The sequence below is a fragment of the Scyliorhinus torazame genome, chromosome 9 (genome assembly GCF_047496885.1).
Source record: "Scyliorhinus torazame isolate Kashiwa2021f chromosome 9, sScyTor2.1, whole genome shotgun sequence".
NCBI lineage: Eukaryota > Metazoa > Chordata > Chondrichthyes > Carcharhiniformes > Scyliorhinidae > Scyliorhinus > Scyliorhinus torazame.
This window is the reverse complement of record NC_092715.1, coordinates 202,691,263-202,763,351: the sequence shown is the minus strand read 5'-3', so window position 1 is coordinate 202,763,351 and position 72,089 is coordinate 202,691,263. Positions and strand designations below refer to the sequence as shown.

Below are 72,089 nucleotides of genomic sequence, written 5' to 3'. Positions count from 1 at the left end.
GGTTAAATCTTTTGTAGGGAATAAAATATACCCTGATTCTTTGCTTCACTAAGCAATGAACACATATTCGTAGCTACCAGTTTGCAATTGTTTCTCTCATTAAAATCTAACTGTTGTAGTATAAGGGTATCTTGCATAGCAACGATTAATGTAAGACTGGTAAACACTACCACTCACAGTGTAGTGTAAAGGGATAAATAACCTAAGACTAGAGTCAGTTGTGGACTGGACAGAGACCTGTGTAGAAACAAGCATGGATTTAGCTCATATGGGCTATATCCCATATATACATTGTGCGTTATCGATAAACACAAGCCAGAATTTCATCCCCCCCCCCCGCACTGGTGGGGCTTTAGGCAGGGGAGAGGAACAAAATTCCGGCCAGGTTCCCCCCCTTCCAGACCACGCAGTAATTTTACACTGGAGCTCGAAAGACTTTGGACAGGAGGCCCGTCCTTGCCCCAGTTGAGGCCCTCAAATGGCCAATTCTGATGCCAGAATATAATCTACCAGAGTTCATTGAATTCAGTTTTACAGTTAAAGTGGAATTTGAAGTCAGTTCCTCAGGTTGCCATCCAATACCCACTAAGCTATCATGCTAAACACTTTCACCTTTTGTAGGTGGGTTCAGGTGATTCAAACAGCTCTGGATTCATGCTTCACAATATGTTTAGCTCTGGCTAAACATATTCTTGGAGATTTGATCACCTGTCACAGTCATGTGACCTTTTAATGTTGCAGTTCACAATTCTCATTGCATCCACCTTCTACAAGTTGGATCTTTTTATCCAAGTTGGATAGTTTAGTGCCCTTGTTAGTAATTTCTTGCTTGTTGAATCTGTACTTATGTTGGCTACTTGCTCATTTGTCATTCCCAGAACAGACATGTCACTTTTAAAAATTGGACATGAACAAGCTGCTGCAAATCATGTAACATCTGGCAAATATCTAATTAAATGCGTGCAGAGGTGAGGGTGCCTCACAGCCATTTGTGAAATGAACACATCTCATTGTTTAAGGATGGGCCAACACCTAAATATTATAGCATCTCCAGACTGTCTGTCTCCATGTTTCATACTGGACAAAAGGAAAGATCAAAAGTCAGTGCTCATGATCAACTTGGCGTTCTATTATAATAACCTCCCTCACCCACACTGGTGTGTCTCAGACGTATAACTACAGTGGTTATCGAAGCTGGTTTCAGGAACTGCATTCCATTACCCCATGACCTCGGAGATCCATCCAAACCAATAGTTGTCAGCCAGTCTTAGAACCAGACTCTGAAGCTAGCTGCAAGTCTTCAAGCAGCCAAAGTATTTAACCTATTCCAGTTTCTTTTTAAAAAAAATATTTTTATTGAGCTTTTGGTATATAAAACAAGTATAAATATGGGGAAACAGTAGGAGACAAAAATAAAAAGTAAAACTATTTACACATCGGTCGGTTACAACTATTTACATACACGCATCGTAGTTTTTTTTCTCTTACAGTATTTAGAGTGGTGGCTGCAGTTTCCTGTGTTCTATTCCAGTTTCAAAGTTCACCTGAGAATCAATCTCCTAGATATTCAACTACAAGACACACCGCAACCTGTTGTGAACCCTTCGCTTGGCAAGACCCTCACTTTAAATCATCAAATCCATTCAAGAAACTACAGGCCTGCCATATGGCAGACCGTAAATTGTAGATCAGAGACTGAATAAACAGTAATCTGTTTAAACAATAAAAGCACACTATCCTTATGTGCATGCAAATGGTTGAGTGTGTGACATGTTAATTCAGGGTAAATTGGGGAGATTAAATAACTTTTATTTTAAACTCACAAAAGCTTGTTGCTGAATTTTTAATTGGATTACACATTCCAAGGGAGAAGACACATCTTTCTCTATACAAAACATACTGAATCCAGGTAGTAAGAAAGCAGATACCTTTTGCACATCTGAAAATCAATACAACATACTATGGTTCAGGTACATCTTTTTACTTAGAGTATTTTATTTAGAGTAACTGGTTCCTTTTTTGATCCAAAGCTGGGACATTATGTTGAAAACTCTTGCTGTGTGCATCTGAAAGAGGAAAATGCCACAAATTTCAAAATGTAGTTGTTTTCTCTTTGTAGTAACCATTTGAAAGCTTACACCTGTCTTTGATCAAGGCAGCACGGTAGCATAGTGGTTAGCACAGTTGCTTCACAGCTCCAAGGTCCCAGGTTTGATTCCTGCTCTGTGCGGAGTCTGCACATTCTCACCGTGTCTGTGTGGGTTTCCTCCAGGTGCTCCATTTTCCTCCCACAGTACAAAGATGCGCAGGTTAGGTGGATTGGCCATGCTAAATTCCCCTTAGTGTCCAAAACAAAAAGGTTGGGTGGGGTTAGTGGGTTACAGGGATAGGGTGGAGATGTGGGCTTGAATAGGTGCTCTTTCCAAGAGCCGATACAGACTCGATGGACCAAATGGCCTCCTTCTGCACTGTAAATGCTATGATAATTTTTCTATGATCAAATTTTTGCTCTTTTGAAATTATTTCTCCTCTGACTTGTTGTAAAATGCAATAGTCATCTTATAGTTTGTCAACATCAATCTCAATGCAAAGAACTTCAGCCAACTTCTCAATATCAGGCTATGTCACAGGCCTCGAGTTGCTATTAAATCTTAGTAGTGGCAGGATGAAGGTATTGATTGTGCATTAATTACCCAATCGGGGGCTCAATCAGTCCATGGGTTGGACGCCCATACGATGCCTCCCCTGCTGTCCATAAAATCGTGATGGGGTGGGCAGGCCAGTGACGGGCCCAATGGCACAGCACCCTAATTTATAGATCTATCACCTGTTTTCCTGCCTGCGGGTGGCCTGTTAAATTCAGCCCATTAACCTTTGTTTCTCTCTCCACAGGTATTACCAGACCTACTGATCAAGCCTGAACCATTGATATTTTTCCTTACTTATGGATGTTAAAATGCCCGCTGAGCGCTTTTAGAATTTGCTGTGCAATAAGTGTTTGCTTGTAGATTGCACTTGATTTGCAATTACGTCCCTTGCAATTGGTTCTCTCTCTCGCTGGTGGGAATTAAGAGTCTGGGCCACGAAGGTGCTGAAATACAAAGCACACATACAAAAGTATGTTCAACTGTTCACAACAGGCAGGGTATTGACCCTACTGATCCAGCCTTTGCTTGTAAAAATCACAACAAAGAGTCCAACATTGGATGTGATTCCATGATAGGACAGCACTTGCAGCACAATTCCAAGTGTGTTAACCATTACACGAACAACCAATTTAAGATTATCAGTCGGGCTTGCAATGTAGCTCAATTATGTTACTGGTCATGGATTCTGTGGGTTCTTGCATGGCTAATGAGCATAGAGCTGCACCCCAACCACATACCTGGCAGGCGTTACCAAGAGTAGGATTTGTTCTCGGGGAGGCAGGGGCATAGCGGTATTGTTGCTGGACTGGTAATCCAGAGATTCAGGATAACTATCCGGGGACCCGGGTTCAAATCCTACCACAGCAGGTGATGGAATTTAAACTCAAATAAAATATCTGGAATTAAAGTCCATGAAACCATTATCGATTGTCGTAAAAACCCATCTGGTTCACTAATGTCCTTTAGGGAAGGAAAATCTGCCATCCTTACCTGATCTCACCTACATGTGACTCCAGATCCACAGCAATGTGGTTGACTCTAAACGCCTATCAAGCCACTCCATTGTATTCAATCGCTACGAAAACACAAAAAAGGAATGAAACCGGACGGATCACCAGGCACTGGAAACGACAACTGCAAACCCAGCCCTGTCGACCCTGCAAAATTTTCCTTACTAACAACTGGGGGCTTGTGCCAAAGTTGGGAGAGCAGTCTCACAGACTAGTTAAGCAACATAGTCATACTCACAAAATCATACCTTACAGACAATGTTCCAGACACCACTATAAACATTCTTGGGTACGTCCTGTCTCAAGCGCAGGACAGACCCAGCAGATGTGGCAGCACAGTGGTATACAGGCAGGAGGGAGTTGCCCTGGCAGTCTTCAACATCAACTCTGCACCCCATGAAGTCTCATGGCTTCAGGTTAAACATGGGCAAGGAAACCTTCTGCTGATTACCACGCATCGGCCACCATCAGCTCATGAATCAGTGCTCCTCCAAGTTGAACACCACTTGGAGGAAGCACTGAGGGTGGCAAAGGTGCAGAATATGCTCTGGGTGGGGGACTTCAATGTCCATCACCAAGTGTGGCTCAAGTACCACCACAAGCCGCTAGCTGGCCAGGTCCTAAAGGGGCTGTTTAGCACAGGGCTAAATCGCTGGCTTTGAAAGCAGACCAAGGCAGGCCAGCAGCACGGTTCAATTCCCGTAACAGCCTCCCCGAACAGGCACGGAATGTGGCGACTAGGGCTTTTCACAGTAACTTCATTGAAGCCGACTTGTGAGAATAATCAATTTTCATTTTCATTTCACATAGCTGCTAGACTGGCACTGCAGCAGGTGGTGAGGGAACCAAAGAGGGGAAAACATTCTTGACCTCATCCTCACCAATATGCCATGACAGTATCAATAGAAGTGACCACCACAGTCCTTGTGGAGACACAGTCCCGTCTTCACATTGAGGATGCCCTCCATCGTGCTGTGTGGCACTACCACCGTGCCAAATGGGATAGACTTTGAACAGATCTAGCAACTCAAGACTGGCAACCACGAGGCGTTGAGGGCCACCAGCAGCAGCAAAATTGTACTCAACCACAATCTGTAACCTCGTGGCTCAGCATCCCCCACTCTACCATTACCATCAAGCCAGGGGATCAATCCAGGTTCAATGAAGAGTGCAGGAGGGCATGCCAGGAGCAACATCAGGCATACTGAAAGATGAGATGTCAACCTGGTGAAGATATGTGGGCGGCATGGTAGCACAGTAGTTAGCAATGTTGCTTCACAGCTCCAGGGTTCCAGGTGCCAGGCTTGTCTGTGTAGAGTCTGCGTGGGTTTCCTCCGGGTGTTCCAGTTTCCTCCCACAAGTCCCGAGAGACGTGCTGTTAGGTAATTTGGACATTCTGAATTCTCCCTGTGTTTGCCTGAGCAGGCGCTGGATTGTGGTGACTAGGGGCTTTTCACAGTTACTTCATTGCAGTGTTAATGTAAGCCTACTGTGACAATAACGACTATTTTTTTATTTTTAAAAAATAATTTTTATTAAAGGTTTTCATAAACTTTCAATAACAAAATGAGAAAGAAAAAAGAACCCAACAGGGTTAAGTACAAAACACAATCTAAAAAAAAGCAACCCCCCCAAACCCCTCCCCCTTGTACATAAATAATAAATTAACATTAACACCCCGACTTAACACAACAGGTGTATACACCCCCTCAGACCCTCCAGTGTAAATAACATAAACAAAAATAAAATAACCCCATCCCCCGACAATAATGATTATTATTACACAACAGAGGACTACTTATGTGGCAAACAGCATAAGCAACAAGTAATAGACAGAGCTAAGTGATTCCACAACGCACGCATCAGATCTAAGTTCTGCAATCCTGCTACATCCAATTAAAGAGGCTCCACAAATATCCGTATCCTCAATGGTCGAGGAGCCCAGCACATATGTGCAAAAGACAAGGCTCTGGCATTTGTAACAATCTTCAGCCAGGAGTGTTGGGTAGATGATCAACCTCAGTTTCCTCTGGAAGTCCCCAGCATCACAGATGTCAGTCTTCAGCCAATACAATTCACTCCACGTGATAGCAAGAAACGGCTGAAGGTACTGGGTACTGCAAAGGCAATGGTACTGAAGACTTGTGCTCAAGAACTTGCCGCACCCCTAGGCAAGCTGTTCCAGTACAGCTATAACACTGGCATCTACCCTAAGGGAGTCTAGAAACTGGAGGGGGCTGGTCCAGGGAGGGGAGGAGCATCGGGCCTCGTTATATGCAGATGACCTGCTTTTGTATATTACAGATCCAGTGGAGGGGATGGCAGAGGTCATGCAGACCCTTAGGGAGTTTGGAGACTTCTCAGGATACAAGCTTAATGTTGGGAAGAGTGAGCTCTTTGTGGTGCATGCGAGGAGTCAGGAAAGGAGGCTGGAGGAGCTGCTGCTCAAGAGGGTGGAGAGGAGTTTTCGGTATTTGGGTATCCAGGTGGCCAGGAGTTGGGGGGTCCTGCACAAGCTCAACATGGCACGGTTGGTAGACCAGATGGAGGAAGACTTTAGGAGATGGGACGTGTTGCCAACTCTCCCTCGCGGGTTGGGTGCAGTCCGTCAAGATGACGGTCCTCCCCAGGTTCTTGTTCGTGTTCCAGTGCCTGCCAATTCTCATCCCCAAGGTCTTTTTTAAGCGAGTGAGCAAGAGCATTATGGGGTTCATATGGGCAAATAAGACCCCGAGGGTCAAGAGACTGTTTTTAGAGCGCAGTCGGGGCAGGGGTGGCCTGGCGCTACAGAATCTGTGTAGTTACTACTGGGCAGCTAATGTGGCAATGATCTAGAAATGGGTAATGGAGGGAGGGGGGGCGGCGTGGAAAAGACTAGAGGCGGCGTCATGTGCGGGTACTAGCCTGGGGGCGCTGGTGACAGCACCGTTGCCGCTACCGCCGACGCGGTACACCACGAGCCCGGTGGTGGCGGCGACACTGAGGATCTGGGGGCAGTGGAGACGGCACGGGGGGAGGTGGGGGCCTCAATCTGGTCCCCAATATGGAACAACCATAGGTTTGCACCGGGCAGGATGGATGGCGGATTCCTAAGCTGGCATCGGGCGGGAATTAAAAGGATGGGGGACCTATTTATTGACCGGACCTTTGCCAGTCTGAGGGCGCTGGAGGAGAAATTTGGGTTACCCTCGGGAAATGCCTTCAGGTATATGCGGGTGAGGGTGTTTGTGAGGAGACAGGTAGGGGAATTCCCGCTGCTGCCTGCACGGAGGATTCAGGACAGGGTGATTTCGGGTCTGTGGGTCGGAGAGGGCACGGTCTCGGCGATTTACCAGGAGCTGCAGGAGGCGGAATAAGCCTCAGTGGAGGAGCTGAAGGGCAAGTGGGAGGAGGAGCTGGGTGAGGAGCTGGATGAGGGCCTGTGGGTGGATGCCCTGGGCAGGGTTAACTCCTCCTCGTCTTGCGCCAGACTCGGCCTGATCTAGTTTAAAGTGGTGCACAGGGCGCATATGACTGGGGTGAGGATGTGCAACTTCTTTAGGGTAGAGGACAGATGTGCGAGGTGTTCAGGGAGCCCAGCAAATCATGCCCATATGTTCTGGGCATGTCCGGCGCATGAGGGAAAAGGAGACTTCAGTTCCTGGAGCAGGCCACAGGCTGCAGGGTTGCTGGGAGAGGTGAGTGCATATTTAAAAGAGACTTCAGTTCCTGGAGCAGGCCACAGGCTGCAGGGTTGCTGGGAGAGGTGAGTGCATATTTAAAAGAGACTTCTCTGCTCAGCTTGAAAGGATTTTGGAGAGGGAGGGGGAGGATCCAGTTGTTGTGGTCCACATTGGGACTAACAACATAGGCAAGACTAGGAAAGAGGACCTGTTTGAGGATTATCAAACACTAGGGACTAAATTAAAGAACAGGTCCTCCAGGGTTATAATCTCTGGATTACTACCCGAGCCACGTGCCAATTGGCATAGGGTTGAGAAAATTAGGGAAGTTAACACGTGGCTAAAGGAGTAGTGCGGGAAAGAGGGATTCCATTTCATGGGGCATTGGCATCAGTACTGGGGCAGGAGGGACCTGTACCGTTGGGACGGTCTTCACCTGAACCATTCTGGGTCCAGTGTTCTAGCGAATAGGATAAATAGGTTGGTCACAAGGACTTTAAACTAGCAAGTTGGGGGGGAAGGGAAGGGTAAAGCTATGGACAGTATCATGGTTAATGGAGAGCAAGGCAGCAGGTTACGTGACAGGTTATTATGTAGAGATATGGGTTCAAAGACAAGGAAAATTAGGAGAAAGGGTAAGAGGAAAAATAATTTGCGAAAAGTTACTGATTAAGGTGTTAGGATTCATAACAAAGACATAAAAAACAGCATAAGTGTACTTTACCTGAATGCTCGTAGTATACGGAATAAGGTGAATGAGTTGATGGCGCAAATCATCGTGAATGACTATGACTTAGTGGCCATTACTGAAACATGGTTAAAAGATGGTCACGACTGGGAGTTAAATATCCAAGGGTATCAGACTATACGAAAGGATAGAATGGACGGTAAGGGCAGTGGTGTAGCTTTGTTGTTTAAGGATGGCATCCGGGCAATAATAAGGGATGATATTGGTGCTCTGGAGGACAAGGTTGAATCAATTTGGGTGGAAATCAGGAATAGTAAGGCGAAAAGGTCACTGATAGGAGTAGTCTATAGGCCACCAAATAGTAACAGGATGGTCAGGCAGGCAATAAGCAAAGAAATAACGGATGCATGTAGAAATGGTACAGCGGTTATCATGGGAGATTTTAATCTGCATGTCGATTGGTTTAACCAGGTTGGTAAAGGCAGCCTTGAGGAGGAGTTTATAGAATGTGTCCGGGATAATTTCCTGGAACAGTATGTAATGGAACCTACAAGGGAACAAGTGGTCCTAGATCTGGTCCTGTGTCATGAGGCAGGATTGATTAATGATCTCATAGTTCAGGATCTTCTTGGAAGGAGCGACCATTATATGGTGGAATTTAAAATACAGTTGGAGGATGACAAGGTAAAATCAAACACTAGTGTTTTGTGCTTAAACAAAGGAGATTGCAATGGGATGAGAGAAGAACTAGCTAAGGTAGACTGGGAGCAAAGACTTCATGGTGAAGCAGTTGAGGAACAGTGGAGAACCTTCCGAGCGATCTTTCACAGTGTTCAGGAAAGGTTCATACCGACAAAAAAGAAAGACGGTAGAAAGGGGAAAAATCGACCATGGATATCTAAGGAGGTGAGGGAGAGTATCAAATTGAAGGAAAAAACATACAAAGTGGCAAAAGTTAGTGGGAGACTAGAGGACTGGGAAGTCTTTAGGGGACAACAGAAAGCTACTAGAAAGCTATAAAGAGTAAGGTATACTATGAAAGTAAACTTGCTCAGAACATAAAAGCAGATAGTAAAAGCTTCTACAAATATATAAGACAAAAAAGAGTGGCTAAGGTAAATCTTGGTCCTTTGGAAGATGAGAAGGGAGATTTAATAATAGGAGACGGGGAAATGGCTGAGGAGCTGAACAGGTTTTTTGGGTCAGTCTTCACAGTGGAAGACACAAATAACATGCCAGTGACTGATGGAAATAAAGATATGATAGGTGAGGACCTTGAGATGATTGTAATCACTAAGGAGGCAGTATTGGGCAAGCTAATGGGGCTAAAGGTAGACAAGTCTCCTGGCCCTGATGGGATGCATCCCAGAGTGTTAAAAGAGATGGCTTGGGAAATTGTAAACGCACTAGTGATAATTTATCAAAATTCACTAGACTCTGGGGTGGTCCCAGAGGATTGGAAAGTAGCAAACGTGACACCACTGTTTAAAAAAGGAGGTCGGCAGAAAGCGGGTAATTATAGGCTGGTAAGCTTAACTTCGGTTGTAGGGAAAATGCTGGAATCTATCATTAAGGAGGAAATAGCGGGGCACCTGGAGGGAAATTGTCCCATTGGGCAGACGCAGCATGGGTTCATAAAGTCTGACTAATTTGGTAGAATTTTTTGAGGACGTTACCAGTGCAGTAGATAACGGGGAGCCAATAGATGTGGTATATCTGGATTTCCAGAAAGCTTTTGACAAGGTGCCACACAAAAGGTTGCTGCATAAACTAAAGATGCATGGCAGTGAGGGTAAAGTGGTAGCATGGGTAGAGGATTGGTTAACTAACAGAAAGCAGAAAGTGGGGATAAATGGATGTTTCTCTGGTTGGCAACCTGTAACTAGTGGGGTCCCTCAAGGATCAGTGTTGGGCCCGCAGTTGTTCACAATTTATATAGATGATTTGGAGTTGGGGACCAAGTGCAATGTGGCAAAGTTTGCAGACGACACTAAGATGAGTGGTAAAGCAAAAAGTGCAGAGGATACCGGAAGTCTGCAGAAGGATTTGAATAGGTTAGGTGAATGGGCTAGGGTCTGGCAGATGGAATTCAATGTTGCCAAGTGTGAGGCTATTCATTTTGGGAGGAATAACAGCAGAATGGATTATTATTTAAACGGTAAGATGTTAAAACATGCTGCTGTGCAGAGGGACCTGGGTGTGCTGGTGCACGAGTCGCAAAAAGTTGGTGTGCAGGTGCAACAGGTGATTAAGAAGGCTAATCGAGTTTTGTCTTTCATTGCTAGAGGGATGGAGTTCAAGACTAGGGAGGTTATGCTGCAATTGTATAAGGTGTTGGTGAGGCCACATCTGGAGTATTGTGTTCAGTCTTGGTCTCCTTACCTGAGAAAGGACATATTGGCACTGGAGGGAGTGCAGAGGAGATTCACTAGGTTGATCCCAGAGTTGAGGGGATTAGATTATGACGAGAGGTTGAGTAGACTGGGACTGTACTCATTGGAGTTTAGAAGGATGCGGGGGTTCTTATTGAAACATATAAAATTATGAAGGGAATAGATAGGATAGATGCGGGCAGGTTGTTTCCACTGGTCGGGGAAAGCAGAACTAGGGGGCATAGCCTCAAAATAAGGGGAAGTAGATTTAGGACCGAGTTTAGGAGGAACTTCTTCACCCAAAGGGTTGTGAATCTCTGGAATTCCTTGCCCAGTGAAGCAGTTGAGGCTCCTTCTTTAAACGTTTTTAAGAAAAAGATAGATACCTTTCTAAAGAATGAAGGGATTCGGGGATATGGTGTACGGGCCGGAGAGTGGAGCTGAGTCCACAAAGATCAGCCATGATCTCATTGAATGGCGGAGCAGGCTCAAGGGGCCAGATGGCCTACTCCTGCTTCTAGTTCTTATGTTCTTATGAGGGGTTCTGGAAGGGCTTCGTAAGGGTTATGTCCAGAGTCTTGGGTACTCGGGTAAAACCGAGCTGGGGGATAGCAATATTTGGGGTATCAGATGAGCCGGGAGTGCATGAGCCGAAAGAGGCCGGAGTTCTGGCCTTTGCCTCTTTGGTAGCCCGGAGAAGGATCTTACTAATGTGGAGGGACGCGAAGCCCCCAAGCGTGGAGGCTTAGATCAATGACATGGCGGGGTTTCTCAGGTTGGAGAAGATAAAGTTTGCCTTGCGAGGGTCTGTACAGGGGTTCTCCAGGCGGTGGCAACCGTTCCTAGACTTTCTCACGGAACGTTAGGTGGAGGTCAATAGCAGCAGCAACCCAGGGAGGAGGGGGGGGGGGGGGTTCTTGTTTTGATTATTGTAAGGGGCGTTGCCCCATTTTCGTTCTTAGTTTGTTAGATAGTTTAATGGTTAGAGGTTTAAGTTGCTTTGTGTGTTGGCCCTTTTTATTTCTCTTTTGTATATTTTCTTTCCTTTCTGGAGTGTTTTGTAAAAATTTATTGAAATAATTTTGAATAAACATATTTAAAAAAAACACTGGCATCTACCTGGCAATGTGGAAAATTGCCCAGGTGTGCCCTGTACACAAGAAACAGGACAAATCCAACCCAGCCCTGTCAGTCTACTCTCCATCATTAGCAAAATGATGGAAGGAGTCATGAACACTGCTATCAAGCGGCACTTACTCAACAATAACCTGCTCACGGATGCTGTTTGGGTTCTGCCAGGATCACACAGCTCCTGATCTCATTACAGACTTGGTTCAACATGGACAAAAGAACTGAATGCGAGAGGTGAGGTGAGAGTGACTGTCCTTGACATCAAGGCAGCATTAAGAGCCCTAGCTAATCTGGAGTCAATGGGAATAAGGGGGGAAATTCTCCGCTGGCTGGAGTCATACCTGGCACAAAGGAAGATGGTTATGGTGGTTGGAGGTCAATCATCGCAGCTCCAGGACATCACTGCAGGGGTCCCTCAGAGTAATGTCCTCGGCCCAACCATCTTCAGCTGCTTCATCAATGCCCTTCCTTTCATCATATGGTCAGAAGTGGGGATGTTTGTGGATGACTGCACAATGTTCAACACCATTCGCGACTCCTCAGATAATGAAGCAGTCCATGTCCAAATGCAGCAAGACCTGGACAATATCCAAGCTTGGGCTGACAAGTTACATTCATAGAATTTACAGTGCAGAAGGAGGCCATTCGGCCCATCGAGTCTGCACTGGCTCTTGGAAAGAGCACCCTACCCAAGGTCATCACCGCCACCCTATCCCCCTAACCCAGTAACCCCACCCAACACTAAGGGCAATTTTGGACACTAAGGGCAATTTATCATGGCCAATCCACCTAACCTGCACATCTTTGGACTGTGGGAGGAAACCGGAGAACCCGGAGGAAACCCACGCACACACAGGGAGGACATGCAGACTCCGCACAGACAGTGACCCAATCTGGAATCGAACCTGGGACCCTGGAGCTGTGAAGCAATTGTGCTATCCACAAGGCTACCGTGCTGCCCGTTAATAATTCGCACCATACAAGTGCCAGGCAATGACCACCTCCTACAACAGAGGATCTAACCACCGCCCCTTGACATTCAATGGCATTACCATCGCTGAGTCCCCCACAATCAACACCCTGGGGGTTACCATTGATCAGAAACTGAACTGGACAGACGCATCTGAAGCGGACAGACCAGGTTAGACTTCGCAAAGGATGGGTGGGGCAGGTGTTTCATTCGGGGCTAGATGCAAAAAACAGGGGGGTGGCCATACTAGTGGGGAAGCAGGTAATGTTTGAGGCAAAGACTATAGTGGCGGATAGTGGGGGCAGATACGTGATGGTGAGTGGCAAACTGCAAGGGGAGGCGGTGGTATTAGTGAACGTGTATGACCCGAACTGGGATGATGCCAATTTTATGAGGCGTATGTTAGGACGAATCCCGGACCTAGAAGTGGGGAAGTTGGTAATGAGTGGAGACTTTAATACGGTGCTGGACCCAGGGCTGGACAGATCGAGGTCCAGGACCGGAAGGAGGCCGGCTGCAGCTAGGGTGCTTAAGGATTTTATGGTGCAGATGGGAGGAGTAGATCCCTGGAGATTTAGTAGACCTAGGAGTAAGGAGTTTTCGTTTTTCTCCTATGTACATAAAGTATTTTCACGAATATATTTTTTTGTTTTGGGAAGGGCACTGATCCCAAAGGTGACGGGAACGGAGTACACGGCTATAGCCATCTCGGATCATGCTCCACACTGGGTGGACCTGGAGATAGGGGAAGAAAAACAACAGCTTCCACGCTGGAGAATGGACATGGGATTATTGGCGGATGAGGGGGTGTGTTTAAGGGTGAGGGGGTGTATTGAAAGGTACTTGGAAATTAATGATAATGGGGAGGTACAGGTGGGAGTGGTCTGGGAGGCACTGAAGGCAGTGGTTAGAGGGGAGCTGATATCTATTAGGGCACATAAAGGAAAGCAGGAGGGTAGGGAAAGGGAGCGATTGTTGAAAGAACTGCTGAGGGTGGACAGGCAATACGCGGAGGCACCGGAGGAGGGACTATACAGGGAAAGGCAAAGGCTACATGTAGAATTTGACTTGTTTACTACGGGTAAGGCAGAGGCACAATGGAGGAAGGCACAGGGTGTACAGTACGAATATGGGGAGAAGGCGAGTAGGTTGTTGGCCCACCAGCTGAGGAAAAGGGAGCAGCGAGGGAGATAGGGGGGGTGAGAGATGAGGAGGGAGAGATGGAGCGGAGAGAGTGAATGGAGTGTTCAAGGCATTTTATGAAAGATTATATGTAGCGCAGCCGCCGGACGGGAAGGAGAGAATGATGTGCTTTCTGGATCAGCTGGAATTTCCTAAGGTGGAGGAACAGGAGAGAGTGGGGCTGGGAGCACAGATTGAGACGGAGGAAGTAGTGAAAGGGATTGGAAGCATGCAGGCGGGGAAGGCCCCGGGACCAGACGGATTCCCAGTTGAATTCTATAAGAAATATTTGGACTTGCTGGCCCCGCTACTGATGAGAACCTTTAATGAGGCGAGGGAAAGGGGGCAGCTGCCCCCGACTATGTCAGAGGCAACGATATCGCTCCTCCTAAAGAAGGAAAAAGACCCGCTGCAATGCGGGTCATACAGGCCCATTTCCCTCCTGAATGTGGATGCTAAGATTTTGGCCAAGGTAATGGCAATGAGGATAGAGGATTGTGTCCCGGGGGTGGTCCATGAGGACCAAACTGGGTTTGTGAAGGGAAGACAGCTAAATACAAATATACGGAGGCTGCTAGGGGTAATGATGATGCCCCCACCAGAGGGGGAAGCGGAGATAGTGGTGGCGATGGATGCCGAGAAAGCATTTGATAGAGTGGAGTGGGATTATTTGTGGGAGGTGTTGAGGAGATTTGGCTTTGGGGACAGGTATATCAGGTGGGTACAGTTGCTGTATAGGGCCCCGATGGCGAGCGTGGTCACGAATGGACGGGGGTCTGACTATTTTCGGCTCCATAGAGGGACGAGGCAGGGATGTCCTCTGTCCCCGTTATTGTTTGCATTGGCGATTGAACCTCTGGCCATGGCACTGAGGGGTTCCAGGAAGTGGAGGAGTACTTAGGGGGGGAGAAGAACACCGGGTATCTCTGTATGCGGATGATTTGTTGCTATATGTGGCGGACCCGGCGGAGGGGATGCCAGAGATAATGCGGATACTTGGGGAGTTTGGGGATTTTTCAGGGTATAAACTGAACATGGGGAAAAGTGAGCTATTTGTGGTGCATCCGGGGGAGCAGAGCAGAGAGATAGAGGATTTACCATTGAGGAAGGTAACAAGGGACTTCCGGTACCTGGGGATCCAGATAGCCAAGAATTGGGGTACATTACATAGGCTTAATTTAACATGGTTGGTGGAACAGATGGAGGAGGATTTCAAGAGATGGGACATGGTGTCCCTGTCATTGGCAGGTAGGGTGCAGGCGGTTAAAATGGTGATCCTCCCGAAATTCCTTTTTGTGTTCCAGTGCCTCCCGGTGGTGATCACGAAGGCTTTTTTCAAAAGAATTGAGAAGAGCATTATGAGTTTTGTGTGGGCTGGGAAGACCCCGAGAGTCAGGCGGGGATTCTTGCAGCGTAGTAGGGACAAGGGGGGGGCTGGCACTACCGAGCCTAAGTGAGTACTACTGGGCCGCCAATGTTTCAATGGTGTGTAAGTGGATGGGAGAAGGGGAGGGAGCGGCGTGGAAGAGATTGGAGAGGGCATCCTGCAGGGGGACTAGCCTGCAAGCAATGGTGACGGCGCCGTTGCCATTCTCACCAAAGAAATACACCACAAGCCCGGTGGTGGTGGCTACATTGAAAATTTGGGGGCAGTGGAGACGGCATAGGGGAGGGATGGGAGCTTCGGTGCGGTCCCCGATAAGAAACAATCATAGGTTCGTTCCGGGGAGAATGGATGGGGGATTTGGAGCATGGCAAAGAGCTTGGGTAGTACAATTAAGAGATCTATTTGTAGATGGGACGTTTGCGAGTCTGAGAGCGCTGACGGAGAAATATGGGTTGCCCCAAGGGAATGCATTTCGGTATATGCAATTGAGGGCTTTTGCGAGGCAACAGGTGAGGGAATTCCCGCAGCTCCCGACGCAGGAAGTGCAGGATAGAGTGATCTCAGAGACATGGGTGGGGGACGGTAAGGTGGCGGACATATACAGGGAGATGAGGGACGAGGAGGAGATCATGGTAGATGAGCTGAAAGGGAAATGGGAAGAAGAACTGGGGAAGGAGATTGAGGAGGGGCTGTGGGCTGATGCCCTACGTAGGGTAAACTCATCGTCCTCGTGTGCCAGGCTAAGCCTGATACAATTTAAGGTGCTACACAGGGCGCATATGACTGGAGCACGGCTTAGTAAATTTTTTGGGGTAGAGGATAGGTGTGCGAGATGCTCGAGAGGCCCAGCGAATCACACCCACATGTTCTGGTCATGCCCGGCACTACAGGGGTTCTGGGTGGGGGTGGCAAAGGTGCTTTCGGAGGTGGTGGGGGTCCGGGTCGAACCAAGCTGGGGGTTGGCTATATTTGGGGTTGCAGAAGAGCCGGGAGTGCAGGAGGCGAGAGAGGCTGACGTGTTGGCCTTTGCGTCCCTTGTAGCCCGGCGCAGGATATTGTTAACGTGGAAGGAAGCCAAACCCCCGGGGGTGGAGACCTGGATAAACGATATGGCAGGGTTCATAAAGTTAGAACGGATTAAGTTCGTGTTAAGGGGTTCGGCTCAGGGGTTCACCAGGCGGTGGCAACCGTTCGTCGACTAACTCACAGAAAGATAGAGGGAATGGAAAAGAAGTTGATAACAGCAGCAACCCGGGGGGGGGGGGGGGGGGGGGGGGGGGGGGTGGAGGAGGGTGGGGGGGGGGGGAGGAATCGGACGGACTCTCAGGGATGTTATTGTATATGTATAGGTATTTGGAAATGTAATTGTATATTGGATTGTATTTTTGGAGAGTATTTATTTTGGACAAGGCAGTTGCCATTTAGTTTTGTTTTTTGTTTTTGTTTATATATTACTTATTTATTTGTTTAAAACTGGCCACGGTTATTTATATTGCTTTATTGTTGTGTAAAAGAAACACTACGTATTGTTATGTTTGGCCAAAAAACTTGAATAAAATATATATTTTTTTAAAAAGAAACTGAACTGGACTAGCCATATTAATACTGTAGCTACCAGGGCAGTCAAAGGCTAGGAATCCTACGGCAAGTAACTCAGTTCCTGACCCCAGAAAGCTTGTCCATCTACAAGGCACACGCCAGGAGTGTGATGGAATACTCTCCACTTGCCTGGATGAGTGCAGCTCCAACAACACTCATGAAGCTCGACACCATCCAGGACAAAGCAGCCAGCTTGATTGCTACCCCTTCCACAAAAATTCAAACCCTCCACCACCGACAAACAGTTGCAGCCGTGTGTACCATCTACAAGATGCAGTGCAGTAACTCACCACAATTCCTTAGATAGCGCCTTCCAAACCCACGGCCACTATCCTCTAGAAGAGCAGCAGCCTGGAGGTTCCCCTCCAAGTCACTCACCACCCTGATTTAGAAATATTTTGCCGTTCCTTCACTGTTGCTGGGTCAAAATCCTGGAACTCCCTCCAGAATGTTAGATGTTTTAGTTGCTGTGATATGAAGAGTGTAAATTTCTGTTCCTTTTTCACAAACACACATTTATTTCATTCCAACAGCCTCTGCACAAAACTCGAACTATACATCACCTGACAGAGGCCACCTAAAGCCCCTTTACATATCAGTGTCAATTAATGGATACTTAACATAAATGAGACAACTAATTGCAATGTCTCTTAACCCATTACTTAACAGTCTCCCCTTCCTTGGAGAAAAAAAAATAATTAGGTGAAAACAAAATTTCAAGAAACTCAAAAACACACACATGATTTCCCCCGCCCCTTTTTTTTGTTTGGACGAGAAAGAAAAAAAAGTCACAGAAACAAGCGCCCTTCATTAACAATATCCAAAAGTTTCTGTGATCTCGCCTCTCTTTTTATAAAACAGTCTGACAGTTGCTAGCTCCTGTCGACCCATTTAATTTTTGTTATTTCACCTCTGTCCAACATCTGCTTCAAACTTGCGATGTCTATCCGTAACCTCTTTTCATTGACACTTTTTGTAGAGTGCACATTTTCCCACAGGGATTTATTGTCAATGTGACAGTCAATATGTATATTACCCAAATCCCTTAATCCCAAAATTTCTGTCAATATCATACTTATATAAAAGGCCATATCCACCGCCTCTACAAGGCTTAACGTCTCATCAGCCAAAGTGCTTTTCACCACTCTCCTTATTTTCTTTGTTTCCCACACATGCGGGCAACATTTACCATTGTTCCCCAAAATGAAAATTATAAAACCTCCTGCGCTTGAAACCCCATCACATAAATTTGCGTAGGACGCATCACTATAAACTATGAGTTTCAAGTGCCTACGGTCACCTAAAACCGGGAACTTCAAAACACACTCCTGCATTTTTAGTTTGGCCAATGCTTTATTTGCTCTTATTATGTCTTCCACTTTGGGATCATTCATTTTTGTAGTCAACTCTAAGACATCAAAACTCACGCCTGGTCTAGTCTGTCTACCTAACCAGTTCAGTTGCCCAATTAAACTTCACTGTTGCTCTTTTTCTATCTTTGAAACCATTGCGTCTTTTTGTGAAACTCGGCCACGACTAATTGCTATTGGGCTGATGCTTTCCAAATAAGATTGCTGACATAAAGTTGCCCCTAACTTAGTCTGTCCAATTTCCAGTCCAATATATTTAAATGCACCTGAAGCCTGACTTCCAACCCTGAATTCTTTCCTCAAACCAGAGATTACAATAGCTTCAAAATCACTAGTCCCACCCCACAAGAAATCATCGACATGCATCATAAAAATGCCAGAAAGATTTCCGTTATAGTGCCAGTAAAACATTGCAGGATCTGCTTTCAACTGGCAACAGCCTAACTTTAACAAAACCGACCTTACCGAAAAATACCAGACTCTAGATGCATTATTTAATCCATATACACATTTGTTCAACTTCCAGAGTACCCCTTCTGTGTGAGCTGCTTTTTTAGGAGGACAGAGAAAAAAGGCTCTCTGGAGCTGATGCCCCTGCAAAAAGGCAGCTTTTATATCTATAGATTTGCATTCCCATGCCTTTGTGGCTAATAGAGCCAAGAAGATCTTTAAAATAACCTTTCCTGCTGTAGGTGAATCTACCCTTAAATCCTGATCTTCTAAGTTTTCTTCAAATCCCCTTGCCACAAGCCTGGCCTTTGCCTTAGAAGTTCGATCCGGAAGAACCTTTTCCGTGCAAATCCATCTGTGGGATAAGAGCTCTTTGTCCCCTATCCGGTACTTCCGTGTATACCCCAAATTCACTCCAACTATGCAATTCTTGCTGTTTAGCTTCTTTGATAACTTTTTCATCTAATTTATTTGAAGCCACCAAAATCTCACGTGCATGTGGGCTTCTACTCCTATTAGTATTCGTAGTCTTACTCATGTTCCGAGATCTTGATAAACTACGACCCCTCTCCCGCCTGGTATCTCGTTCTGTACTGCTACTGCTTGATCTTTCCCTTCTGCTGTGGGATGTCCTTTCAATAGTTCTCGACCTTTTCCTGCGGACCTGTTCACTATCCAAAGTACTATCTGAACTGGCACTGCGTTTCTGTGCCCTCCATTTTTGAACTTCGTTTTCCCAATCCATTGTCTTGACTCCTTTCCCTGAATGCTGTACATTCAACCAATGTTTATACTTTCCAGTGGCCTTCCCTGCTCTACTAATAACAGTTGCATCCTTCCATTGACTAGAACCTTCAGGCAAGTATGTCACTTTTGTACCAACTTTTGGCAGTTGCCCTTTCGGAAAAATGGCCTTTCGGAAAAATTCATCAGAAGTGTTGTGTTTCTCCACAGAAACCCTGTCTATATCAGTTAATTGGTCCTCATAGTTCTGTAACACATGCGTACCTGATGACTCTGGTTCCTCGTCATGTCTGTCTGCTCTGTCTAAATTTGAAAATTTGTAATCTGTACCCATTATCCTTGATGAATGTACCCTAACATTTTGATCACCATATTGCAAAATAGTTGTTTTGCTATCTATGCCTATGATCTTCCCTGGGCCTTTCCATACATTAGAATTGTCTCTCTTATAGTATACCATGACTCCTTGCTGAAAAACGGCATCTGGTGGCCGTACGTTATGTCTTAAAGCTCTGCGAATTCTTTCAGAGACTTCTGCTTCCAAAAAAGCTTTTCTACTGCTATGTAATGCATTTAAATGTTCAGCAAAACCAGAGCTAATTGTAGTCCCCTCCCAAGCTGGAGGCTGGTCATCCAAAATGGACGGAATTTTAGGATTTCTACCAAACACTAATTGATAAGGACAATAGCCCCCAACCATCTGCAATTAATTCTTTGCATGTACTGCCCATGCTAAAGCTGAATTTAGCCTGCAATTTGGTATATCTGCCAAAATTTTCCAAAGCATGTCATCGATGACAGCATGATTCCTTTCACAGACACCATTACTAAATGGGCTTTCTGCAGCCGTATTCATAACTCTGATATTCATGTTTTCATACATATCCCTAAACTCATCATTAGCAAATTCTCCCCCATTGTCCGTAAGGAATTTTGCCGGTGGACCCATTCCTGTCCCTATCCATTTTTCCACGATTTGATCCAGAATTACTCTCTTTTCTTTACTTCGTACAATCGTTGATTGACTAAATCTGGTTGCTAAATCTACAAAATGCAAAATAAATATATTATTTGCTTTATCCCAGATCTTAAGGTCCATGGCCACAATGTCGTTAAAATCCCTGGCCAAAGGTAGGGTTACTATCGGTCGTGCTGGTGTCCTTCTGTACTTCCTACAAACTTCACAGTGTCACTAACCTGTTCTATCAGTTTAGTATAGTCGTCATCCCTTACCCCTGCATCCTTTAATAAATTTTTCAGCCTCCGAGGAGACGGATGTGCAAATTGCCTATGCAGTTTTAATACCACAAGCTTTTTATCAGCTAATGTCCCATTTTCAACTGCCATTAACACATCCTTAACCACTCTACTTGAAATATTATTTGTCAGTAATGGAATACAATAGTGTCCCGACTGTGCAAATTGTAAGTCCACCGTCTTTCCAAAACCTGTTGCCTTATCCTGTTCCATATCCAGTTTCATGTGTGCTTTCTTCATTGACGGTCTGCTCAGAAGCAAAGGTATCTCACTTGATACAACATCTGTGCTAATGAAATGATTCACTCCGGCAATATTGCAGGGGATCACCACTCTTTTCAGTGACTTCAGAGTATTATCATCCCCAAACCGGAAACTTGTGGAACTTTCAAATTCCTTAACCTTGTTACGATTTTCAGCATTCAAAGAGTCCAGGTAACATTTTAACCAGTCAATTCCACACACAGTAGATGTGCAGCCACTGTCCAATACAGCACAGTTGAAGGATTCTGCAACCAACACCCTCATTACCGGTGTAAAACTGTTTGTCAATAGGACAATGCCTTCTTTCTGGTCACTATCTTTTTCCTCTTCTGACTCTTCCGCGTCATGTGTCTCTTCAAACACTCTATCATAACGAGTTGGACAGTTGAAAGCAAAATGGTATTGAGAGTCACATCGAAAACATCGATTTCTCATGCCCCGTGCATTTCTGGGGTTCATTTTCCTATTGTAGGTTCTAACTGGGTTTCTGTCTTCATAATTTCCTTGTCTCGGTCTCCTTCTACAATCTTGAGCCCTGTTCGTAGCCATACGATTTAGCCATCCTGTTAGTAGTGTATCTTCCATATTCTGCCTTATTGCAGGCTGACCTATTTGGGTCATCAGAGCCATCGGAATCGAATGTTTCCCCAGAAACATTTGTAAAGCTTTTGTCATCTGTTCGAATAAGGTATCCTTATCAGAAAACTGAACTCCTGTCAAAACCAGGAGCCTATCCATGTTGCTCACTCTAGCACAGTCAAGTAATTTAAAGGCCAACACAGACTGTGGAAATTCCAGGTTGTGTTTCTGCAGCCTTTTATATAGTCTGCCAAATTCCATTATATAGTCTTCCATGGAGATATCCTCCATTTTCTGGAACTTATCAAAATCCGACCATGCTTCATACGGACTTAACAAATCATCTTTCTTATAAATCTTATCCATATAATGTAATTAAGTCTCCAGACCTTCTTCTGAATCTAACTCTTTCAATTCCAGCTCAGAAAGCACTTTGTTTCAGATTTTACTGCCATATGGTAGAGAAAGAGCCAATGCCATACCTTGTTTGCTCTTTTCTAAAACAGTTACTTTAGTCCACATAACTACTGCACTTCTCCATTGGTCGTACAATTCCCTTTCAGAAAATAAGGGAGGATAGTCATATCCAGCCATCTTTATACTCGATTCAGCTATATATCCCTTTTTTTTTCCTTTTCTCACTCGCTCCTTGGTTTGATCTGGAAAAGTTGTATCTTTCAACCCTTCACATTTACACAGCAACCATCCTCTGCTACCAATTGTTAGACGTTTTAGTTGCTGTGATATGAAGAGTCTAACGTTCTGTTCCTTTTTCACAAACACACATTTATTTCATTCCAACAGCCTTTGCACAAAACTCTAACTATACATCACCTGACAGAGGCTACCCGAAGCCCCTTTACATAATCAGTGTCAATTAATGGATACTTAACATAAATGAGACAACTAATTGCAATGTCTCTTAACCCATTACTTAACACCTAACAGCACAATGGGTGTACCTACCTCAAGGACTGCAGCGATTCAAGGAGGCAACTCACCACTACCTTCTGAAGGGCAACTTGGGATGGGCAAAACCTGCTCACGGACGCTCAGTTTGGGTTCTGCCAGGGTCACTCAGCTCCTGACCTCATTACAGGCTTGGTTCAACATGGACAAAAGAGCTGAATGCTGGAGGTGAATGAGAGTGACTGCCCTTGACATCAAGGCCTAACCAGTGACGTCCACATCCCATAAATTAATTTTTAAAAATCCCTTTGCAGCTTTAATACTTAAACTTTAGATTCCCCTATACGTCAAGTGCTAAAACTTCCAGTCCAGCTTAACTGCGGAAGCTGCACATTTCCCAGCTGCTTGCTGAGTCTGTCTCTCTCTGGTGAAACATTTCCTGGCAAAGTCTTTTCAAAATGATGAAGACTGAACTGTTTTCCCAAGCTAGACTTCACTTAATTAACAAATCCTCATTAGCTGGGTGACTATATGTTTTCTATTCACTCTCTATTGGAGAAGCTAGGGTTGTTCTTCTTGGGAAACTGGGTGGCACGGTAGCACAGTGGTTAGCGCTTTAGCTTCACAGCTCCAGAGTCCCAGGTTCGATTCCTGCCTTGGGTCACTGTCTGTGCGGAGACTGCACGTTCTCCCAGAGTCTGTGTGGGTTTCCTCCGGATGCTCCGGTTTCCTCCCACAGTCCAAAGACGTGCAGGTTAGGTGTATTGGCTATGCTAAATTGCCCTTAGTGTCCAAAAAATAAGGGTAGTGTGGTGTTGGGTGTTCTGACACACAGATGAGCCAACACAGTTGCATATGGTACAACACTTGTTTATTTAAACTCACTATTTACAACTTGGTCTTTGCACTCTGCACGTGGGGGGCTCCCTGCTTGTGGTGTTTCAACAGCTCTTTCATGCTTCCTTCTCCCCAGACCTACTGACCTCCAGGTGTCGTGCTCGTGCTTTTTATGTGGTTGGTGTTCTTGTCTGTGATTGGTTGTGGTGTTGTGTACTCTGATTTGCCTGTTAGTGTGTCCATCATGATGTGTGTGTTTGAATATCATGACATCCCCCCTTTTTACAAAGATATGTGCCTACGTGGTAATAAATATGATCGTGACGTGAGTGCATCTAAGAGTGTGTGTGTGTCGTGTGCAGCATGTGTCTATGACGGAACTATGTACATGGGGCGATGTCGAGTGCGTCACATGAATCCAGTTGTACCATAACATAACAGAAATGCGAACGAGAGAAGAAGAAAAAAAATTTTGAACAGTTGTCCAGTCAGACGACATCTGGAACGATAAACAACAACAGGTTATCATGTAAAATTGTCCAACTTATTAAACATATGAACCGTATTATAAGTCCATTCTAATGGGTTTGCGACGAATTCGGGTTGACCGCCTTAAGGGTGGATCAAGAACCACCGGCTGCTGTGCAGGCATGGCCATGGGTGGCGATGGAAAGGGCGTGATGTGCGGCAGCTCCACAAAGTCATCCTCGGAAGCCTGTTGAGGATCTGGCGTGTTGTGTGGCTGTGAACGTGGAAGTCGGCGAAGGGCGCGCCGATTGCGGCGACGCACGGAACCATCCGGCATGCGAACCAGGAACGAGCGGGGAGCCACTTGTCGGAGGACTTCGGCCGGTGCTGACCAGCCACCATACGGTTGATGGACGCGTACTTTGTCTCCGGAGGACAGGGGGGGCAGGTCCGTCGCTCGTGTGTCGTACCGACCTTTCTGGCGATCACGCTGCAGTTGCATGTCCCGAAGAACCGCCTCATGGTCTGTTGTCGGTGCCAGGACGGAAGGTACCGTCGTCCTGAGGGAGCGACCCATTAGTAGCTGCGCTGGCGAGAGGCCCGTGGATAACGGGGCCGATCGATAGGCCAGCAAGGCAAGGTTAAAGTCCGATCCGGCATCAGCCGCCTTGCACAGGAGCCGCTTTGCGATGTGGACACCCTTTTCAGCCTTCCCGTTCGATTGTGGATGCAGAGGGCTGGATGTCACATGAGTGAAACCATATGCTGCGGCAAAGGACGACCATTCACGGCTGGCAAAACAAGGTCCATTGTCTGACATGACAGTCCTTGGAATGCCATGGCGAGCAAACGTTTCCTTGCAGGCCCCAATGACTGCGGACGACGTCAGATCATGGAGAGGCATGACTTCCGGGTAGTTTGAGAAGTAGTCTATAATAACAATGTAATCTCTGCCGAGCGCGTGAAATAGGTCAACACCCACCTTCGCCCAGGGGGACGTCACCATCTCGTGTGGTAGAAGTGTTTCCGGAGGTTGCGCCGGCTGAAACCTCTGACAGGTTGTGCAGTTGAGCACCATGTTGGCTATGTCTTCATTAATACCCGGCCAATATACCGCCGCCCGGGCCCTTCGTCTGCATTTTTCGACACCCAAGTGGCCTTCGTGTAGTTGACGAAGAATCATCTGGCGCACACTGTGTGGAATGACGATCCTATGCGATTTCATAAGGACCCCGTCTATATTGGTGAGATCATCTCGCACATTGTAAAACTGGGGGCACTGCCCTTTTAGCCACCCTTCCGTCATGTGGCGCATCACTCGCTGCAGCAGAGGGTCAGTCGCCGTCTCTGCGCGTATGTGGGCCAGACAAGGATCATCAGCTGGCATATTTGCTGCTGTCAGAGTCACGTGTGCCTCAATTTGACGCACGAACCCCTCCGCATCTGGTGGTGTGCTCACTGCTCGGGAAAGAGTGTCCGCCACTATGAGTTCCTTCCCCGGAGTGTAGATCAGTTCAAAATCGTACCTCCTGAGTTTGAGTAAGATGCGCTGGAGGCGAGGAGTCATGTCGTTCAGGTCTTTGTTAATGATGTTGACCAGGGGGCGGTGGTCAGTTTCGACCGTGAATCGTGGCAGGCCATACACATAGTCGTGGAACTTGTCCAGTCCAGTTAACAAGCCCAGGCATTCTTTTTCGATTTGCGCGTAGCGCTGTTCGGTAGGGGTCATGGCTCGTGAGGCATACGCAACCGGGGCCCATGATGACGTGCTGTCTTTTTGCAGGAGTACCGCTCCAATACCAGATTGGCTGGCGTCTGTTGAGATCTTTGTAGGGCGAGTCGCGTCAAAGAAGGCCAGCACTGGTGCCGTGACCAGTTTGTGCTTGAGCTCCTCCCATTCCTGCTGATGCGACTGGTGCCAGTTGAATTCCGTCGATTTTTTTACGAGATGGCGCATGTTTGTTGTATGAGAAGCCAGGTTGGGAATGAACTTCCCAAGGAAGTTGACCATGCCCAGGAATCTTAAGACAGCCTTCTTGTCAGCCGGTCGTGGCATGGCTGTGATGGCGCTAACCTTGTCTGCATCGGGACGGACCCCGGACCTTGAGATGTGGTCCCCGAGGAATTTCAGCTCCGTCTGGCCGAAAGCACACTTCGCACGGTTGAGACGCAGGCCATTTTGCCGTATGCGGGTGAAGACACGTCGAAGACGATGCATGTGTTCCTGCGGAGTGGTGGACCAAATGATGATATCGTCCACATATACACGTACCCCTTCGATGCCTTCCATCATCTGCTCCATAATGCGGTGGAATACTTCAGATGCCGAAATGATGCCGAATGGCATCCGGTTGTAGCAGAATCTGCCAAAAGGGGTGTTGAATGTGCATAGTCTTCGGCTGGCCGGGTCCAGTTGGATCTGCCAGAATCCTTTGGACGCATCCAATTTAGTGAATATGTTGGCTCGCGCCATCTCGCTGGTGAGGTCTTCTCGTTTTGGGATGGGATAGTGTTCCCGCATGATGTTGTTGTTCAGATCTTTTGGATCTATACATATACGGAGCTCGCCAGAGGGCTTCTTTACACAGACCATGGAGCTGACCCATGGCGTGGGCTCCGTGACCTTGGATAGGACCCCTTGGTCCTGAAGAATCTGCAGTTGTGCCTTGAGGCGGTCTTTGAGAGGCGCAGGAACCCTGCGAGGTGCGTGAACGACAGGGATGGCGTCCGGTCTGAGTCGAATCTTGTACGTGTGTGGCAATGTCCCCATGCCTTCAAAAACCTCCTGGTTGTGAGCGAGGAGGGAATGGAGATTCGCGTGGAACTCAGCATCCGGGAAGTCGGATATCTCATCTGGAGAGAGAGACATGATGCGCTGTACCAGGTGAAGGACCTTACACGCTTGTGCGCCCAGTAACGAGTCCTTTGATGAGCCCACAACTTCGAAGGGGAGTGTGGCCGTGTACCCCTTGTGAGTCACCTGTAGCTGGCAAGATCCTACGGACGGGATAACGTTCCCGTTATAGTCAACCATCTTAAGCCGGGATGGTGTGATGAGTGGTTTGACCTTCATGGCCTGGACTGCAGAGTAAGCAATCAGGTTGGCGGATGCGCCGGTGTCCAGACGGAAGGCGACGCGCGATCGGTTGACCGTCAGGGTGGCACACCACTCATCGTCTGGATTGATGGCATTGACCTTGTTGACATCAATGACGGCAACTCTGAAGTCATCCTGGTCATCTGCATCACTTAACTGGAAGTCTTGATGCGTGGGCTGGACGGTCCTGACTCGTGTGCGAGGTTGTCGAGGATGCGCCGGATCCATGGGTTGAGCCGCACGACAGCGGGCTGCGTAGTGGCCTATCATGGCACATCTGTTGCACTGTTGGTATTTTGCAGGACATTGCCCTTTTAAGTGTAGACCTCCACACTTGCTGCACGTCATGACGTCACGGCGTTCGTTGCGCCACTGCGCATGCGCAGTGCGATCTTGCGGTGGGCGCGCCTGCGCAGTGCGTCCCTCGTTGTGGCCGTTATTCTTGGCGCGCACCTGCGCGGGAGACCGCGAAAAGCGCGGGAAGCGGCCGCTGTCGTCCGGGCCGTGGGGCGGGAAGAAATCGACGGCCTGGATGCGTTCAACGTCGTGGGCGGCCTGGCTTGCCGATTCGACGGCTGGGGACCCCCTCCGTGCCAACTCGGACGCCTGAAATCGGGCAAAACGGCAGGCAGCATTTTCATGGAGGACACAGGCTTCCACAGCAGACGCTAAGGTGAGGCTCTTTATTTTAAGAAGCTGCTGGCGTAGGCCACTGGAGGCAACGCCAAAAACAATCTGGTCCCTGATCATGGACTCTGTGGTGGTGCCGTAACCGCAGGACTGCGCTAGAATCCGGAGGTGCGTCAAAAAGGGTTGAAAAAGCTCCTCCTTACCTTGCAGGCGTTGCTGAAAGATGTATCTTTCGAAAGTTTCGTTTACTTCAGTTTGAAAGTGCTGGTCCATTTTGAGGATGACCGTGTCATATTTGGCCTGGTTTTCGCCTTCCTCGAACACCAGTGAATTAAAGACATCATTTGGGTGGGGGCCTGCGTAGAAGAGGAGCATTGCAATCTTCGAATCATCCGAGACATTCTGTTTTTCGGTGGCACGGATGTACAGGTCAAATCGCTGCCTGTAGAGCTTCCAGTTGGTGCCTAGGTTCCCCGTGACTTGCATCGGCTGCGGTTTGCCGGTGTGGTCCATGTCCAGAATGGCAGGTTGGTAGGCAGGTATCGATCCACTCCTGTACCATGTGGTGTTGGGTGTTCTGACACACAGATGAGCCAACACAGTTGCATATGGTACAACACTTGTTTATTTAAACTCACTATTTACAACTTGGTCTTTGCACTCTGCACGTGGGGGGCTCCCTGCTTGTGGTGTTTCAACAGCTCTTTCATGCTTCCTTCTCCCCAGACCTACTGACCTCCAGGTGTCGTGCTCGTGCTTTTTATGTGGTTGGTGTTCTTGTCTGTGATTGGTTGTGGTGTTGTGTACTCTGATTTGCCTGTTAGTGTGTCCATCATGATGTGTGTGTTTGAATATCATGACAGGTAGGTGGGGTTATGGGAATAGGGTGGAGGTGTGGCCTTAAGTAGGGTGCTCTTTCCAAGGTCCAGTGCAGACTCGATGGGCCGAATGGCCTTCTTCTGCACTGTAAATTCTATGATTTCTATGATCTATGTTGAGGGGAGATTTTAATCGATCAAATCATGAGGGGACTGGAGAGATAAACTGTTTCTATTGGTGGAAGGGTTGAATGCCAGAGATTAATTCAAGGTGATCAGTAAAATAAGTGATTTGAGGAATTATTTTTTTTGGGAGTGGTTAGAATCTGGAATGTACTGCCTGACAATGCAGTGGAAGCAGGTTAATTTGCGACTTTCAAAAGGGAATTGAATAAACACCTGAAAATAAGAAAATGACACGGTTATGGGAAAAAAGTAGGGTGGAGGCATAGGACTGCAGCTGAGTTGTTCTTGCAGATAGCTGGCACTGACAGAATGGCCACCCTCTGTGCGGATATCATTCTATGATTCTCAAAAGTGCTGCTGTTTCCCTATGAAATAAGTGACTGCACTTCATTGGCTCCTTCTTAGGTGGTGGAAAGTGCCATATGAATGCAAGGTCTTTCTTTCTAAAAAAGATTTAATGTGATGTGTTATACAATAACAGACAGACAAGTGAATTCGGTATTAAGCTTATTGTTTAGAATCAGATGCTAAGTAGTGCTAAGCATGTATTCCTTTAGTTGCTGCTTGAGTTAGTAACTCAATGACGCAGGGACACACAAAATCTGCCTCCACATGTCAATCCAAGAGAAGGTGGTTTCCGCTTCCGGGTGAGAGTTGGCCGTTTGTCAGAGGCCGATGGGGAAGAGGAGGTGCCCGCTGCCAGTCTCATTCACAGCCGAACAAACGCTGGAGCTCGGCGGCGGGTGATTTGCCAGCTCCGGGCCGAGTTCCCGGTCCGTCTCCGTTTGTCGCTCGGCGGCAGCGGCTCGCGCGCTCCAGTTGTCTTGTTCCTGTGCGCGGGAGAAAGCGGCGCGCGGCACAGGTAAGGGGAAGGCGCGAGCGGGCCGGGGGCATGCGCAGTACGCCAGAGGGAGTGAGCGCACAATGAGGGGCGCGCGAGCGCCATCAACCGCAATTCTTCAGGGGCCCCGATCGCACCCGACTTCCTGCACCCAGCCCACCTCTCTGCACCCTACTTCCTGTACCCAGCCCATCGCTCATACCCGACTTCCTGATCCCAGCCCACCTCTGCACCCTACTTCCTGCACCCAGACCACCTCTCTGCACCCGACTTCCTGCACCCAGCCCACCTCTCTGCACCCTACTTCCTGCACCCAGCCCACCTCTCTGCACCCGACTTCCTGCACCCAGCACACCTCTCTGCACCCTACTTCCTGTACCCAGCTCATCGCTCTGCACCCGACTTCCTGATCCCAGCCCACCTCTGCACCCGGCCTTCTCCAGACAACCTATCTGCACCCTACTTCCTGCATCCAGCCCACCTATCTGCCCAGACTTCCTGATACCAGCCCACCTCTCTGTTTCCTACTTCCTGTACCCAGCCCATCTCTCTGCACCCTATCTCCTGCACCCAGCCCATCTCTCTGCACCCTATCTCCTGCACCCAGCCCATCTCTCTGCACCCTATCTCCTGCACCCAGCCCATCTCTCTGCATCCTATCTCCTGCACCCAGCCTTCTCCAGGCAACCTCTCTGCACCCGACTTCCCGCACACTGCCCCCTCCAGTCCACCTATCTGCATCTGCACCTTAATTCCTGCACCCAGTCCTCTACTTCCTGCACCCAGACCGCTCTACACCCTACGTCCTGCACCCAGTGCCCTCCAGACTACCTATCTGCACCCAGCCCTCTCCAGAGAGTCTCTGAGCACCTACTTCCTGTACCCACCCCTCTCCAGGGACCTGTATTGCACCCTATGTCCTGCACCCTGCCCTCTCCAGACAACCTCTCTACACCCTACTTCCTGCACGCAGCCCTCTCCACGGACCCTTATTGCAACCACTCTCCGGGGATCGTTTTTGACCCTTCTTCCTGCACCAGCCCTCTCCAGACAACCTTTCTGCACCCAGCCCTCTTTTTATTATTGCACCCTATGTCCTGCGCCCAGTCCTCTCCAGGGACCCTTGCTGCACTCTACTTCACTTTGGAGCATTTCACTATGTTAATGGTACTATATAAATGTAAGTTGTTGCACCCACCCGGTGTGCATAGCAACCCATCATCCCACTAGGCTATGTCCCAAAGCCTAGTCATGTCTCTAGTCAGGACACCCCTATGCAGGGGCCATCCCCATTAACCATTCAATCCACCGAATCTCCTCCACCCGAACCTGTGCGGGCTCTCTCCCAAGTATTCTCTGGTCTCCTGGTTGGACGGTATGGGTTTTGTTTCTCTCGAGCCGCAGGATCATTACATCTCGAGTCTGGTGTCATGCCTCCCCTCCCATTTGCTGTCCAAGTGTAGCATCGATATGAAGTGGTTTCCCTTTTTTGTGTGATTGCAATGCACTGTATCCCCCCCCCCCCCCCCCCCCCCCCCAGGACCTCGCTGCCATTGAAAGTTAATCCCCGGGCAAAGCTTGAGTTGGAGATTGCTTACAGGATCGACAGGGGCGGGGGAGGGGGGGAGGTTAATGCAACATTATTGGGCAAATGACTGGGTACCAGCAGGCCATTGCTAATGCATCCGCTACAAAGATACATTGCAAGATGACGAGGCAGCCCTGCACACTGGAGTGGCAGCAGCTCTCAGACTCTTTGTATTACAGTTCCTGAAAGCAGCTGCAACCGAGACTGGGCAGGCGCGGTATAGAGCGAGGGAGGGAGAAGGGCAGGCCAGTGCACTGGAAGGCGGGTGGGAAAAGGCGCTTGGCATCCTGCACCAAAACAGCCAAGGAAAGCGGGGGTGAGGGGGGAGAGAGAGCGAGAGGAAGGAGGCGGGAGGTTACGGTGTGCTGGCGGCTGCTGTGGCCGATGGCGCTAACCCTGCAATGCATCCGATTCGCAAATGTGGATCCAGTGCTGTGGTTTGGACAGACTGCACGCAGGTTATTCCCGGTGCATCGCCCAAAAATGGTTCCGGATTTATTGCATGTCAAGCGGAATCGTAATGAGAGTGGAGACGGTGCCTTGAGCAGGGGGAAATAACCTTGTGGCTGGGTCGCGAACCCGGTTACTGAGCAGCTTGAAGCCGCCAGTTTGTGTTTTGGTTGGTGAGGATGCACCGGGGCAGCGGTAACTGGGAGTGGTCGCCCAGGGGTTCATTCAGATCGTCATGTAAATCAGCAGAATGTGAAGCTTAAATCAGGTAAGGACTGGGTTTGAACCCCTGTCCGAGATTATACTGCCTTGAAAATCACCACTTGTCTGTTTACTAAACATTGCATGTTAAACGGTCGTTTTACTCGGTTTCTTTCCTGGATTGAGGGTGTTGACATTGCAGGACTGAAACTAGATTATTGTCACCATCCCCCTCCAGTGACGGCTCAATGAATAAGGATTTAGGACCAGCGGGTGAAAATGCAGACCGCCAACAAAACCTGCAGAGCGCTGAAGAGTGTCTCAGTAACAATGTGGTGTGCCAGTGTTTGAGGCGGCAAATAGTATATTTCCTAACTCCGTGCAGGATTGGGAAGCCTGTTGGTTTGTAGGGTTGCCTTTGGGGGTGCTTGCCACTTCAAGTTGAATGGTTTCCTTCACAGAACTGAAATTTTAAACGTCCGATTGGTTTGCCTGATTGTTTTCTCTCAAAGGTGCCTTCTATTGGAAGTATTTTCTCAACCTGCACCATTTGCAGCATTCCTTAATTTCGGTAAACGCTGTGTGTGCAAACTAAGTTTGCCTTTCACAGTTCCAACAGCAACAATTTACACGCAGCTTACACAGATAGCATCTATCGCATAATTAAATAACACATGATGCATCTATTCATAGAGGCATTACAGAGCTGCAGAAGGAGATATCAGGTCAGAGAGGAAAAGTCTGCTCATCCTCTTGCCCTTTGAATTGGTGTTCTGGGTTTACTGTTTCAGTATTGTTTGCAGCCTCATATGAGGCCTCTGTCAGTCATTACACCGTAGAAAAGGAAGTTTGGATTCAATGTAAGCAATTTGTATTCATTGGCGTACTAACTCAGGTTCTGTGCAGTGTTCTTTAACATTTGTTTTGGGGATTTGAGCATCGCTGGCAATGCCAAGATTTGTTGCCAATCCCTACTTATGCAAGAGTTGGTCATGAGCTGCCTTCTTGAACCACTGCAATCCATGTGGTGTAGGTACAGCCACACCCAGGTGTTCGGAAGCGAGTACCAGGCTTTGGATGCAGCGATAGTGAAGAAACAAGATAGTTCTGAGTCAAAATGGTGTGTTATTTGGAGGGAAATGTGTAGGTGTCCCCTGTGTGTTTGTTGCCCTTGTCCTAGGTGGTAGTGGCCACAAGTTTCGAAGGGGCCTTGGCAAGTTGCTGCAGTGCAGCTTGTAAATCAGTCATTTTCAAACCTCGAGTCGTGACCCGCGGGGTGGGTCGTGGGGGCCATGTGTCACGGCATTCCCGATCATGGTAAGAAGTGCCCAGGGTGTGACCGGCTTTTAAAAATGCAGACCGCCACTGTTTTTTTGGAATGCCAGTTGTTCTGCGCATTGCTGGAGTCTTCCTGCCTGGAGCAGTGGCAGAGAACAGGTCATGGTCCCCGTACACTGACGTCATGTGTTCTGGGCATGCTAGAGAGATTCTTCCTTTTGCAGCTGCCAGCAGTGGTGGTGTGATCTCCATGGCCTCTGGTGGACAACCCATGAAGAAGAAGCTGAAAACAGGGACAAATCAGCATAAAGCTGCTTACTTGAGGTGTGGGTTTATTAATTGTGCCAGTGCAAATCAGGATTCTCAGTCCATGTGTGTTACATGCAGGGAAACACTGGCAAATGAAAGTTTAAAACCCTCAAAACTTCAAAGACATTTGAAGACTAAACATGGCGAGTTCGAGGACAAACCTTTTTATTCAACGGATGCAGTGAGATCAGCTGAAGTCCTTAGCAGAAATGTAACATTGAATAACAAAGCAGGTGAGATTGTGAGGACCAAGCAGGCTCACCTGTCACCATTAAAGGTAAGTGAAAATGGTGGGTTGCGGAAGTCGGCCGGTGTGGGCCCCAAAGGATGGCCGGTTGGTAAAAATGGGCCCTGGGCAAAAAAGTTTGAAAAACACCTTTGTAGGTGGTACAGATTGTGGTACACTGTTGCAGCGGTGGTGGAGGGAGTGAATGTTTAAGACGGCGCATGGGGTACCGATCAAGCAGGTTGCTTTGTCTTGGATGGTATCCAGCTTCTTGAGTGTTACTGGAGCTGTTCTCATTCAGGCAACTGGATAGACCTTTGAGAGTCGGGCAGTTAGTTACTTGCCGTGGAGCAAATTTTACTCCAGTATGGAACTTTGTTTCCTGCTGATTGGAAAAGTGACAGCACGTTGTCAGTGGGCATGTGTTCCAGTTTACCCTGCTCAATTTCTGAAGGTGCCGATCTCTGCTTGGGATACATTCTAAAGTGTTGATTGGCATCCTGTAATTTGCCTGTGAATTCTTAATGTGAGCAGGTCGTTTTACTGGGCCTGTGAAGCCTTATTCAGATCTCACCCAGACTGATAGGTGGCCAGGAGAGGGAACTGTGATTCCACTCCAAGGGACATTGAGATCAGATATTGACTTGGCTGAGTTAGTTTTACTCATTGCTGATTGGGAATTGAATCAGGGGCTTTAAGTCGGTTGTCAGTACACTGGCTGTTGTCTTGACCCATTGGAACATCATTGAAGTGATTGACAGTTTTAAGATTAGTTGTGCATGTCCCTTTCGAGTTGTAAATTCAAATATTTGTGCAGTCTACATTTGCACATGGGGGCAGCACAGTAGCACCAGTGGATAGCACTGTGGCTTCACAGCGCCAGGGTCCCAGGTTCGATTTGCCGCTGGGTCACTGTCTGTGCGGAGTCTGCACGTTATCCCCGTGTCTGCGTGGGTTTCCTCCCGGGTGCTCTGGTTTCCTCCCACAGTCCAAAGACGTGCAGGTTAGGTGGATTGGCCATGATAAATTGCCCTTAGTGCCAAAAAGGTTAGGAGGGGTTATTGGGTTACGGGGATAGGGGGAAGTGAGGGCTTAAGTGGGTCGGTGCAGACACAATGGGCCGAATGGCCTCCTTCTGCTCTGTATGTTCTATGTCTGTCTGGACCTATGCCTGGACCTGTGTATGGCAATGTAAATGTAATTTTAAAGGAACGTCAGTCATATGGAGATGCTCTGACCACAACTAGACAGATAAGAATGAAGCCAAGCAAGGGCAGTGTCATTGAGCTGGATGATGAGGCAAAGCATTGGACGATGGTGGCCATATAACTACCACAGATGGTGTCAGTGCTTCTGGGAGGAGGTGCGAGAAGATCGGCAGATAAAGGAGATGGGAGGGATGAAAAACTCTTAAGCTGGACGATTTAAGAAGCCTCGTGTTGGGATTTGGACTAAACCCCAGTGTAAGAAAATCCTTGTCAGGGATAACTATATTGGCAAAAATGACAATTGCTAATTTAGAATGCAAACCAACATGGTATATTGAACATCAAAGATTTATACTCTTTAAAAAATTTTTTAAAAATTAGCGTACTCAATTCATTTTTTCCAATTAAGGGGCAATTTAGTGTGGCCAATCCACCTACCCTGCACATCTTTGGGTAGTGGGGATGACACCCACGCAAACACGGGGAGAATGTGCAATCTCCACACGGACAGTGACCCAGAGCTGGGATCGAACCCGGGACCTCGGCGCGTGCGGCAGCAGTGCTAACCACTGCGCCACCGTGCTGCCTCTCAAAGATTTATACTTAAAATTACATCAGTCGAGGCATGACACTATGCATGAGTTCAACATTTGTTGGTCTGTCCGTGGATTCTGGGACTTCCGGGGCCTTTGCTTCCTTTTCGTTCCTTGAACCTGGTTTCTTGACTCACAATGTACTTCAATATTTTAACTTCGTCAACTTTTAACATGTATACAAAGTCCACTTTAACACGCGCACAAATTCATTGCAGCTTTAAGACTTCAACTCTAATTTTCCAGTTTAGCTTAACAGCTAAAAGGTTTTCATCCACCTTAACTGCTGGAGCTGCACACAGTACAACTAACTGCCCACTACTGAGTCTCTCTCTTATTACTAAAGAAGCTTGATTTTCCAGTGTTATGTTTCCAAGCACAAGAATTTGGGCCCTAAAGTGACCAATTGTAGGTTTGATGTATTGTCTATTGATAGTTCCACTCTTTTTATGTGTGTAGCGACATAGATTTACATCTTAATCTGAGGACCACACTTTCAAGTGGGAGCACACTTGCTCCCATAATGGGGTTAGGCAGGGAATTCCAGATCTTTTATGTAGTATTGATGATGAAATGACGATGATATATCCAAGTCAGACTGATGTCTGTCTTGGACAGGATTTTGCAGTTGATAAGTGCTCCTGGGATTTTGCTGCCGTTGCCCTTCATGTTAGATGTCACGGTGCTGGGAGTTACTTTTGGAATAAGTAAGCTTTGTTGTTGTAATGCATCATCCTGTAGATTGTAAATACAGGTGGAATAAGAGAACATTAGATTCAGTGTCGAGAGTGCTCATCAAGCTGACTGCTTTGTCCAGGGAGTTGTCAAGTGTCTTCAGTGTTGTTTTGGTGAGGTGAGGATTGCGTACTCTACCACCTTTTTGATTTGAGTTTACAGATGGTGAGGTTGAGGGATCAGGAGGTGCTTGTTTGAGTATCCAGGGTTGAGGTGTTGATGTGGCTGTTCCAGTTTAGCATACTTGATGAATGCCAGAATATTGATTGGGGGATTCTGAATTTTTTTTAGTATTTGTTCATGGGATATGGGCATCATTGGCAAGACCATCATTTATTGCCCATCCCTAATTGCCCTTGAGAAAGTGCTGGTAAGCCACTTTCTTGAACTCTTGCAGTCAGGAGGTGAATGACTTGCCACAGAATTCCTAGCCCCTGACTTTTCCTTGTAGCTACAATGTTTTTGTGGCTAATCCGGTTGAACCTCTGGTCAGTGGTAACCCCATGGGTGATGATGGTGATGCCATTGAATGTCAAAGGAAGATGGTTTGAATTTTTGAGGTGGGTGATCATTGTTTGGCAATTGTGTGGCATCAGTTTTATTTGACGCTCAGCAGCCTCAGCCTGACTGTGTTCAGGTCTTGCTGCATATGGACACAGACTGGTTCAGTATCTGAGGGGTTGCAGATGGTATTGAGCACCGTGCAATCATTAGCAAATAAGTCCACTTTTAACCCTGTGTTGCAGGGAAGGTCGTTGATGATGTTTGGGCGTAGGGCACAACTCGGCAATATTCTGGGGCTGAGAATCTTCTGCAACAACCGCAACTGTTTTTCTTTGTGCCATTATGACTCCAACCTGTGGAGAGTTTCCTCTCGGTTCCCAAAGGCGTCAATTTTATTAAACATCCCTGATGCCACACTTTGTCGTATGCTGCATTGATGTCAAGCTCAGTCACTCTCGCCTTGTATTTTGAGTTGAGCCCTTTTGTCTGAATGTTTGAATCAAGGTTATAATGAGGTCTGGGGCCAAATAGCCAACCAGGACGACCCCAACTGAGCATCGATGAGTAGGCTATTTGCGAGTAAGTGCGACTTGATAGCACTGTAGATGACTCCTTCCATCACTTTGATGATTGAGAGCAGCGCAGTGGGTTAGCCCTGCTGCCTCACGGCGCCAAGGTCCCAGGTTGCTCTGGGTCACTGTCCGTGTGGAGTATGCACGTTCTCAGTGGGTTTCGCCCCCACAACCCAAAGATGTGCAGGTTAGGTGGATTGGCCACGCTAAATTGCCCCTTAATTGGAAAAAATGAATTGGGTACTCTAAATTTATTTTTTAAAACCTTTCAAAATGATTGAGAGTAGACTGATGGGGCAGTAATTTGCTGGATTGTATTTGTCTCTTTTGTAGACAGGACATAAACTGGGCAAGTTTTCATATTGTAGTTGCATTGGAAGAGCTTGGCTCGGGCCGCAGCCCGTTTGGGAAGTACAAATGTTCAGCACTACAGCTGGGATGTGGCTCAGCCTTTGTGATATCCGGTATCTTCAGCTGTTTCAGGATCTCGCATGGTGTGAATCAATTTGGCTGAAGACTGGCATCTGTGATGCTGACCTCAGGAGGAGGTCCAAATGGATTGTCAGCACTTCCGGCTGAAGCTGGTTGCAAAAACTACAATATCTTTTGCACTAATTTTCTGGGCTCCCCCATCATTGAGCATGGGGATGTTTGTGGAGCCTCCACCTCCTATTAGTTGTTGAATTGGCCACCACCATTCATGGCTGGTTGTGGCACGACTGTCTCTTGGGCAGCTTAGTCATGCTGCTTCTGCCCTTAGCTTTTTTGCAGCCCTGGCTTGCATAAGGGATAGCCCTGGCCATGAGGTTACACACTGTGCTGGAATACAATTCTGCTGAAGCCCGGTTTTGTCCTATCCAGTGGCTAGGTTGAGGCCTGGGTGGTCTCTCCTACTTTATTCGCATTTGACTTTTCTGTAGTGGCTTGATATAACTGAGTGGATTACGAGTCCATTTCAGAGGGTGGTTAAGAGTCAATCACATTGCTGTGGGTCTGGAGTCACAAGTAGGCCAAACTGGCTAAGGACTGCAGATTTCCTGCCCTAAAAGAACATTAGTGAACCGGATGCTGTGAACCGGATGAAATGTACCAAGGCATTATGTAGCAAACTTTAGAAAATCATGTCCGGTGGTATTAGGGCAAAGCTTAGTAAACAAGGGAGTATGGGAGGGACTTAAAGAAGGAAAGAGAGGTCGAGAGCTGGATAGTTTTTTTCTGACAATTCAGTAGTTTCATGGTCAGCTTCTGACCTGCTGGAATTGCCTGGCATATAGTTGATATTCCTTATAATTCAACCATTCTCCCATTACCCCTGTGCTCACTGATCTACATTGGCTCCTGGTCAAGCAATGCCTCGATTGTAAAATTCTCTCCTCCATGACCTCGGCCCTCCCTATCTGAAATCTCCTCCACCCTCCCAGTCCTTTGAGATATTTACGCTCCTCCAGTTCTAATGTCCGGAGCCACCTCAATTTTAATTGCTGGACCATTTCACTGCTTTGTCTTTAAGCTTTGGAATTCCCTCCCTAAAGCTCTCCAGCTCTCGACCTCTCTTTCCTTCTTTAAGTCCCTCCCATACTCCCTTGTTTACTAAGCTTTGCCCTAATACCACCTGACATGATTTTCTAAAGTTTGCTACATAATGCCTTGGTACATTTCATTATGTTTAAGGTGCTGCAGGAATACAAGTTGTTGTTGAAGGATGTTCAGTTCCAATGATGGCCAAAGTTTTGTTACTCATTTATCAGTTTCCTCATTGAGTACATGGAGGGGTGTATCCTATATGTGTGCAGAAAACCAGTCTGCATTTCAGGAATTGATGGAGTTATATATCCCCTTTTTCTTAAGGTTGAATCCTGTTTACGTTGTAACTAGTAAGAGAGTTAGAAATTGGTTAATGAAGCTACATGAAACTGAAAACCTGAGTGACAAACAAACAGTTCCATGTAAATCACTGCTGCTTGGGCTAAATATCCTTGTCTAAAAAAGGCACTGATCCAGGATTGTGATTGTTCCGTAACTTTTCCTGCATTGAAATAATAGACGAGAGCATCTCTCTGCGGTGACCTTTGGCTTACATCAGGTTGAGTGGTTAGCTAATGAGTGGCATTCTGCTACTGCATTCAGGATTATGTGATAATGAGGAATATTCATTCTCAAATCTTGTGGTAAGGTTCACAGCATGTCTCCTTTCTTATTGTTAGAATAAATGGTGAATCTTTTGCACTTTGGCTTGTAAATACAATTAGCTGAAACCCAAAAGGATACAGACAGTGAATCAGACTTTTACAAAGTTGGGTTAAAACCTCTAGAACCAGCCAGTAATGAGGCTATCAATCACAGTACTGCTAAATTACACTCTCTGCCTGTGTGAGCAACTTGTGACAAGGGAAGATTGTAAAATGAACTTAAAAGAGTAGTTTGTGATATGGGCGGCACCGTAGCACAGTGCTTAGCACTGTTGCTTCACAGCGCCAGGGTCCCGGGTTCAATTCCCGGCTTGAATCACTGCGGAGTCTGTGCCTTCTCCCCGTGTCTGCGTGGGTTCCCTCCGGGTGCTCCGATTTCTTCCCATAAGTCCTGAAAGACGTGCTTGTTAGGTGAATTGGACATTCTGAATTCTCCCTCGATGTACCCAATTAGGTGCCGGAGTGTGGCGACTAGGGGCTTTTCACAGTATCTTCATTGCAGTGTTAGTGTAAGCCTACTTGTGACACTAATAAAGATGATTATTATTAGATCTTTCCTTTTGGGCTAGAATCTTCTGGACAGACTGTATATAGGTCCAAATATAGATCAATATCATGTGGAGTTGTGTGTACCACTTTAATACAAAGTGGTCAATGGACAAGAGGTAACCTCTTCAATAAGAACCCTATCTTTATTGACGAGAATGGAAGAACACACAATGCACTTTCTTCCATATAAGGCAACATCTGGCATGGAGTCTATTTCTGGAGATAAACTTATAATAATATCTTTATTATTGTCACAAGTAGGCTTACATTAACACTGCAATGAAGTTACTGTGAAAAGCCCCTAGTCGCCACATTCCGGTGCCTGTTCGGGTACACCGACGGAGAATTCAGAATGTCCAAATTACCTAACAGCACGTTTTTCGGGACTTGTGGGAGGAAACTGGAGCACCTGGAGGAAACCCACGCCGACATGGGGAGAACATGCAGACTCCGCACAGACAGTGACCCAAGCGGGAATCGAACCTGGGACCCTGGTGCTGTGAAGCCATAGTGCTAACCAACATGCTACCATGCTGCCCACTTGTAATAGAATCTTTTGAGACAGACATTCAGGGTAATCTGATGTTCATTTATCCCTCCTGTAATGTACATATATGATGTTGAATCATCTTTTACTACCCAAGATGCCCTAGGTTTCTGTCACTTTGAGAGCTTAAATCAAATCTATCAGACGACATTTAGATTAATTCCCAAAGCACTGTTAAATGGCAAAAGCCTGTGTTCTATTAAAGAGATTTATGGTATAATGTGCATAAGTATAACTTCAGAGCTAACCCATGCATGAGACAACGGACAAGGACAAACTTCAACCAAAGTAAGAGAGAGCAAATATCGCCTATCGTTCCAATCCTGTAGAACTGCAGTTTAGGTTCCAGGATCATCTTTTTCTCCCACTTGTATCACCTGAATTCTGGAGTGCAACCAAAGCTGGAGAAGGCAATAGTCGTTCTGCTAACCTTTTGATGCCAATGAAAACTTGACGTCCTTTGCCATCCAGGTATTGAACGAACGAGAAATAAAGTTCACTTGATGGCACTGGCATTTTCCACCTTTCAGCTGAACTATAAACACCAAGAAGGCAACATCTATGCGGATTCTGTTGATTTCACTGGAAACGATGTTAAGAGGTCCTTAAGTTGGCCCCTCTGCCCCTAGCTCCTGATTGATATCTGCACATCTGCTGGGCATGTGAATTTAGAATGAACAAGGAATCCGACTCAATGATGTTCCCTGAAGTTGGAGTCACTCTGAAGGCTCACACATGAGGAATGGTGAGACGGTCAAACTAATGCTTCTTCGGATTGAGGAGATTACCCGTTAACATCTTGACTAGAGAGAGAACATCTGGCCAAATGAATGCTTCCTTCTGTGGTGAGGCCTATCACTTTTTTTGTTGTTGCAGGAAACTTTCTCTTCTGGATCATCTTTTATTGAATAGTTTATGAAATGGGCTTTGATGTTCAATCGGACTTATCTCCTTTCATTCTCAGTTATGCCAGCTGTGGCTCCTCTAAACTTTGGATTCAAGTCTCTTTGCACAGTAGTGAGGAATGCCATGGTGTTGGAGGTGTTACCTTTTAAATTAGAAGTTAAACTGAGACCCCCACCTATTGTCTCAGGTGGACATAAAAAGATTCCATGATATTTCAAAAGAGGTGGGGGGGGGGTCATCCTGGTGTACTGGTCGATATTTATACCTAAACCATTAAAATTCTAAATGCCTTAATAAAATATTTTCTTTAAAAAAATATTTATACCTAAACCAGCATTGCTAAAACAGATTATCTGGTCATTATCACATTGGATTGGATTACGCAGAGCAATACTTTTCACTGTACCTCGGTACACGTTGATAGATCTGTACTTGGTTAATATATCCATGTGTCGCCGCACTCCTACATCACTCGACAGAACATAAAACAGAGCTTCATGCGTGGAGTAAATTGTAGCTTTATTCAGTCAGTTTTCAGTTAATTAGCAAATACAGAGTTTTCGAAAGTCTGTTTGTCCAAGCAAATACAGATGACTGAGTTGAATTTAATACAGATTACAGTTCTTGATAATTTCTTCAAATCAAAATACACAATACAGAGATGTTGGAAATAAACAATGGCGGCTTTCAAAGCAAAGCACAGGAGATAGCTTCAAAAATGAAATAAGATGATCCCGGGATGAATTGTTCATACCGGCACCTAGCTTTAAGGTAATTGCTATCATCAATGTTCTGTCCCCTTTCTGGCTGTGATTGGGTCATAATAATTATAGTTCATTCAATTCGATTGAAATGTCTGTCCATCAAATTTTGCCTGCCGCAATATGGTGTGATTGAGATATTGCTTTTCCCACCAAGCTTTATCCGTTGCCATGAAAACTGGACTAGGAACATAGCCCAGATTTTCATACTAACAAAATGTGTCCTTGCATCTGTCGGGCCTATTTTAATCTGATCATTCCCATGCTATTCAGCAGTTTTCACTGTCATGTTTGAAATGTGTGACTTTAATAAACCATTTTACTTCTAAACCATTTCTTCCTTTAAACTTATTACATATTAAAAAGGTAGATTTCTGTCACACGTGACAATAAACAAATCCAATCCAATGTACTGCTGCCTTTCAAGTGACTGCACATCAGATGTACTTCATTGGCTGTAAAGTGTTTTAGGACATCCTAATATTATGACAGATGCTATATAATTGTAAAACCAAAAGAGAAAATGGTGGAAAATCTCAGCAGGTCTAGCAGCATCTGTAGGACGAGAAAAGAACTAACGTTTCAAATCTAGATGATCCTTTGTCAGATGCTGCCAGGCCTGCTGAGATTTCCAGCATTTTCTCCTTTGGTTTTAGATTCCAGCATCCGCAGTAATTTGCTTTTATCCTATATAAATGTAAGTCTGTTGGACTTCCGCTTGTGACCATGGAGTGAGTGGTCACAAAATAAAGGGCTGTTCCTGTTCAAAGTCACAGAAAAGGGCTCTTTTTACCCAGATCTGGGTGGAATTTTGATGAAAAGGCATAGGTGAATGTTAGAGGAGCCGTTTACCCCTGGAACGGTAGGTCTTCTGATCACCGGACCTGGAAGAAAACCGTGAGCGGTTTGGCTGGAAAGTTGAAACAGTCTTGTGCTTCACAGACCGTCTCTTCCAGCATGCAGGCGGGAGAGGGGCAAGCTGTAAGACCCCAGATACAGGAACTGCTGACTTTTATTAAGGAGGAATTCCATAAACAGGAAAGAAATGCATGAGGATCATGCAAAGGCCATTGCAGAAGCACCCCTGAAGAGTACTTTGGAGCGGATGGAGAGGTGTTTGGAGGTGCAGTGGTCACAGATTCGGGAGATCGAAGGAGTGATCTCGGACCACAGCTATCATGTGGTGGCTCTGGAGGTGGAGGTGGGGCTCCTAGGAGACCTTTGTAAAACGCTGAGGGCAAAGGTGGAGGAGCAGGAGAATGCCTCGAGAAGGCAGAACCTGCGAATAGTGGGCCTGCCTGAAGGAGTGGAAGGTATGAGTGCCACAAGATACGTCTCAAGGATGCTGGCGGGACTGGTGGCAGAAGGGGTGCTAGATAAGGCACCTGAAGTTGACCGAGAGCATAGATCTCTGAGGCAAAAGCCTTAAGCTGGGGAGCCGCCGCGGGCGGTGATCGTGAGACTCAATAAATTTGTGGAGAAAGAGAAAATTCTACGGTGGGCCAGGGAGAAGCGTAGCTGCGACTGGGAGGGAAATAACATCCGGATTTATCAGGACATCGGAGCCGAGTTGGCAAAACGGCGGGCAGGTTTCAACAAGGCCAAGGCGGTGCTGTACTGGCGGCAGATCAGGTTTGGGGTGATCTACCCGGCGAAATTATGGGTGACGTTCGGAGGCCGGGAGTATTATTTCGAGACCCAGAAGCGGCCGAAGACTTCATTAAGGAGCATGAACTGAGTGGGCAATGCTTGGGAACCGGGGTGCTGGCACTATGTAATTGTCGGGACCTTGTTTGAAGTGGGTGTAGGGATTGGGGGTTTTTCGCCCTTTTTTGTGGGGGGGGGGTTCTGTTCAATGTTGAGATTGTAAGGAGTTGCAGGGGTGAAAAGTTTATGTGGGGATGGATGTTCCCCTCCTGTTTTATGGGACTGTTTGTGATTAACATCTGTTTGTTTGCTTTTGGAGAAGGCTACCTGGAGTTCAGGAGAAGTCCTTGTTTGGGTGGGGGAGGGTAAGGCCAGCAGGAGGCCTTCTTCTTTGAGCTGAGGAGTGGGAGGGAAGAGGGGGAGGTCATTAGGATGTGCCTTTGGGCAGGGGCAGCTGTGCTAGCAGGTTATGCTGGTGAACAGAAGTGAGGTGTGGTGGGGAGAAGGGTAAGGTATGAATGGCAAGGGAGCTAGGGGGGTTTATGGAGAGGATGGGCATGGTGGGTCCATGGCGCTCTCAGAACCCAGGGGGAAGGGAGTATTCCTTCTTTTCACCCGTCTATAAGGTGTATTCGAGGATTGATTACTTTGTAGTGAGTCGGGAGATTTTGGTTGGGGTGGAGGGGGCAGAGTATGCGGGGATCGTTATCTCAGACCATGCACCCCACTGGCTGGATATTCGGTTCAGTACCATGTGTGTGTTTATATCTGAGCAAACTGGGTTTGAAGTATCATCCAAAGAGCACATCTCTTATAATACAGCAACCTCTCCGTAAAACCGATCTCGGGATGGATGGTTATTTAGTAGGTTTCTGTTAATCAGGTGTCCAATGATCTGGCGTTTTCAGCTGCTTCATACTTGGAAATAATCTTACAGGCCACACTGATTGATCTGTTAATCAAGCAGATAAAGAAAGCAGCAAATTGTATCCCACTGTGCAGAGTGATGTTGTCCAGTAAAATATTAATGCTCGCCAAACCTGTGGCGATCAGGCCCCCACGCCACATGATACAAAAAACATGCAATATTAATAAAACAAATGTGCACTGTTTTGAAAATAGGTTTGGGGTTTTAAATCATCAGCAATCCAGATTGATACATACTGCTAGAGCCAGGAGAGCAACTTCAAAAGGTTTTCAATCCAACTGTTCCACAGAGCAAGCCTTCTGCATACTCTCTCAAAGGGTGGTGATACTCTTAACTGAAGTGTTCTCTTCCTAACACTGTGCTCCAGTTTATTTGTTTTTAAGTTTTTTTCAAGAATACATTATTCTATCTGAATTAATGCACCTTGGGAGACTCGGGGAGGGAAAAGAAGCGTCAAATCTCTAAATTGGCATTTGCGGTCTGTCTGATCTTTGCCTTGCTTATTATGCACTGTTGTCTGCCATTTCCAAACACAGCACCTGGACGTTTAATAAATGTTTTGGCTCATGCCAACCTCCTGTAATCTTTCCTTTTACTCTAAAGCGCGTTATTCCTTTTGACTGTTTATTTCAATTGATTTGTTAAAGTGACGGCTAAATATATTTGGATGTTGCCGCACCCCCTCAGCTTACCAAAATTACCCATTTCAACCCTCTGGCAGCCAAGCAGCGCTGCCCGTTACTCAAAGTTATCTGCAAAAAAAACTCCACGTGCAAGCGAAACAAAATAAAATTCTTCAGTTTACATCCCCTATGTCAACAGGCTCCCCAAGAAACTTTTGAGAGCAAATGGACTGCTGTCGTTTTGAAGGGCAGATCTAAATGTATCGTTATTTAGACACACTGTCAGAAACAGAACACTTCATCTACCACCTTTTAGGGAGTATATTGGAACATAAGAATTAGGGAGCAGAAGTAGGCAATCCAACCATTTGAGCCTGCTCCACCATTCAATTAGATCATGGCTGATCTTTTCCTGGTCTCAAATCCACCTCCCTACCTGTTCCCCATATCCCTTTAACCTGTTTTTTTAATCAGAAAATATATCGAGACCTTCTCTGTGGAATAGTTGGATTGCAAAACCCAAGTTATTCTCCTAGCTCTTGCATGCCCTCCGGCACTCTTCAGTGAACTAGGGTTGACCCCTTGTCTTGGTTGTAATGGTAGAGTAGGAATTAGCCAGGCCATGAGGTTACAGATTGTGTTTGAATACAATTCTGCTGTTGATGGCCCACAGCGCCTTATGAATGCCCAGTTTTGAGTTGCTGGATCTGTTCGAAAACTATCCCATTTAGCACCGTGGCAGTGCCACACAATACGATGGATAGCATCCTCAATGTGAAAACAGAACTAGAGTAGCCTGTTTAGTCTCAACAACGATTGTGCTGTCGGGTCACTCCTGTCACAAACCGATGTAGGCACATTGGTAAGGATGGCTTTTCCTCTAGTTCGTTTCTCACCACCTGCTGAAGGCTCAGTCGAACAGCTATGTCCTTTAGTACCTTCCCAGCTTGGTCAGTAGTGGTGCTACTGAGCCACTCTTGGTGATGGACATTGAAGTCTCCCAATACAGATTACATTCTTTCCATTCTCTGTGCTTCTCTAAGTTGTGTTCTGCATAAAGGAGTAGTGATTCACGGGGCAGCACGTGGCACAGTGGTTAGCATTGCTGCCTACGGCGCTGAGGACCCGGGTTCGAATCCCGGCCTTGGGTCACTGTCCGTGTGAAGTTTGCACATTCTCCCCGTGTCTGCGTGGGTTTCACCCCCACAACCCAAAGATGTGCAAGTTAGGTAGATTGGCCACGCTAAATTGCCCCTTTATTGGAAAAAAAAAGCAATACGTGGTAATCAGGAGGTTTCCTTGCCCATGTTTAACCTGATGAGAGACTACGTGGGGTCTGGAGTTGATGTTGTGGACTCTCAGGGCAACTCCCTCGTAACTATACCATTGTGCCGCCACCTCTGCTGGGTTTGTCCTGTCATTGGGACGATTGATGGTGGTGGTGTCTGTGGCATTGTCTGTAAGGTATTCTGTTGAGTATGACTGTCGGGCTGTTCCGTGACTAGTCTGTGAGACATCTCTCCCAATTTTGGCACAAGCCCCCAGATGTTAGGAAGAAGGACTTTACGGGGTTGACGGGGCTGAGTTTGGCGTTGCCGTTTCGGGTGCCTTAAGTCGATCGTGATGGTCGCTAAAGTGAAATAATTCTGATTGTCGACCAAACAGGTTGCTCATGTTTTAAAATTAAATTACCAGATGCAAGCAGCACAAATATGAAGACAGAAACTCACAAAAATGAAGAACAAAATCTAGAATTCATTAATCCAGCAGTGGCATAAAGGGGATAAGGACCATATGCACCAGTTAGACATGCTGAAAGATGAAAAATAGCACAGGCATGAAGTGGCTCAGTGCCAGCTCAAGAGGAAGGAAACAATTGCAAGTTAACGCAGGTAAGAGGTTGAAGAAATGAGGAAGCTCTGCACAAGGCCAAGGGGTAGAGGAAAGGACCAATGTACCATTGACTGCCAAGGAAAATTAAATGTGAGATTGGTGAGTGGGATTCTGGTAGATCTAATTGGTAAATGAAGATCAATTCTACTACCTTTATCTGTATTCCAAATTTTAAAAAACATTGATTAATTCTTGAGGATGTTTGAATTATTAGCAAATGAGCAGAACTAGGATAACTGGAATGTTGGTTCCACCAATTAGCGGTAAAGAATTTTCCATTGTGTAGATCTGACGAATAGTGTGAATTATTATGTTGTAAAGTCCGCTGGTTTAGCACAGAGCTAAATCGCTGGCTTTTAAAGCAGACCAAGGCAGGCCAGCAGCACTGTTCAATTCCCGTACCAGCCTCCCCGAACAGGCGCCGGAATGTGGCGACTAGGGGCTTTTCACAGTAACTTCAAGCGGGGCTGGTTTAGCACACTGGACTAAATTGCTGGCTTTTAAAGCAGACCAAGGCAGGCCAGCAGCACGGTTCAATTCCCGTACCAGCCTCCCCGAACAGGTGCCGGAATGTGGCGACTAGGAGCTTTTCACAGTAACTTCATTGAAGCCTACTTGTGACAATAAGCGATTTTCATTTCATTTCAAGTGAGCCCTTCCTACCATTTTCCAAATGATTCTTGGCTGAAATCGAAAATATGGTTCGAGAGAGAAGTGCATATAAAGTTTGTTTTATAGAAGGTTGCTAGATCAAGATTTTTGGGATCGGAGACCAAGTATGCCAATCACTTAATAGTAACTTGAGAAGAAGGAAGCCAACAATTGAATCTGTGGAAAGAGACATAGGTAATGTTTCAAATCCATATGACTCTTCTTCAGAGCTCCACGGACTCTAAACGTTGTTTCTCTCCCTACAAATGCTGCCAGGTTTGCTATGTTCATCTGGCATTTTCTGCTTTTATATATGAAGCCAACAATTGGTTGCATAGATAAATGATCCATACTGATTAACTCATTGAGCTAAATGATCCTTCTGCACCTTGAGAGGGGAGCTGGATTCTATACATCCTGCAGGGAGTTGCAAATGAACAGATTGGTTAACAATGGCCAGGTCATTTCACCTGAATAAGTGGTAGCAATGACTTCACCACCTTCCTATTGAGATATGTGTGTTAGGAAAGAGCCAAGGATGGTGGATGACAACTTGGGCAGTGAGGAAAATGTATATTTTTTTGTTCTGAAGTATGAGAAGTTGCCTGGACCAGTTAAAATGGATTGGAAGCATAAGCTCTGTACCTGGTTTGCAGGAAAGATAGTGGCCATTTGCCTCAACTGGTCTATATTGGTGCTTGTGCACTACAAAAGCCTTCTAGCCCCTCTTCATCGAAGCCAGTCAGTTTATCCTTCCATTCCGTTTTCCCTTGTGTACTTATACTAGCCTCCCCTTAAATGCACCGAAATAAACAGAAACATCATCCTTATGTCTACGCCAACAAACGTTTCATAACCTTATAGACTATACATGTTATCAGGTTATACCTCAGCATTCTCTTTTCCAGAGAAACAGCCCCTGTCTGCTCAGCCTTTCCTGATAAACATAGCCTCTCTGTTCTCGCATGCTTTTAGTGAATCTTTATTGCATTGCCTCCTGTGCCTCTATATTCATTTTATAATATGAATACGCCCATATATGGTCTAGCTAAGTTTGATACAACGTTGGCACGGTTTTCCTGTTTTTCAATTCTATTTCTCTGGAAGTGAACTTCCCCCTTCTTTGTATGGCCTTATTAACCTGTTACTACTTGTAATGATGTGTATCTATATCTCTAAATCAGTAGTTCTGAAAGTTTTCCATCTGCTGACCGATTAGGTGGGCTGCGAGGTATCTTGTCCTGTCTATTTGTCCTGCCCCACCTGCTTTCATTTGCCACTGCAAACAACCTCATCAGAGTTAATGGGAACTTACGAAAGCTATAAATATTCCACTGATTTTCTGCTATTAACAATAATCTTTATTGTCACAAGTAGGCTTACATTAACACTGCAATGAAGTTACCGCAAAAAGCCCCTAGTTGTCACATTCCGGCGCCTGTTCGGGTACACAGAGGGAGAATTCAGAATGTCCAAATTACCTAACAGCATTTCTGTCAGGACTTGTGGGAGGAAACTGGAGCACCCGGAGGAAACCCACGCAGCCACGGGGAGAACGTGCAGATTCCGCACAGACTGACCCAAGCTGGGAGTCGAACCTGGGACCCTGGTGTTGAGAAGCAACAGTGCTAACCACTGTGCTACCGTGCCGGCCAAATAAAAATCAATTGTTCATGCCATAAACTGTAGACATTTTCATGTTCTAAACATTAAGACTATAAGAGAGCACGTTCATTTTAAACGTTCGAGTATGTGTTATAATATGCTATACGGTTATGAAAGGTTTGATAGTGTAGACATAAAGATGATGTTTCTGCTTATTTCAGTGCATTCAGGGGCAAGCTATAAGTACACAAGGGGGAATGGAAGAATAAACAATCTTCTGAAAAACGAATACTTGCCCTGCATCTATTTATTATAAATAATATTTTATTAACATTTTCATATTTAACAAACACAATCTGAACTGCACCACAACTATGAAAATTGTTCAAACATGGTACAATTGTGCTAACACAGAAAAACACATATCAAAGGCTTCAACCAAAACCAAGCCCCCCCCCCAAACAGCTGATGATAATTAACTCTTTAAAGTGAGCGATCAATGGCTGCCAACTCGGGTAGAATCACTCTGCTGATACCCTGAAGGTGTACTCGACCTTTTCCAGGTATAAAAAGTCCATAAGTTCACCCAACCAGGCTGAGGCACTAGATGGAGCAGCTGCTCTCCATCCCAGCAGAACTCTCCTTTGGGCTATCAGCAAGGCAAAGGCGGGTACATCCGCCCTCACCCCCGTCCGCAGCCCCGGTGAGTCCCAACACCCCAAAAATGGCCACCAACTGACAAGGCTCCAGATCAATGTTAAGAGCCGCTGACATGGTGTTAAAGAAGGAGACCCATCAGCTCACCATCTTTGGACAGGACCAGAACATGTGGGTATGGTGGGCGGGCACTCGAGAACACCGCTCACACCTGTCCTCCACTCCCATCAAAGAATCCGCTCATCCTACTTTTGGTTAGATGAGCTATGTGAACCAGCTTGGGATGGATGAGTCAGCCTGGTGCAGGATGAGGTGAAATTTACCCTACAGAGGGCCTCATTCCACACCTCCTCATCTAAGATGAGTCCCGACCCGATCTCCCATGTTACTTTAATCCGATCAAGCGACATAGATTCAAATGAGATGATCCACTCCTAGATATTTGAGATCTTCTCTTCTCCCCCCCCCCCCCCCCAACCCACCCCCAGTTCTTGCCAATCGTAAGATTTCCTCCAACAGGGAAAGGTGTGGCGCTGAGGGGAACGCAAACTAATTCGCGCAGTTGAAAATATTGGAATGTGTATCCTTGCTAGTTGGAGTTTCGCTGAGAACTCCTCCCAAATGGCGAGTTGTCCATCTGTATACGGATCTCTAAAACACTCTAGCCCTTTCCCTTATCATGCCTTAAAACTTGAATCCAAACCAGGTGGCACAAACAAATACTTACCATTAACAGGAGCCAATAATGACATGGCCCACCGCTTGTAATGTTGTCTGAGCTGTCTCCATATCTTCAAAGTGGAAATCACCACTGGGTTTGAGATATATTTTGTTGGGAGTGATGCCCTTACTATGGCCCATAGGCCCAACCCTTTACACAAACTTGCCTCCATCCACCCCCACATGGTGTTGATTCTCTGTACCACCCGAACGCCTTCTCCATGTTGCCCGTCCAGTAATACATAAAGAAACGGTAGTGCCAAGCCCCCAACTGCCGGCTCCTCTGCGAAATCTCGCGCCCCACCTGCCCATACAAAGGAATTCACTAACTTGTTCACCCTGGCAAAGGACGATTTAGCGAGGAAGGTAGGAAGGCATTGGAACAAAAATAGAAACCTTGACAGAACGTTCATCTTAATGGTTTGAACTCTGCCCGCCAGGGAGGCTAATCCATCTCTGCAAATCCAGTCACACCTTATCTAACAACTTATAAAGAAGCTACCTCTAGCCCGGTGAAAGGGTAACATCCCAGATTGGCTCCCCTCCCTGGGGACCTTTCCCCAGGTTTAGCTTGTAGCCCAAGAAGGTGCCAACGCCCCTCAGCAGCTTCATAATCTCGTCAATACAGGAGACTGGATCTGTGACATACAGGAGCAGATCATCAGCATAAAGCAACACCCTATGTTCCCCCCCACCCCCAAGGTCAATCCCCCAGAAGCCATCAGTGCCATCGCCAGAGGTTCTATCGCCAGTGTAAAAAAGCGGTGACAATGGGCACCCCTGTCTTGAACACCTGCTCACAGGGAAGTATCCCAAACTTGTTGCATTGGTGTGAACGGTAGCCATGACGTTCTTGTACGGCAGCCACACCCATGAAATTAATTTATGCACGAACCCAAACCTCCCAGGTACCTCAATGAGCCACTTCCACTCCACTCTGTTGAATGCTTTCCCTGCATCCATAGCTATAATCACCTCTGCCTCGGGGGGTCAAGGAAGGCAAGAAGACAACATTCAGAACCCACTGTATATGAGATAACAGCTGCTTACCCATCACAAATCCCCTCTGGATCCTCTACCACTATATCTGGGACACATGTTTCTAACCGCAAAACCAGCACCGTTGCCAGTACCTTGGCATCCCTGTTTAGCAGCAAAATGAGCCTGTAAGGACCACATTTTGTGGGGTCCTTATCTTTCTTTAAAATAAGGGAGATAGAGACCTATGTAAGGAGACCTGCTCGAGGCAGGTAACCTCAAGCTACAGCATCGTTGAATATATCTACCAAGACTGGTACTAGCTGGTCTGAGATTTGGTTGTAAAATTCAACAGGATATCGATCAGAGCCTGGAGCCTTGTTTGTCTGCATCAACCCAATGCCCTCAGCACCTCATCCGAGTTCAGGGCCTCCAGCTCCCCACTACTCTCCTCTTCTACTCTTAGGAAAGACAATAATAATAATAATCTTCATTGGTGTCACAAGTAGGCTTACATTAACACTGCAATGAAGTTACTGTGAAAAGCCCCTAGTTGCCACACTACGGCACCTGTTCATATACACTGAGGGAGAATTCAAAATGTCCAAATTACCTAACTAGCACGTCATTCGGGATTTACCTGTCTAGAAACTGCCATATCTGACTTCCCCTCTTTACAGGTGGCTCCAACCTATACATATTCCTGTAGAAAGCCTCAAATGCCGTATGGACTTCCCGCGATGCTGTCACTAAACCCCCTCAAGTTCTTGACCTAGATAATCTCCCGAGAGCCACTGTCACCCCAGGCGGTGCATCAACTCACCACTTGCCTTCTCCAGGTGCTCATATACTACACCCCCTCGCGTGTGTTAGCTCTTTCACCGCCTTTCGTGTGGATACCAAGTTAAACTGCACCTGGGGCCGCTTCCTCTCCTTATCTTGGTTTAAGTGGTTCCCATAGTGTGAAGAGAGAGACTGATCCATTGCTGTTAAACGTGATGTACTCCTCAATGGCCTCGGCTCTGCGATTGCAGAACCCCTTCTCGCCAGAGAAAATAAGCTTCAAGAATGATGTTCGATAAAACCCAATACTCCCTTCAGCCCACGACATTTACAGGAAACCGCAATAAAAGAGATCCCTTCACAGCGCCTCTCGTTTAATTGCACCCCAGTCCATATTTATTCATAAAGTCCTCCACTTCTTCAGATGTCTCATAGAAAGAATCCTTGGCCTGGCGTGTGACCCGCAGCCTCACCAAGCTCACCATTCTGAAACGAACGCCCTTCTTGCAGAGCAGTGCCTTCACCTTGTTAAAGGCCACCTGTTACGTCGCTAGTTCTGCACCCACATCTTGATACACTTGTATGGTGCTATTTCACGTCGCAGTGCTCCTTGGCCCACTGCAGGACCTTTTCATTCTCTCGGAAGCTATGGAACCAAATGATCAACGTACAAGGTGGTTCACTCAGTCGCGGCCTCTTACTAAGAATAAGATCGGCCCTGTCGAGCACCGGGGGGGGGGGGGGGGGGGGGCGGAGATGAGAGACCACTATAGCCCATCATCTTCCAGATCAGCGATATGTACTAGGTGGGGTTCGCCATTCCCTCCGGCAATCCCACAGCTCTGAGGTTCTGCCTCTGACTGATTTTCCAAATCTTCGACCTTCAACCTTTTATTATCATCGGCCACCACTGCAACCTTGACCTCGAGTGATGCAAGCTAGTCCTTGTGTCTCAGAAGCGCCTCCTCGACACCTTTTGGCGTTCTGCCATTTTTTTAACTTTTCTAACAGCTTAGTAGAGCTCCGCCCGGACCGGTCCCAGCGCCGCCTCTATTTGCATATTCTGTCCGATATCCGCATCCACTGCTTCTCAAAGTATAAGTTGAAGTGTTTATTGAATTCTTCTGCTGACTGCGGCTCTGCAGTGCCGAGACGTACCACGAGGCTCCCCAGTCCCTTGAGAGCAGGGGGGGAAACCTATCCTTTTTTTTAAATTTAGAGTACCCAATTCATTTTTGCCAATTAAGGGACAATTTAGTGTGGCCAATCCACCAACTCTGCACATCTTTTTGGTTCTGGGGGCGAAACCCACGCAGACACGGGGAGAATCTGCAAACTCCCCACGGACAGTGACCCAGGGCCGGGATCGAACCTGGGACCTCGGTGTCGTGAGTCAGCAGTGCTAACCACTGTGTCACCGGGGTGGGGGGGGGGCTATCTTGTCGGTCTCTTGCGTTTTGTGTTTTCTCGATCGGAGCTCCCAGAAGTGCGACCCCCCCCCCCCCCCGCCCTCCTACGTATCGCACTGGAAGTCTTCCCTGCATTTATATTAATCAGATAACCAACAGTTACAAATCTTGATCAGAAAACTACATTGTTGTTGCTTGCACCCATGATGTTTCTTGCTGTGTCTATCTGGTTGTGTGACATTATGCGAGTGGTGCGGAGGAGTGTTCTGGTCTGTTCCCTCTTATGGTCCTGGCCCTGGCGTTGCTTGTTAAGTGTCTCGTGTTTTAGACCAGCCCATGGACCATCAAATGGATCTTTATTATCCAGTATGTGGTTACCTTATTCTTTCAACAAAACTGTAAGACCTATTTTAAAAATTTATTATTGCAAGGGATGTGGACGTTGCTGGCTATGCCAACGTTTATTCCCCATCCCCAATTTCCCTTGAGACGGTTGTAATGAGCTGCCTTCTTGAACCGCTGCAGTCCGTGTCATGTAGCAACACCCACAGTGCTACTGGGGAGGGGTGGGTTCCAGGATTTTGATGCAGTGACACGGAAGGAACAGCGATAGTTCCAAATCAGGAAAGCATGTAGCTTGGAGGGGAACTTGCAGATAGTGGGGATCCCATGAATCTCCTGCCCTTGTCACTAATAGGGGGTCACTATTTTGGGGAGGTGCTGTCAAAGGAGACTTGACTAGCTGCTGCAGGGCATCTTATAGACAGTACATAGTGCTGCTACTGTGCCTCAGTGATGGATGAAGTGGTTATTTAAGATGGTGGGTGGGGTAAACATTCATCTAGGGTGGATCCATCCAGACCTTATCTTGTCTAAGTTCAGTTAACTTATCAATTAGTTCCCCATTTTTTATCTTATTTGTCTTTCTGGCAACATAATTCCTGGCAACTGCTCAGAGTGTAAAATGTGGAGAAAAGTGGCAAGACGTGTTTTGTGCGAAAGATTCTGAAAAACGACCCAAAACACTTGTTAATGTTACCTCATTAGGTTTTCAGAAGAGCTGAATATTGTGTTGTGGTTATATCTTCTAATTTAAGTTGCCTCTGTGTATATTTATTTCTCGTATAAATGGCTAATGGTTGAGTCCGAAATAGCCGTTCTGTCAGCGTGTGCTTTTCCCAGCGGAGAGTTAAGTATTTGGTGCACTTTAATTAGTCATTGGAGTAGATTATTAGCCAGGAGGCATGCTGTATCCCATTCACTCCATGAATATAGATGTGGTTCAGTTCATAAAGTTCATGGGCCTGCGTATGGAAATGTGCACGAATAATGTGGGGCCTACCTGAATTGTGACCTAGTTATTGTCCATCCTCCGTGGAGTAACTCGTGTTAAGGAGAAGAGGATTGGCGCTCGCTGTCGAGGCAAGCTTTCTGAATCTTTGAGCAAAATCTTCACACACTTGGGGAGAAAGCTTGATTATTAGTCACAGGATACTAGAGAAGATTCCTTCCCCTGATATGAGCTGCGGGGGGACAAATTGACTAGTTTTCTGTTTTACGATCGGAAAAAAATAACAATCAGAAAAGGAAACCACGTGTAATTTTGTCAGAAAAATCAATGTCAGATATCTGAGTGCTCAAAACAAGTAGAGTTGGAAGATTTAAGTTTGGACGTTAGCTTGGAGTGTTTCTTCATTGAGGTATATTTCCACCTGCAGCCACAACATACTTTTAACCTTGTATCATTGCGGGAACTTCAAATTGTGTGATTGTGCATTCTTTGTTTTTCCCCCGTGTAAACCTGGAAATGTGAAATTAGACAGAAAGCAGTGTATATTCTGGCATGTGTGTTTGGTTTGTATTTTGCCTCTCTGGTTTCCAGATTAGCCTTGGGCAAAATCCAGTGAATCCACATTAATCTGTATGTTTGCATCAAAGTGCTTTCAGTATGTTAAATCTTGCCAGTCAAATAGTTGAAAGAGAAAGCCTAGCTAGCTCTTTACAGATGTCCAATATAATTCATTAATATGGAATTTCCCTGTGGAACGGTTGCTCGTTCACATGAAAATGGAGATCTTTAAACCAGATGCTCCTAGATTTTTCGAATCCGATGCAGGAATATACCAAGCAATGTTCACTATTTGTCATGGATGATGTAACCGAGCTAAGACTTCACATTACATCATCGTGACTAATTTCTAAAATTTAAAAAACTGGACAATGGCTGTTTAAAATGACCTGAAGCCATGTCTAGCTGTGATCTTTGAAAAATAGGAGCTAATTTGGTTGTATCGAAGAAATGTGCGCCTCTGCAATCGGTGAAGAGATGCCAATGACCCTGTGGATTGCAGAGACCAAATTCAAAGGCCATCTATAGTCCATAGCCAGGCCTGGCCACTTTAGTCTGCTAGGACAAAGAACCTAGTCAAAGGACTATGCCCTTTTGTCAAAGCCAACCAGAAAAGGGGGAGTCATGTGACATGACCCTCTAGCTGGAGGAACATGTAATATTGCCTTATGGAGTTGCAACTGCCACCTTCCATCCAGCAAGCAGTAGTTGAGGAAAAGGACTCTATCCAGGTGAATACCTTCCCCATCTATACTGTTTCTACTGGAACTTCTGTACTATCACCTACAAGACTAATTCATCTCTGCGTTCCTATCTCATTGTAGAAGTCATCCTTTCTGGAAAAGTAAATTATCCAGCATCTGTTTTAAGCCTGCTGATCTCTGTGAAGGATTTTGGACTTGAGTGTGCATGGATAAACTAACCCTCTTGAGTTTACCCTATCTTTAGTTTGCTGTGGGGTTGCAAGCAACTGATAACGTTTCCATTAAACACCAGAGGTCTTTGGAAAGCATTCTTTGACCAATCTTGTATAGTCAGAGCAAGGTTATTGTGGCCAATAAACCACTGCCTATAGATGGAAATGGATAGCATAGATGCTTTCCATCTCCTTCACCACCAACAAAACAAATGGATTCAAAATACTCCAGTTGTCATTACGGAAATTATGTCCAGGGTATTCTTCAATGTGGCCCAGATGTGAAGTAGTCGAGGACACTTGATGTGTTTTTTGTAGAAATATCTTTTGAACATTGTGAGTTTATTGACGAGATGCAGAGATTGCATCTGCCTATGTTAAAGGTTTCTTTGGTGCCTCTTGTTTCTTTGATTTGGTGGGGGGGGGGGGGGGGGGGGGGGGGGGGGGGGGAAGCAGCTGTATTAATAGACCATTTTCTACAGCTATAACGTAGTGAGCGTTCAGCACAAGGCGGCAGGTTCTCACAGATGTTGGACAATAAAATCAGTCAAGCGATTACAGTCACCTGTGTGTTCCGATTAAGGCCTTTCCATTCTGACCGACCTTATTTTGCAAATAATACTGAATGGGGAATAAAGAAGGACCAGGCCAAATTGTTTGACTTATTTTGAATATTTTTTAGATCATCATCTCCCATAATTCACTACTTGAAAGGTGCAATATAAATACGATCAGTAGAAGCTGATTGACGAGAGACACAAAAGGCTGTGATGTTGCTAGCTGTTAGCAGATACTTTCTATTAATGGAACGAACCATTGCAGCATTAGATCTATCTTGCACAAAAGAATGTGCCGGGTTTTGTAGGACTCCCTTATTTACAGCCCTGCAGAATATTTTACAGGAGCAGAGGACTAAAAACCTGAGACAAGGGTCAAATGTTCTTTTTTTTTTTTTATTCTTAGCCCTCACTGTAATGCCCTCCAGCAAGGGTTTTCAATCTGCTTTATTAAATCCAATTCTGCCAAGGGGAAAATCTGTCTAATCTAAGTTCAACAATAGAAATATATGATCTGAAAATGAATGGCTCATGACTGATTATTATACTGTTGTCACTGTAACAGCACAGGATAAATTCACTAGGATATCATCAGAGATGAAGGGCTACAATTTGGAACAGAAATTTGCAACGTTCCTAGTTTCCCACTGGAGTAGAAATGGTTGAGGAACGACCTGATGGAAGCCATCATGATCACAAAGGGTTTTAATGAGTAAATCTATTCTTGGATTGTCCCTGTAGTCACACTTCAGAGTGAAGATGTCCTTGTGGTAATACTTTGTCTCTACAGGACATGTAAGGACAAAATCTTAACCATGGTTGCTGTTGAGTAAGTGTGTCTACAATGGCTAGGTTGATGAGGTTAAGTATTAGTTCCTCATCACCATCTGATGTAGTAGGCCCTGTCAGTTCTATGGCCAAGTAACTATTGGTGAGACATTAATATTTCCCACCCAGAGTGTATTCTGTGCCTTTGATTCCCTTTGTTCAACTTGGAGGCATGCACAAATTGGCTATTTAATTTATATAATCTTTTATAATCATTAATGCCAGAAGTAGGCTTGAAAAAAAAAGAATTGGGTATTTTATAAATTTAGGGATCATTCATACTCCAAAAAGACAAGTACTCCATGTTTGTGGCTGTATTTAACATGTAGGTGTAACACTCTCACTACTGAAGAAGCTGAGGAATCAAACTTTATGGATCGGAATTATTGACAGGGATCTATGTTTGGTAACTCACCTCGGGGTCAAACATGAGACCAAGGTTGCGAACGGTTTGGTTTAGCCTCAAGACAGTTGCCAAGGACGGGGGGAGTCAGTGACTCATGAACAGAATTTATGGTGTGATATTTAGTTGGAGCTAACTAGTTTTCAGTCTTGAACGTCTGACGAGCAGTGCGACAAATCAGGACGGCACGGTGGCACAGTGGTTAGCACTGCTGCCTCAGTGCCAGGTTCGATTCGGGTGACTGTGGAGTTTGCACGTTTTCCGGGTTTCCTCCCACAATCAAAAATATGTGCAGGTTGGGCGCATTGGCCATGCTAATTAGCCCCTTCGTGTCCAAAGATGTGTAGTTTAGGTTACGGGGATAGAATTGACTTGATGGGCTGCATGGCCTCCTTCTGCACTGTAGGGTTTCTATGAGACAGCCGAGCAGTCGAGAGAGATGGTGATTAGGTAGAATCTGACATGTTTTCAGATGATGTTGCTGAGCAGCAATATGCAGTTGAGGAATAGGAAGAGACCAAGGATAGAACGATGGAGGACACCAGAGATCCATGGAGGACCCCAGAGATAACAGTCCTGGAGCAGGTAGAGAAGCAAATGGAGTTGATTCTCTGGCTACAACTGGATTAACAAGGATGGACCCAGTGAGTCCAGTCCCAGTCCCAGTGAGTCCAGTCCCAGTCCCAGTGGGACGGTGACGGTGAGTGTGACGGTGACGTGAGGATGACAGTGGCTAGGTGTTGGAGGAGGATGGTGTAGTCAAACACACTCAGCAGGTTAAGAAGGAAGAGGCATGCTTGTTTACCACGGACACATTCATACAGACTGTTATTTGTGACTTAAAAAAAAATGTAAGTACCCAATTACTTTTTCCAATTAAGGGGCAATTTAGCATGGCCAATCCACCGACCCTGTATATCTTTGGGATGTGGGGGTGAGACCCACGAAGACGCAGGGAGAATGCGCAAACACCACGCGCACAGTGATCCGGAGTTGGGATCAAACCCGGGTCTTCGGTGCTATTTGTGACTTTAATGAGGGCTACTTTATTACAATGGCATGGACGAAAACCTTATTGGAAGGTGTCAGTCAGAAAAGGGAAATGTGAAAGACACACAGATTTGAGAAATAACAGCACATTGAAGGACATTGCAGGTGAGGCAGTTGTTTTCAAGGAATGAGGATGATGATGGTAGAACTAAAGGGTGAGGAGAAGGAACCATTAACAATATCAGCCACCATGGGGGTCAGGATGGAAAGTTGTTAGGTATAAGGACAAGAGAGCAAGCAGTCTGTCTTATGGACATGAGGTGACATGGGAGGAAATTTCAGATTTCTAGCTCGGCTAGGGGAAACCTTTAGAAATTTGGCTGGTTGGACTAGGGGAAGCAGCAACCAACCAGTTGAACTTGGTGACAAATATGTCCATGAGCTCCTTGTTCTTGTAGTTGAAGTTTAGGTGGAGGCATAGGAATTAGGAGCTGAAGTAGGCAATTCATCCCTTCGAGCCTGCTCTGCCATTCAATCAGATCATGCCTGATCTGTTCCTGGCCTCAAATCCACCCCACCCACCTGTTCCCCATATCCCTTTTAACCCTTCTTTTCAAATCAGAAATATATCTATCTCCTTCCCTTTAATGACTCCGATTCCACCGCACCTTGGGGCAGCGAGTTGCACAAATTCACTTCCTCTGCGAGAAGTGGTTGTTCCTCATCTCCGTTCCAAAGGCGCTAGAGGTTAAGGAGTTCAAGAAGATAGTTTCATGGTGGAAGTTTATTTGCATTTCAGTATGATCCTGGAACAATGAGCAGTTTTGGCAGAGGCGAGTAGGACCACATAGTGCTTTATATGGTCCAGCCAGATCTGGCCATGGATGACTAAACCGGTAATCTGTCATAAATGTTCAAGCCTGTTTCTCAGTAAATAGCAATACAAAACCCAGAATGCCATTTAGAAAACTATCTTATTTACTCACTATATCAGCATCTCCTAGACAATCTAAATAAGACTGGGTATCCTGACTCGCTCTGTAAGCAGCATCATGGTAGATCGTGAGTGTACGCGTCTTAAAGGTCCATTACAAAAAAAGATCCGTGTTCCTTTTATTATTAGTGCATGTGTCTCTTAATGTTTCAGTATAGTAAGCAGCTGTTTCGAAGTCATGCTGCAGCGATTTTTGATGCACCGATCTGGATGAAAAGATTGTGAAAGTCATTGCAGAATTTGTACATATTTATAATTATATAATTTAGATTGCTTATAATCAGTATTTGGACAAATGTTTATTTTACAATAAGTATTGTGACAATAAGGTTAATATTTATGCTACTATCTTTTATCACTAATGTAATGAACCTTGCAAGAAATAATTATACATCTATTCTAAGTAGAGCTTTCTGTGATAAAAGCAAATTACTGTGGATACTGGAATCTGAAACAGAAAATACTGGATAATCTCAGCAGGCCCGACAGCATCTGTGGAGAGAAAAGGGAGATAACGTTTCGAGTCTGGGTGACTCTTTGTCAAAGCTTTCTATGAATTGTCAGAGCTTTCCATGAATTGCTTATAGAGAGACTTGTATTTTATCTTCAAAATGGTAGTTGATCACCTCAATAGCTTGTGGAGGTTAAATGCAGCTATCTTTGAAAAATATTGCCATACAAAAAAATCCACGATACACAAACTGAACCAGTTTCCTTGACTCGGTGTGCTAATAGAAGTATTCCTATATTGCGAAGTTCTTGATTGAGTAGATGTGGAGAAACTATTTACATTGGCAGTTATGTCAATTACCAGAGGTCAGATTTAATATAATTGACAAAAGAACCAGCCAGAAAATGAAAACTTTTTTTTAATGCAACATGATCTGGAAGGCATTACCTGAAAAGGTGGTAGAAACCAATTTGATTTTAATTTTCAAAAGGGAATTGGATAGGTATACTTAAAGGGGAAAGTAAATAAAAGGGGAAAATAAATACAGGGCTCGAGGGGAAAATAATATGGTAGTGGAACTAATTGAAAATCTCTTTCAAGTGTTGGCACAGGCGCACTGGGTTGACAATCGTACTGTGTAAGATGCTATAATCCAAATTGTTGCTGATAATTCAAAAATTGAATGCTCCCTATAAATTATTAGTATATATTGCTTCTGCAGTATTTAATTTCCAGAACAGCTTTTCCGTTATTTCTTCAGCTCTGGTTATTTTGGGGGGAAAAGCAATATTTTAAAGTGAATATTTTGACTTTACCTACGGAGGACTAGGCAGTTTCTGCTATTGGAGATAACTGCAATCTTGTATCTTCAAAGCTGTTCCTGGCTAACAGCCTAGTTGTGCATGCTTGGAGTGTGTGTGCTGTTTTGTCCCATAAAGTGGTCAGTTGTACCGTGTAATATTTGGAGACATTGACAGTTTGGACCACATTGAAGAGGTGGCCCAGCATCATGGGTTCAGTGTGCTGCTGTTGGTGCTAAGCTGCTTAGTCAGTTTTAAAATCCACGTATGACTGGTTATATTGCTTTTATATTTATCACAACCAAATAAAAATTCATAGCTTTAATATTGGCAGAAATGTGCAGATGAGCAGAACTCTTTTTTTCTGCATCAGAGAGACTATTTAAAATACTGGCAGAAATGCTCCAGATGCGGTCGTGCTTTGTGCAGTGCAACTGAGGCAGTGAACATTTGGAAGTGCACATGTCAAGTTGCAAAAACGTCTTGCTAGTACTGAATTGGATAAGTACATTCCTCTGTTGATTGTCCTGCACTCCTGTGAAAGGGAGAATCTGACTGAGTTCCTTCATTTATGTGTCATCTCAGCTAATAGTAAGCATTGTGGTAACATGATTGAACAACAAAGCCACTGACAGTCTATTGCTGCTGTCAGTAAGTGGAATCATTCATTTTAAAACTGTGTGCTTAATTAAATAATTACGTACTTGCTATAATGACTTATAGTTGTATAAGGAACGCCGTAGGCTGAGGCCATTCCATTGTTTTAACACATTCCCCATTATTCTTCACTAACTGCAAATAGAATGATTTGTGATGAGGCCTGTTCATAGACAAAGAAAAACGATGAACTGGGAAATGAGAATTGCTGGACAAACTTATCACTGAATTTCTTTCTGTTTTACCAGGGTCATGGATTTTCCAGGCCACTTTGAACAAGTCTTCCAGCAGCTAAACTATCAGCGGCTTCATGGGCAGCTCTGCGACTGTGTCATTGTTGTCGGGAGCCGTCATTTTAAAGCTCATCGCTCTGTTCTTGCAGCATGCAGCACCCACTTCCGTGCTCTCTTTACTGTCCCAGAGAGTGATCAATCACTGAACATGGTTCAGCTGGACAGCGAAGTAGTTACAGCAGAGGCTTTTGCAGCCCTCGTCGAAATGATGTACACGTCCACGCTTATGCTAGGAGAGAGTAATGTTATGGATGTGCTGCTGGCGGCTTCCCACCTTCATCTGAATTCTGTTGTGAAGGCTTGCAAACATTACTTAACAACCAGGACTGTACCCATGTCCCCTACAAGTGAAAGACTTCAGGAGCAAAATGCTCGTATGCAGAGGTCCTTCCTACTTCAGCAGCTGGGCTTGAGCTTGGTAAGTTCTGCCCTCAGCTCCAGTCAGGCAATGGATGAGCAAGTCAACGTGAACTCATCACTCCGCCATCACTTGGAGGATCAGTCAACTGCGTTTCCTGTCCAGCGACTGCAGAAAAGGAAAGCCATTCCCGATGAAAGATCAAAGAAAAGGATGAGACCTTCTGTAGACGAGTCTATCATCACCGAGGAAACGTCGGATAATGGACAAGCCGTGGTCCATACATGTGAGGAGCTCTTTACACCAGACTCCCTGAAGCTAGGGGATGGCTCTAAAACTGATACAATTGTCGAAAACAACGTGGACAATGCCATCATGTTTGAACAGGCCTTCAGCACGGCAGAAGATAATCAGGTGCCCAGTCAGTCAGATAACACTGGAGTGGGCCACTCACAAACATCCATGGCTTCTCAAGCGACTCACATTGAAACTGCTTTTAGTCAAGATCCTGCTAATGAGAAATCAGGTTTTCACTCCGAGACCACAGTGAATGGAAGTGAGGAGCACGTCCGAATTGTGGTGAAAGCTGAACCCTTGAGCTCACCTGATCCTCAAGATGAGACAAGTGATGTTGCTTCACAAGCAGAAGGTAGTGAGTTGGTGGAGGTCGAAGGTGGAATGCCTTGTACAGAAAAGCTAGAACTTAGCCCAGAGAGTAGTGACCGGAGTTTCTCCGATCCTCAGTCTAGTACTGACCGGGTCGCAGATATACACATGCTGGAATCTGCAAACACCGACTCGAAACCTCCCTTTCACATTTCCACTTTTCTAAATAAGAACCGAGCAAACAGCTACGGTGGGGGCCAGAACGCTGATGACAACATTCCGAACACAACAAGCGATGGCAGAATAGAAAGTGAAGCATCTTATTTAATAAACCCGGTGTCCGGGGTTTCTGCTGGTCCCAACTCTGCAATTGTGGCAGCTCGAATTGAGAATCCATTTAATGATGGTCCTGAAGCCCATTTCATGCGCCCTATGCACGACTTGCTGGGCCTGACCTGCGGCCAGTCCTCCGGGTACAAAACTGCAGGAGAGCCATTCCGATTAGACTTTCCTCGGCCCAGTTCTGGATTACACTCACTATCCAGACAATCCATCATTTCATCCCGAGGGGGAGCCAGTAATTTCCCAGGCTATCGTCGCATTGCTCCAAAAATGCCCATTGTATCCTCAGTTGGAGATGGAGGCTCCATTTCCCAGGACAATGGCTCCAATTCCCAGATCCGCATGTTGAACAGTACCTCTTCTGCTTTTGAAAATAATCATTCTTTGCAATCAGGTCCTCCCCAGTTGACACGGGCCTCTGCAGATGTACTTTCAAAGTGTAAGAAAGCCATGTCGGAACACAATGTGTTGGTGGTGGAAGGTGCTCGTAAATATGCCTGTAAAATTTGCTGCAAGACCTTTTTAACATTAACGGATTGCAAGAAACACATCCGTGTTCACACAGGAGAAAAGCCCTACGCATGTTTAAAATGCGGGAAAAGATTCAGTCAGTCGAGCCACTTGTACAAGCATTCCAAAACAACCTGCTTGAGATGGCATGGCAGCAGCTTGCCAAGCACTCTACTTTGAGTTTAAACTTTCAGTGCGGCTCAAGGATGGTGATTTTAAAAAATTGCTTGTAAAATGAAAGCTGAAAATAAGACTTTTGACTGATTTTAATTAGCAAAGTGTCAGTAAAGGTGCTGAGTCCAGGGCAAATTAAATTTTGTAGAATTTAGTAACTGTATATATGTACTGCACTTTTATATGCTCTTAAGCTGTTTGTTTCAGTAGTTGCACACTAATGCAAATCTGCTAAGTGATTAGTACAGAGTTGTGTCTGTTTGCGTATCTTTCAAAAGTTTAGCTTGTGTTTTATCTCCTTGAAGATACTTAAATTAAATCAGTAAGCGGTGGGAATTTATGAAATTTGAGCTTCATATACTATTGAAAGAGCCTTTAATAACCACACCACCATTGTGCTGGGCGACTCCAGGGGAAATGCGTTCAGCGCTCAGAGCACATTCTGATCCTTCATTTCTGTTCGTGATATTCCAGCACCATCATCAGCACTAGTAGAAACGTTAGATGTAACATCTGAAAGGAGGCAAGTATTGCAAATTTAGGGTAATAAAGAGAACAGCCTCTGGAAACCAATTAGAAGTTAAATGAACCCAGTTCTGCTTGGGGCTCTGCTTGACAGCACAAAGTTGTCCCGAATTTGTCACTAAGTTTCTGAACATGTGGAGCTCCATATTGCATTTATCTTATGCTGTATATGTCTTGTAATTGCAGCAAGCACAGACTGACCAGACAAGTGCAAGTAACACACACAACCTGGTTGATTTTTTTCGACTGCATTACTGGTTTGTGCTGATGATGCACATTAACTTTCTCCAGGAGCAGGACTCGATGGTTTCCTGATTTTCCAGCTACTGCTAGTGATTCTGAATTTCATGATTCCACAGTTGATGCCACTGCTTTAAAGCTCCCCCTTTCCCTCATTGACTCTAGGTTTGGTTTAGGATACTGTCCCTCCCAATACTCCAGATAGTCGTCAGGCCTGGGCGACATGCTATTTTGCAGATCAGTCTGTCACTAACAATGTGAACCTATGACACTGGGTGCAGGCAGGTCAAATATTTCCCATTTCTATCCTTATCTTTTACAAGCACAAAAATTTGAAAAGACGATTTCCAGTAAATGTAACCAATTCAGTTCGACTTAAGTTTTGAAAAGAACAATAGTAAAATGGAAGAAAATCAGCCTAACTGTCAAAAGCAAAAATATCACCAGTGTTAGTGCATAAATCACATTCTGCTTGTAAGATAGTGACAGTGCTGCTCAGTTATACAGTATACTTTTGGTCTGGAATATTTATTCATTGATTTCCAAAGGCAACACACTTTTCCAGGATATCATGTCAAGTTTATGGATGCCAATGTGGTCTTTGTAGATTTTTAAAACAAAACTATGGTTCTATTGAAGATTGGCAATAATTGAGTGCACAGCACTTTCTGAACATACGCTGCCCTTTGTTTATGAGCATTTAAAATGTGTCTTTTAACCACAGGTAACTAAAGGAGAAACTTTGAATCTATTTGAAGCATCCCTTAAGTTTTTTTTTTACAAGTCATGAAATATTAGCATTCTCACTCTCAGTATTTAGGGACTATTACAATGTGAGGACCAGGTTGATTAGCAGCAAATCCAAAGTTTCAGCTATATGGATCTTCTGCCAAAAGTTATTAGAATCTGGAGCAATGTGAAAGGTGTATTTATTATACTAGAGTGTGTGAAGAGCCTTGTGCTACTAGTTACCCTGACTCGCGATTGATATGCCAAAAAATTGCTATGGAATGGGAATAATGGTGAAAACACTGTCAAAAGTATGCTGTGTAGTATAAAGTAATTTTGTACAGTATAAACATGGTCTCTGTAAAAAGGTCAATATACTGTGTAATGAATAATAAAATTCATGTCCACAAATTCAACTTGAGAATATTATTTAAGATCTGTTCTTTTATATAAAAGTACTTTATATACACGGTGTAGAGTACTTTGCACTATGTCGTTTAAAATAACATGCTGCAATCCACAGGATCTCTCAATCATTCAAATTAGTCTCTTCAGTCTCTCTATCACAACCACATTCAAATCAGTCTCCTCGGTCTCTCAATCACTACCACATTCAAATCAGTCCTCGAAGGAGAAATCAGTGAAGCAAAGATTGAAGTTACTCTAATTATTGCTGAAAAAGCGACCTGAAGCTTCCACATGTCTCTCTTTTTCAGCAATACTCAAGTTCTGTGCCACCAGATGTCTAAGTTACTCTATGTGCATTAGTTTAGTGACTGATCATTAATGTGGGATATAAATAGTATATTATTGCATTGCCATTGTAGAAGCTGCTGATTCTTGGCTTACTGTATGTAATTGACTCCCAATTTTTTTATAAAAAAAGAAAATGAATTACTATTCTAACATCAATATGGCGAACACAGTAAGAAGTCTTACAGCACCAGGTTAAAGTTCAACAGGCTTGTTTCAAATCACTAGCTTTCGGAGCACGGCTCCTTATTCAGGTGAATGAAGAAAATTTGTACATAACAGAGACCTGTAGACAGCAATGAAAATGAAATGAAAATCGCTTATTGTCACAAGTAGGCTTCAAATAAATTACTGTGAAAAGCCCCTAGTCGCCACATTCCAGCGCCTGTTCGGGGAGGCTGGTACGGGAATTGAACCGTGCTGCTGGCCTGCCTTGGTCTGCTTTGAAAGCCAGCGATTTAGCCCAGTGTGCTAAACCAATAAGATGAATGACAAGGTTGAGGAATAAGTGTTCAACAGAACCCCATGGGAACATTATATATCTACCTCACATGGCACATGGGCTGCTCACAATGCTCAAGAACCAAGCTTGGAACAAGTTTCATTAGAAGAACAGGAGTAGGCCATTAAGCTCATAAGACAAAGAAGCAGAATTAGGCCAATTGGCCCATCGAGTCTGCTCCACCATTCAATCATGGCTGATATTTTTCTCACCCGCATTCTCCCCATAACCCTTGATCCCCTTATTAATCAAAAACCTACCTACCTATCTATCTCTGTCTTAAAGACACTCCGTGATTTGGCCTCCACAGCATTCTGCGGCAAAGAGTTCCACAGATTCACTACCCTCTATGAGGAACTACATCTCGCAGAGGGTGGTGAATTTGTGGAGTCATTAAATTATTTCAAGAAGGTGATAGATATATTTCTGATTTTTTAAAACCGGGTTAAAGGGATACGTGGAACAGGTGGGGAGGTGGATTTGAGACCAGGAAGAGATCAGCCATGATCTGATTGAATGGCGGAGCAGGCTCGAAGGGATGAATTGCCTACTTCTAATTCCTTTTGGGGAAAAAAATTAAGTACCCAATTCACTTTTTACAATTAAGAGGCAATTTATCGTGGCCAATCCACCTACCCTGCACATCTTTGGGTTGTGGGGGCGAAACCCACGCAAACATGGGGAGATCGTGCAAACTCCACACACTGACCCATGCCGGGATTGAACCGAGGACCTCGGTGCCGTGAGGCAGCAGTGCTAACCACTGCTCCACCATGCTGCCCTTACTTCTCCTAAGTCCTATGTATCATTCAATTAGATCATGGCTGATCAGATACTAGAGTTAACTATCGCTCCATATCCTTTGATAGCCAAAGCATACAAAAATCTACTGATAATCTGGATAATTTCAACCGACTTAGTAGCCACAGCCTTTAGGGGAAGAGATCTAGATTTCCACTGTTAGCTGCCAGTGAAGCTCCTCTGTGCCATGATATTTTCCAGACTCAATTAATTCTAGTGCTTTCCCAATTAGCTTTCTATCTTTCCATGTCCATACACTTTGGCTCATTCAAAATTCCGCTGCCCATTTGCTGGCCTGCTTACTCATCTCTGTCCCTGTTAACCTACAATATCTGTCAGCCCCATAACACCGTTACATTTTGTTCAAATCCCTTCCTCACACCTCTCCATATCTCTACAACCTTCTACAGTCCCTGTTACCAAACTCAAGTTCACCGTTACCCTACCATGGATGGCAGTGCCTCCAGTTATCCAGTCCCTTGCTCTGGAATGCCCTCCACTTTCTTCATTAAAGACCTTCCTTAAAATAAATCACCATGACTAAGTGGGTCAGACATCTACAACCTTGGCTCAGTGTCCATCTTCTGCAGTCAGACTCTGATTCAAGCATGTGATGCACATGATTTTTGTGAGAAAGTTTTATCGCCACCGAGTGGTCACCTAGTTATTGACAGTGATACACATACATGATTTCTGCTGGAAGAGATGGTACTTTCCTTAATTAAAAAAAAAAAAATGTTTTCTTAAAGTTTTTCCAAAGAGCGTTTTTACATAACAAAAATAACAATCAACATATCCCAAAGCTTACAGTGAAACTACTTACACAACAGAAAAGTTTTTCCTATTTTTAAAACAGAACAAGGTGGTATTTGTCTCCATGCCCAACTCACATTATATCAACAGAACCCCCACCTGAACCCCCCCCCCCCCCCCACCGCCCAGGATGCTGCTGCTGCTGACACTTACTGCTCCCCATGAAAGTCAAGGAAACATGGCCACCGCCGGGAGAACCCCATCAAGGACCCTCAAGGCAAACTTTATTCACTCCAGGCCGAGGAACCCCGCCGTATCGCTAACCCAGGTCTCCACACTGGGGGGTTTTGAGCCCCTCCACATTAGCAAGATCCGTCTCCGGGCTACCAGGGGGGCAAAGGCCAGTACCCCGGCCTCTTTCGCTTCCTGCACTCCCGGATCCTCCGACGCTCCAAATATCGCTACTGTTGGACTCGCCTTCACCCGAGTGTCCAAAATCCTAGACCTCACCCTCGCAAACCCCTGCCAGAATTCTTTAAGCGCCAGGCATGCCCAAAACATATGGGCATGGTTCGCCGGACTTCCTGCACATCTCGGGCACCTGTCCTCCACCCCAAAAAACTTACTCATTCTTGCTGCTGTTATATGCGCCTGATGCACCACCTTAAACTGAATTAAACTGAGCCTGGCACATGATGAGGAGGAGTTCACCCTGCCCAGGGCGTCGGCCCACAGGCCCTCATCCAGCTCCTCCTCCCACTTGCCCTTCAACTCCTCCACTGAGGCTTCCTCCACCTCCTGATATATGTCCGACACCTTCCCCTCCCCTACCAGATGCCAGACAACACCCTGTCCTGGATCCTACGCGGGGGCATCAGCGGAAATGTCCCCACCTGTTTTCTAAGAAAGTCCTGAACCTGGAGGTACCTGAACGCATTCCCCGGGGGTAGGCCGAACCTCTCCTCCAGCGCCTGCATGCTAGGGAAAGTCCCGTCTATGAACAGGTCCCCCATCCTCCTAATACCTTCCCTATACCAGCCTTGGTATACTTTACTTAATTCTTTTTTTTTTTTTAAATAATTTTTATCAAAGGTTTTCATAAAATATCAATAACAAAATGAAAAAGAAACCCAACAGGGTTAAGTACAAAACATAGTCCAGAAAAACAACCCTCCATACCCCCCTTCACATAAATAATAAATTAACATTAACCCTCTGACATAATACAAGAAGTATGTACACCCCCTCAGACCCTCCAGTGTAAATAATAAATAAAGTGACCCCACCCCCCGGGTTGCTGCTGCCATTGACCAATGTCTACCGCTCTGCCAGGAAGTCTAAGAACGGTTGCCACCGCCTAACGAACCCTTGTACCGACCCTCTCAAGGCGGATTTCACCCTCTCCAACTTAATAAACCCCGCCATATCGTTGATCCAGGATTCCTCGCATCCTTCCACTGAAGAAGAATCCTTAGCCGGGCTACCAGGGATGCAAAGGCCAGTATTCCGGCCTCTTTCGCCTCCTGCACTCCCGGCTCCTCTGCCACCCCAAATATTGCGAGCCCCCAGCCCGGCTTCTACCCAGATCCTACCACCCTCGACACCGTCCTCGCTACGCCCTTCCAAAATTCCTCCAGCGCTGGGCATGCCCAGAACATATGGGTGTGGTTTGCTGGGCTCCCTGAGCACCTAACACACCTGTCCTCACCCCCAAAAAACCAACTCATCCTTGTCCCGGTCATGTGTGCCCTGTGCAGCACCTTAAATTGTATGAGGCTGAGCCTCGCGCACGATGAGTAAGAGTTCACCCTCCCCAGGGCATCTGCCCACATCCCTTCCTCAATTTCCTCTCCCAACCCCTCCTCCTACTTACCTTTTACCTCCACCACCGAGGCCTCCTCCTCCTCCTGCATCACCTAGTAAGTTTCCGAGATCTTCCCCAGTCCCACCCACCCCCCCCCCCCCCCCCGAGAGCACCCTGTCCTGTACTGTGTGTGGCCGTAGCCGCGGGAATTCCACCACCTGCCATCTGGCGAACGCCCTTACCTGTAAGTACCTGAAGGTATTCCCCGGGGGGAGCCCGTACGTCTCCAGCTCACCCAGGCCCGCGAACTTCCCGTCCACAAACAGGTCCCCCAACTTTCGTATCCCTGCCCTGTGCCACCCCACAAACCCTCCACCTGTTCTTCCTGGGACGAACCGGTGGTTCCCCCGTAATGGGGTCCCCGCTGAGGCCCCCACTTCCCCCCTGTGCCGCCTCCACTGCCCCCAAATTTTGAGGGCAACCACCACCACCAGGCTCGTGGTATACCTCCTTGGAGGGAGCGGCAGCGGCGCCGTTGCCAGTGCCCCCAGACTCGTACCCACACAGGACGCCGTCTCCAGCCTCTTCCATGCAGCCCCCTCCCCCTCCATCACCCACTTGCGCACCATCGTCGCATTGGCGGCCCAGTAGTATCCACAGAGGTTGGGCAGCGCCAGTGCCCCCCCCCCCCCCGCTATCTCTACTCCGCTCCAGGAACACCCTTCTCACCCTCGGAGTCCTTCGCACCCACACAAACCCCATTATACTCCTATTAACCCGCCTGAAAAAAACCTTCGGGATAAACATGGGGAGGCACTGGAACAGGAACAAAAACCTTGGGAGCACCGTCATTTTGATTGACTGCACCCTACCCGCCAAGGACAGCGGCAACGGGTCCCTCCTCTTGAACTCCTCAGCCATTTGCTCCACCAGCCTTGTAAAATTAAGCCTATGCAGGGCCCCCCCCAGCTCCTGGCCACCTGGACTCCCAGATGCCTGAAGCTCCTCTCTGCCTTTTTTAGTGTGAGCTCGCCAATCCCCCTCTCCTGGTCCCCTGGATGAACTACGAACAGCTCGCTCTTCCCCATGTTGAGCTTGTACCCCGAAAAGTCCCCGAATTCCCTAAGAATCCTCATTACCTCCGGCATTCCTTCCACCGGGTCCGCCACATACAGCAGCAGGTCGTCCGCATAAAGCAACACCCTATGCTCCTCCCCACCCCGCACCAACCCCCTCCAGTTCCTCGACTCTCTCAGTGCCATAGCCAGGGGTTCATTCGCCAGTGCGAAGAGCAGGGGGGATAAGGGACACCCCTGTCTCGTCCCTCGGTGCAACCAAAAGTACTCGGACCTCCTCCTGTTTGTGGCCACACTCGCCATTGGGACCTCATACAACAGCCTAACCCACCTGACAAACCCCTCCCCAAACCCGAACCTCTTCAGCACCTCCCACAGGTACCCCCACTCTACCCTATCGAAGGCTTTCTCAGCATCCATTGCCACCACTATTTCCGCCTCCCCCTCCCTCGCCGGCATCATGATAACGTTCAAAAGCCTCCGCACATTCGCGTTCAACTGTCTCCCCTTCACAAACCCCGTCTGGTCTTCATGGATGATCTGCGGCACACAATCGCACTAAGACCTTT

General features: G+C 46.1%; 1 protein-coding gene across 4 annotated transcripts; it reads left to right on the top strand.

The window, feature by feature from the left end:
* The first annotated feature begins 28,911 nt into the window (after positions 1 to 28,911).
* zbtb5 (zinc finger and BTB domain containing 5) lies at positions 28,912 to 66,247 on the top strand. 4 transcript variants are annotated; one of them, XM_072516999.1, is made up of 3 exons: positions 31,008 to 31,405; positions 33,004 to 33,202; positions 62,303 to 66,247. In XM_072516999.1, the coding sequence occupies exon 3, from the start codon at positions 62,307 to 62,309 to the stop codon at positions 64,341 to 64,343; it is 2,037 nt and encodes a 678-aa protein (XP_072373100.1). In that variant the 5' UTR covers positions 31,008 to 31,405; positions 33,004 to 33,202; positions 62,303 to 62,306; the 3' UTR covers positions 64,344 to 66,247. The 4 variants fall into 4 exon arrangements, with proteins under 4 accessions (XP_072373101.1, XP_072373098.1, XP_072373100.1 ...); XM_072517000.1 differs by lacking the exons at positions 31,008 to 31,405; positions 33,004 to 33,202 and adding an exon at positions 28,912 to 29,120; XM_072516997.1 differs by lacking the exons at positions 31,008 to 31,405; positions 33,004 to 33,202 and adding an exon at positions 30,234 to 30,474.
* Positions 66,248 to 72,089: the final 5,842 nt, after the last annotated feature.

Coding starts and splice junctions, on each gene's coding strand:
- zbtb5 (XM_072516997.1), top strand. CDS start 30,374: ATGCAGGGGCCATCCCCATTAACCATTCAATCCACCGAATCTCCTCCA. Junction 30,475..62,302: donor TCTGGTCTCCTGGTTGGACG/GTATGGGTTTTG, acceptor CTGTTTTACCAG/GGTCATGGATTTTCCAGGCC.